Below are 72,089 nucleotides of genomic sequence, written 5' to 3' on the forward strand. Positions count from 1 at the left end.
TTGTTTGTTTGTTTGTTTTGTTCTGTTTTTGTTTGTTTTTATCTTTTTCTTTTTTTTTTTCACTTTCTTTTTTCTTCCTTTCCCTTTCTTTTCCCTGGTTTCAGGTCTTTTCTGATTTGATTAGAGTATATTTTCTGGAGATGTTGTTTAGCTGTTAGCATTTTGTTCTCTCATTCATCTATTCTCCTCTGGACAAAATGACAAGACGAAAAAAATCACCTCAACAAAAAGAACAAGAGGTAGTACCGTCTACCAGGGAGCTACTCAATACAGACATTAGTGTGATGTCGGACCTAGAGTTCAGAATCATGACTTTAAAGATACTAGCTGGGCTTGAAAAAAGCATGGAAGTTATTAGAGAAACCCATTCTGGAGAAATAAAAGAACTAAAATCTAACCAAGTCGAAATTAAAAAGGCTATTAATGAGGTGCAATAAAAAATGGGGGCACTAAGACTGTTGAATCACAGATCTGTACCTCTGAAACAAATGCAATATATGTTAAGAAAAAAAAAAAGAAGATAGCAGGAGGGGAAGAATGAAGGGGAATAAATCGGAGGGGGAGATGAACCATGAGAGACGATGGACTCTGAAAAACAAACTGAGGGTTCTAGAGGGGAGGGGGGAATGGGTGAGCCTGGTGATGGGTATTAAAGAGGGCATGTTCTGCGTGGAGCACTGGGTGTTATGCACAAACAATGAATCATGGAACACTACATCAAAAACTAATGATATAATGTATGGTGATTAACATGACAATAAAAAATCACTCTGCCTTCAAAAAAAAAAATGGGGGCACTAACTGCTAGGATAAATGAGGCAGAAGAGAGAATCAGCAATATAGAAGACCAAATGATGGAAAATAAAGAAGCTGAGAAAAAGAGAGATAAACAACTACTGGATCACGAGGGCAGATTTCGAGAGATAAGTGATATGAGAAGACGAAACAACATTAGAATAATTGGGATACCAGAAGAAGAAGAAAGAGAGAGAGGAGCAGAAGGTATATTGGAGCAAATTAGAGCAGAGAACTTCCCTAGTGTGGGGAAGGAAACAGGCATCAAAATCCAGGAGGCACAGAGAACCCCTCTCAAAATCAATAAAAATAGATCAACACCCCAACATCTAATAGTAAAACTTACGAGTCTCAGAGACAAAGAGAAAATCCTGAAAGCAGCTCGAGAGAAGAGATATGTAACCTATCATGGTAGAAACATTAGATTGGCAATAGACCTATCCACAGAGACCTGGCAGGCCAGAAAGGACTGGCATGATATCTTCAGAGCACTAAACGAGAAAAATATGCAGCCAAGAATACTATATCCAGCTAGGCTTCATTGAAAACTGAAGGAGAGATAAAAAGCTTCCAGGACAAACAAAAACTAAAGGAATTTGCAAACACGAAACCAGCCCTCCAAGAAATATTGAAAGGGGTCCTCTAAGCAAAGAGAGGACCTAAAAGCAACATAGACCAGAAAGGAACACAGACAATATACAGTCACAGTCACCTTACAGGCAATACAATGGCACTATATTCATATCTTTCAGTAGTTACCCTGAATATAAATGGGCTAAATGCCCCAATCAAAAGACACAGGCTATCAGATTGGATTAAAAAACAAGACCCATCGATATGCTGTCTGCAAAAGACTCATTTTAGACCCAAAGACACCCCCACATTGAAAGTGAGGGGGTGGAAAACCATTTACCATGCTAATGGACACCAAAAGAAAGCTGGGGTGGCAATCCTTATATCAGACAAATTAGATTTTAAAACAAAGACTGTAAGAAGAGATGAGGAAGGACACTATATCCTACTTAAAGGGTCTATCTGACAAGAAGGTCTAACAATTGTAAATATCTATGTCCCTAACATGGGAGCAGCCAATTATATACGCCAATTAATAACAAAAGCAAAGAAACACATTGACAACAATACAATAATAGTGGGGGACTTTAACACCCCCCTCACTGAAAAGGACAGATCATCTAAGCAAAAGATCAACAAGGAATTAAAGACTTTAAATGACACACTGGACCAAATGGACTTCACAGACATATTCAGAACATTCCATCCCAAAGCAACGGATTACGCATTCTTCTCTAGTGCCCATGGAACATTCTCCAGAATAGATCACATCCTAGGTCACAAATCAGGTCTCAACCGGTACCAAAAGATTGGGATTATTCCCTGCATATTTTCAGACCACAATGCTTTGAAACTAGAACTCAACCACAAGAGGAAAGTCGGAAAGAACTCAAATACATGGAGGCTAAAGAGCATCCTACTAAAGAATGAATGGGTCAACCAGGAAATTAAAGAAGAATTAAAAAAATTCATGGAAACCAATGAAAATGAAAACACAACTGTTCAAAATCTTTGGGATGCAGCAAAAGCAGTCCTGAGAGGAAAGTATATAGCAATACAAGCCTTTCTCAAGAAACAAGAAAGGTCTCAAATACACAACCTAACCCTACACCTAAAGGAGCTGGAGAAAGAACAGCAAATAAAGCCTAAACCCAGCAGGAGAAGAGAAATAATAAAGATCAGAGCAGAAATCAATGAAATAGAAACCAAAAGCACAGTAGAACAGATCAACGAAACTAGGAGCTGGTTCTTTGAAAGAATTAACAAGATTTGATAAACCCCTGGCCAGACTTATCTGGCCAGAAAAGAAAAGAGAAATGACCCAAATCAACAAAATCATGAATGAAAGAGGAGAGATCACAACCAACACCAAAGAAATACAAACAATTATAAGAACATATTTTGAGAAACTCTATGCCAGCAAATTAGATAACCTGGAAGAAATGGGTGCATTCCTAGAGATGAGTCAACTACCAAAATTGAACCAGGAAGAAATAGAAAACGTGAACAGACCTATAACCACTAAGGAAATTGAAGCAGTCATCAAAAATCTCCCAAGAACAAAAGCCCAGGACCAGATGGCTTCCCAGGGGAATTCTACCAAACATTTAAGAAGAATTAATACCTATTCTCCTGAAACTGTTCCAAAAATTAGAAATGGAAGGAAAACTTCCAAACTCATTTTATGAGGCCACCATTACCTTGATCTCCAAACCAGACAAAGACCCCATCAAAAAGGAGAATTACAGACCAATATCCTTGATGAACATGGATGCAAAAATTCTCACCAAAATACTAGCCAATAGGATCCAACAGTACATTAAAAGGATTATTCACCATGACCAAGTGGGATTTATCCCTGGGCTGCAAGGTTGGTTCAACATCCGCAATTCAATCAGCGTGATACAATATATTAACAAAAGAAAGAACAAGAATCATATGATCCTCTCAATAGATGCAGAGAAAGCATTTGACAAAGTACAACATCCTTTCTTGATCAAAACTCTTCAGAGTATAGGGATAGAGGTACCTACCTCAATATCATAAAAGCCATCTATGAAAAACCTACAGTGAATATCATTCTCAATGTGGAAAAACTGAGAGCTTTCCCCCTAAGGTCAGGAATGCGGCAGGGATGTCCACTATCACCACTGCTATTCAACATAGTATTAGAAGTCCTAGCCACAGCAATCAGACCACAAAAAGAAATCAAAGGCATCCAAATCGGTAAGGAGGAAGTCACTCTTTGCCGATGATATGATACTTTATGTGGAAAACCCAAAAGACTCCACCCCAAAACTGCTAGAACTCATACAGGAATTCAGTAAAGTGGCAGGATATAAAATCAATGCACAGAAATCAGTGGCATTCCTATACACCAACAACAAGAGAGAAGAGAGAGAAATTAAGGAGTCGATCCCATTTACAGTTGCACCCAAAACCGTAAGATACCTAGGAATAAATTTAACCAAAGAGGCAAAGGATCTGTAGTCGGAAAACTATAAAATACTCATGAAAGAAATTGAGGAAGACACAAAGAAATGGAAAAACGTTCCATACTCATGGATTGGAAGAACAAACAATGTGAAGATGTCAGTGCTACCTAGAGCAATCTACACATTCAATGCAATCCCCATCAAAATACCATCCACTTTTTTCAAAGAAATGGAACAAATCATCCTAAAATTTGTATGGAACCAGAAGAGACCCCGAATCGCCAGACGAATGTTGAAAAAGAAAAGCAAAGCTGGCGGTATCAAATTCTGGACTTCCAGCTCTATTACAAAGCTGTCATCATCAAGGCAGTATGGTACTGGCACAAAAACAGACACATAGATCAATGGAACAGAATAGAGAGCCCAGAAATGGACCCTCAACTCTATGGTCAGCTCATCTTTGACAAAGCAGGAAAGAATGTCCAATGGAAAAAAGACCATCTCTTCAACAAATGTTGGGAAAATTGGACAGCCACATGCAGAAGAATGAAACTGGACCATTTCCTTACACCACTCACAAAAATAGACTCCAAATGGTTGAAAGACCTAGATGTGAGACAGGAGTCCATCAACATCCTAAAGGAGAACACAGGCAGCAACCTCTTCGACCTCAGTCACAGCAACTTCTTCCTAGAAACATCACCAAAGGCAAGGGAAGCAAGGGCAAAAATGAACTATTGGGATTTTATCAAGATAAAAAGCTTTTGCACAGCAGAAGAAACAGTCCACAAAACCAAAAGACAACTGACAGAATGGGAGAAAATATTTGCAAATGACATATCAGATAAAGGGCTAGTATCCAAAAATCTATAAAGAATTTATGAAACTCAACACCCAAAGAACAAATAATCCAATCAAGAAATGGGCAGAAGACATGAGCAGACATTTTTCCAAAGAAGACATCCAAATGGCCAACAGACAAATGAAAAAGTGCTCAACATCGCTCGGCCTCAGGGAAATCCAAATCAAAACCTCAAAGAGATACCACCTCACACCAGTCAGAATGGCTAAAATTAACAAGTCAGGAAATGACAGATGTTGGCAGGGATGCGGAGAAAGGGGAACCCTCCTACACTGTTGGTGGAATTGTAAGCTGGTGCAACCACTCTGGAAAACAGTATGGAGGTTCCTCAAAAAGTTGAAAATAGAGCTACCATAGGATCCAGCAATTGCACTACCTGGTATTTACCCCAAAGATACAAATGTAGGGATCCGAAGGGGTTTGTGCACCCCAATGTTTATAGCAGCAATGTCCACAATAGCCAAACGGTGGAAAGAGCCAAGATGTCCATCAACAGATGAAAGGATAAAGAAGATGTGGTATATATATACACAATGGAATATTATGCAGCCATCAAAAGGAATGAGATCTTGCCATTTGCAACGACGTGGATGGAACTGGAGGGTATTATGCTGAGTGAAATAAGTCAATCAGAGAAAGACATGTATCATATGACCTCACTGATATGAGTGTTGGGAGCCATGAGCAACAAGGGGGTTAATCAGGTAGAGCAAAGGCTCCCTGATCCCTTTGAACCATGGCCACCTGGCTGCCCCCATACAAAAACATGTGGTACTGGCTAGCCCGAGTTGTATTTAGGCTAAAAAACCACAGTGTTATTGATAAGCCCTGAAAAATAGCGCACCAGGCCCTTTGAAGGCATGGGAAGAAACTATGCGCTTGAGGAATCTGGCCTTGAATCAGAAACACGGGACGGAGCCAGGAGAAGGGCAGGGAGGAAACTGTGGAACTTGTTTATGTCTTATTGTTATATAACCTAAGCCTATATAAAGTGTGTGAGAAAGAATAAAGTTGTTGCTCGCGGCATCCCCGTGGGCAACCCTCCTGTTCCCATACTTTTATGTTTCATTCTCTTACCCTCACCCCTGTTCGACCTTGCACGCGGGCCGTGGCATATGAGGAATTCTTAATCTCAGGAAAGAAACTGAGGGTTGCTGGAGTGGTGCGGGGGTGGGAGGGAGGGGGTGGCTGGGTGATAGACATTGGGGAGGGTATGTGCTATGGTGAGTGCTGTGAATTGTACAAGACTGTTGAATCACAGTTCTGTACCTCTGAAACAAATAATGCAGTATATGTTAAGAAAAAAAAAAAAAAGAAGATAGCAAGAGGCGAAGAATGAAGGGGGAGAAATCGGAGGGGGGGACGAACCGGGTGAGATGATGGACTCTCAAAAACAAACTGAGGGTTCTAGAGAGGAGGTGGGTGGGGGGATGGGTTAGCCTGGTGATGGGTATTAAAGAGGGCACGTTCTGCGTGGAGGACTGGGTGTTATGCACAAACAATGAGTCTTGGAACACTATATTAAAACTAATGATGTAATGTATGTTGATTAACATAACAATGAAAAATTAAAAAAAGTATATGTAAAAATAAACATTAGAGAAGAATTGTGAGAATTTTAACATATAACTAATACTCTAGCTATTAAAATATATGTTAAAGCTACATCAATTATAGATTGGTATTTTTTAACATTAATTGACAGTTTCTTGCCCCTTCACTCTGTGATGTAAGTAACCATCATATTTGTTTTTTCCCAAACTCTGTTTTCTGTAGTCTGGTATCTTTTGTCTATACAACAAATAAATCTGTTTGCTGGAAGCATTAGAGAAAGCCTAACATTACCTTCTATTTTACAGGTGTCATACAGTTTGTTAGCCTTCTGTTGTCTCCTTCATCAGAAAATTTAACTTATTCTCTATGTTCCACATATGAGTGAAACCATATGATAATTGTCTTTCTCTGCTTGACTTACTTCACTTAGCATAATCCCCTCCAGTTCCATCCATGTCGATGCAAATGGTGGGTATTCATCCTTTGTGATGGCTGAGTAATATTTCATTGTTTACATGTACCACATCTTCTTTATCCATTTGTCTGGTGAAGGGCATCTCAGCTCCTTCCACAATTTGGCTATTGTGAACATTGCTGCTATGAACATTGGGGTGAAGGTGGCCCTTCTTTTCACTGCATCTGTATCTTTGGTGTAAATACCCAGTAGTGCAATTGCTGGGTCATAGGGTAGCTCTATTTTTAATTTCTTGAGGAACATCCATACCGTTTTCCGGAGTGGCTCTACTAGCTTGCATTCCCACCAAGAATGTAAGAAGGTTCCCCTTTTTCCACATCCTCTTCAACATTTGTTGTTTCCTGCCTTGTTAATTTTTGCCATTCTAACTGGTGTAAGGTGGCATCTCAATGTGGTTTTGATTTCAATTTCCCTGATGGCTAATGACCAGTGATGGGTATTAAGGAGGACATGCATTGTAATGAGCACTGGGTGTTATATGCAAATAATGAATCATGGAATACTACATCAAAAACTAATGATGAACTGTAGGGTGACTAACATAACATAATAAAAAAAGAAAAAGAAAATTTAACTTATTTGGGTTAAATGTTTTGCTTAAAATCACTTTCCAATTATTTTTCCCAATAGTAACATTCTCATCACTATGACTACTTTTCAGTTGTTTCAGAAACTCTTTAATCACCAACAGCATGTATTTTCACCACGAAATCTTTACGTATTACTAAACGTACCCTCTGTATTACTTTATAGCCTTAATAAGTGGTTTTATATAAGGGTATGAGAAGGAATAAAGAAGACAGCCATCTCAGCCAAACATAATGTTGCTTAGAACTTTATTCATGAACCTCTATTACATTAAGAATCTGTCAATAATTCAGGTGACTAAACTAGGAAGATAGTAGTTCTTCCTTCAGAAGCCAGTGCCCTTTGGTTCTGTCTCTGGTCTTCTAACATTAATTGAAACTCAGCTACTTTCTTTCCCTTTATCCATCTCCATGTACCTTGGTGTTCATTCCTATTATACCAGTTGGTTAGCTCTCTTGTTTTGATGACAACTCCATTTGAGAGATAATGATTCCATTAATCTTCACAGTTCCTATTAGAGAGAATCTTCTTATAAAACACTTCTAACTAGATTGACTCCTTTGGATCAGGTTCTATACCAGTGGGAAGTGTCTATGAGAGAGGGACTGTCGGATTTGGCAGGCTTACTCTCTTCAGGAAACATGAGAATTCCTATTCTCCAGAAGAATATTGAATACATCAGTTGTTGGAATGACACCCAAGAGAATCAAGATCTGCAGTAATTTCTATAAATGATTCCTTAGACTTTCATTCTTCCTAAATACACTGATTAAGAATACCATATTTTATTTTGGGAATCCTTGCTAACAACCCCATATGCTGCATAAAGGATTAGCTATTTTATGACTCAGACTTTCTTCTTTGTCATCTTTGAATGATGTGATTTTTGTTTTCATAGATTAAGTAATTTTTGTGTCCATAAATGGATTAATTCTATAAGGGTAAATAATATTTAAATTTTTATCACTTGTTAATGTGATAATTTTCTATAGTTAAAGGTATAATTAATTTTATCTAAATTAATACTATAAAATGTGTATTTTATCCATAGAGGGAACAATTTGGTAGCACATATCAATATGTAAAATTCAGATTGTCAATTCTAAATCTAGAAAATCTTTTTAAAGTACCTGTACCCATATATATAAATACACCTGACTCCTTGTGTAAAATAGCAGACTAGGAAACAAATTCAGTATCTGCAAGTGAAAAATGGGTAATTGTAACCGTACTGTATAAATTTATGTAGATGCTAAACTGAATAAATTAGATTTATAAGTATTGATGTAAATCAATATATCTCCAATATAGAGATCTCTACATACATTTAGATCTATGAAGATAATGGCCTCTTCTACACCATACTATTAAAATGATTGCTTTTGTGGTGGGGAGTATTAAAGTGTTAGAGAGAAGAAGGAATTTACTGGGAAATTTTTATAAATTTTTATTTTTATTTTACAAACTTATCGATTGCTACATTTATTTTATGAGGAGATATTTACCAATTATGTATTTAGATTTTCATTTTTTCATTAAATTGTAACATACATACATAAAAATGCATGAACTATAAGTTTTCAGCTTGTTGAATTTGTACAAAGCATGAATATGCTCATCTATTCAGTACCTGGATCAAGAAATGGAACATTACTAGCACCCAGAAGCCTCTCTCTTGTCCCATCCTAGACAATACCTCCCAAATGCTAACCACAGTCCTGCTTTTTAATACCACTGATTACTTTTGCCTGATTTTCAACTTCCATAAATGAGATGTTCCAGTATGTGTGCTTGATTTAGCTCTTTGTGTTATTACATATTTGAGTTTTTAGCAAAAATTTATTTAATCTTCATGTTGTATAATATTCAGTTCTGTGAAAATACTTTGCATTATCCATTCAAATGCTAAAGGACATTTGGATTGTTTCAGTTTTTGGCTATTACAAAGAGAGCTGCTGTGAACATTCTGCATATTTCTTTTACTGAACATATGCACATATTTCTGTTGGCTATGTACCTAAGAGTGCAATTTCTTTGTTATGAGGTATGCATTTGCTCAGCTTTTATAGATCTTAGTAAACAGTTTTTAAAGCAGTTTTCAAATTTTAACACCCATTGACTATGTATGGGAGTATAGTTGGTACACATTCTTTCCAATACTTGGTATATTTTTTGTCTTTTTCATTTTAGCAATTCAAGTGTTTATGTAGTGATATTTCATTGTGGGTTCAACTTTCATTTCCCCTATGATGAAAAAAAGACAAGCACTTTTTGTTCATTTAGATAACTACTCCTTGAAGTGTGTGTTCAAGTCCTTTGGCCCACATTCTATTGTGAGACCTCTCTTTCTCTTTTTTCCCCCCATCTATAATGAGGAATAAATATATAATTCACTAATAAAATTATATTCATTTAAGGTATACAATATGATGGTTTGATATGTATATATTTTGAAATGATTACCATAATCAAATTAATTAACACAGTGATCATCTCACAAAGTGAATCTTTTGTGTGTATACCTGTGTGTGTGGTGAGTACACTTAAGAGTGACTCTTTTAGCAAATTTCAAGTATAAAATACATTATTCTTAAAAAAAATACATTATTCTTAACTATAATCACCCTGATGTACATTATATTCCCAGAATTTAGTCATCTTATAACTGGAAGTTTATACTCTTGGACTAAAATCTCCCCATTCCCCCCAACCCTCAGCCCCTGCTAACCCCTGTGGTACTCTCTTGTTCTATAAGTTCAACTTACTTAGACTACATATATAAATGAGTTCATGTAGTACTTATTTTCTGTCTGGCTTAACTCATTAATATAATGCCCTGCAGGTTCATACATTTTATTACAAATGTCAGGATTCCATTATTTTTCATGGCTGAACAATATTTCACCATATATATGTATATATATGTATATTCCTATCTATGCATATATATGTATATGTGTGTAGATATATATGTGCAGTGTATATGTACACACCTATATACTGTATGTATTTATACAGTGCACGACCGTTTCCTTCTCTCCACATTCTTGCCAGCATTTGTTATCTTTTGTCTTTTTGATAATAACCATCCTAACAGGTATCAGGTGGTATGTCACTTGGTTGTGATTTGCATTTTTCTGATTAGTCATACTGAGCACCTTTTCATGTACCTGTTGATCTTTGTATGTCTTCTTTGGAAATATGTCTTATTCTATTTCTTTGCCTATTTTTAAACTGGGTTATTTGTGTGTTTTGCTATTGAGTTGTATGAATTGGTTATATATTCTGGATATTAACACAGTATATGCAAACACCTATATCTGATATATATGGTTTGCAAATATTTTCTCCCATTTCACGGGTTGCCTTTTCATTTATTATTTCTTTTGCTATGCAGAAGCTTTTTGGTTTGATATAGTCCCACTTGTCTACTTTTGCTTATGTTACCTGAGCTTTTGGGATTATATACAAAAAATCATTGCCAAGGTCAATGTCAGGGAGCTTTTTCCTCTATTTTCCTCTAGGGGTTTTACTGTTTCAGGTCATATGTTTAAATCTTTAATCCATTTTGGGTGGTATTTTATATGGTACGAGACGAGTATAATTTTATTCTCGTACCATTTATATGGTACAAGACAAGAGTATAAATTTATTCTTTTTATTCTTTCTATAAATTTAATCTTATTCTTTATTCTTTTAATCCATTTTGAGTGGTATTTTATATGGTATGAGACAAGAGTATAATTTTATTCTTTTGCTGGAAATATCTAGTTTTCCCAGCACCATTTATTGAAGAGACTGTCCTTTCCCTATTGTGTTTTCTTGGCTTCCTTGTCAGAGATAGTTGACCATAAATGTGTGGGCTTATTTCTGGGCTCTCTATTCCACTCCACTGGTCTATGTGTCTGTTTTCATGCCAGTGCCACACTATTTTAATTACTATAGCTTTGAAATATAGTTTGAAATCAGGATGCCTAATGCCTCCAGCTTTGTTTAGTCTCAGGATTGCTTTGGCTAGTTGGGGTCTTTGTGGTTTCATACAAATTTTAGGGTTGCTTTTTCTATTTCTGTGAAAAATGCCACTGGAATTTTGATAACAATTTCATGGAATCTGTAGTTTTCTTTGGGTAATGTGTACTTTTAATAATTTTGATTCTTCCAGACTATAAACACAGACATCTTTGCCCTTATTGGTGTCCTTCAATTTCTTTCATCAATGTCTCATAGTTTTCATTGTACAGATTTTTCACTTCCTTGGTTAAATTTATTCCTAAGTATTTTATTCTTTTTGATGCTATTATAAATGGGATTGTTTTCTTAATTTCTTTTTCAGATAGTTTTTTGTTAGTGTTAGAAATGAAACTGATTTTTGTGCATTGAGTTTGTATCCTGAAACTTCACTGAATTCATTATGCCTTTCTTTTTCTTATTGATTTATAGGATTAGTTTGTATATCGGATATAAGTGTTCTGTCAGATATATGTAATGCAAGTATTTTTTCCTTTTCTGCAGCTTGCTTTTTTTCATTAATCTAATGTTTCCAATAGTGCCTTTGATGAACAAAATTTTTTAATATTGATGAAGTTAATTTTGTCAATGTTTTGCTTCTTTATGATTAGCACATTTTGTATATTATTTAAGAAATCATTTTTAAGCCCATGGCCTTGGAGATATACTATTATGTTTACCACTGTATTGTGTTACCTTTGCTGTTCAAGTCCATAAACCACCTGGGATTGACTTTTATGAATGATGTGAGGTCAAGATTCGCCTTTTTTTCCAGTATGGATGTTCAGTTAACAGAGTTTCACTTATTAAAAAGTCTGTGATTTCTTCATAACATTACATTTTTCACATGTGAGTTAAATCAAGTGACCATAAATATATGGATCTATTTCTGCATTATTTATTCTGTTACATTGGTCTATCTGTTTATCCTGGTGCAGTACCAAACTGTCTTGATTGCTGTAGCTTTAAAACAGGTCCTCAGGTCTGGTAAACCTATGTTTAATGTTTATAATTTCTTGATCCTGGAATGAGTAGCATGGGCAATATGGAAGCTATCTTTATACATTCAGTGAAACTTGGGAGAATGAGACACTAGAATGTATGCTTTTAACTTTCAGTATTTTGTTTCAAAGGAAGAAGACTTATGTAAGTGGCTGAGTGTGTTCCCCAAATTATCTGACTCTCTACAGGCTTGTTTTCTGCAGGGAAAAGATATTTGGAAAAATATAGCCATGATTTAGTTGCCTAGATAATATGAAATTTTCCTCATTAAAAATAAAAGTGCAGTGTTTTTGTGTGTGTGTGTGTGTGCAATGTAACCAGCCAAATAATTGTATTTCCCAACTTCCCTTAAAGACAGAACTGGTTCTTTGATACATTTCTAGAAAAAATTTTGCCCCCTTCTTATACACTTCCCTTCTTGCTTAAAGTATTGTCATGCTGTCTGGAATATTGAGCAATCATGTATTTGTAATGGCTTAAGCTACACTTGGAGAATACAGACATGAGAATGAATATTACAAGCTAAAAGAAGTGACACAGAAAGATGGAAATATGGATATGGTTGACACAATTAAATTATTTAGGTATTCTTGGACTCTACTCTAGACTTCTTGTCATATGAGAAGCAGCTAACACTACTTGTTGATCTAGCATGGTCTTATATCCCATTTCATGCAGCCAATGAAGTCATAATAGGGGCAATTATTACTCACTACAGACCTCCTTCTCCCACCCATAAGAATTATCTCATGAAGTGTACTTATTGCAGAATGCATAGTTATTTTATTAGTGTTAAATAAGTATCTCAGTGTATTGGTGTTTCACTTTTAGGTGAAGTGGCTCATCATTGTTTAGTTACTGCTAGTAATTAAAATACCCAAGTTTCAAAGAATAGTTTTGTACATGAGGAAGGATTCAAGGTTATTGATAAAATATGATTGCTTTAAAGGATTTACATTCCTCTAAACTTTTATGAGTAAGAGATAAAATGAGATGGTTTTAGAGTTAGCAAGCAATTTTTTATGTAAACCTGGTCATTTAGGCAAACTAATGCATATTTGCCTTTGACAAATGAACAAAAAAATAAAGCAAATCAGAAAGCATCAATAATAACAAAAACAGGTAAAATCACAGTCCTAATAGAATTTTAAATTTAAAATAAAATTTACAAGGTAGCAAAATACCAATATTGAAATGAAGTACAAAGAACTAGTAGCTCAATTTTCACCATTCACAATGACTCCTCAAATTGCTAATTTACACCAGGCCATACTCATTTTAACAACTTTACAGTTTCAAAAAATGCAAGAGTTTGTTGTTGTTGTTGCTTATTTTTTGTTTTTTGTTTTTAAGTTGGAAACGACATGGAATGAACTGCTTATATTCTCTGTAGTTAATTTTGGAATGTCTCCCACCTCTCACTTAGTGACACTGATTTTCTTCCATCTGTTGGAAAACTAAATAAAATGTGAGCTGTTTTCCATTATGCTTTGTAGAAATGGCAAATGCAAATACTTAGCCCAGTTTTCTTGGAGTTAAATATTGTGACTTTTTGGTTTTTGGCTCATGTGTTGTTGTTTTTTTTTTAACAAATTTTAACATTTAAGTTGTGTGATATTTAAATTTTAAAATGTATTAAATTACTTAAGCTATTAATAATAAAAGAACTGACTAATATTTAAGTTCAGATATTCTCCATCATTTCTTTGGATTTAATATTATAGCAAGCCAATAGAATAATTCCATTGAAGGAAAACCTTAAAATCATGCTGATTCATTCAGTCTTCAATATTTTAAAATTAGTAAAATAAATTCATACATACATGCTTGGGAAAATCCAAATACTATACAGAGAAAATAATCTACAGATAAATATATTAAAAAGATAATTGAGATGCTAATGGGTCCTATGAAGATAATAAAGTAAAATAATGTGACAGAAAATGTGTGGGAGGGGCTATTTTTGTTAGGGAATGTCTGAATTATAATTGGGCTAAGATCTTATATAATTTAGGATAAATGTACAGCTCCTATAACAAAGTCCCAACTGAAGTTTAAACCATTTTTTCTCAGTAATGTAACAGTCTTTGGATTCATAGTCCATGTGGTTGAGGCCCATTTTTTTTCTGTATTTTGGCTTTTCTCCATCCTCACACTCCCACCCCCAGGACCTTGTCTTAATCCTCATGTCAGGAAGCATTCAATATTAGATGTAAAAGATTCATATTTCAGGCAAAGAGAAAGAGAAAAGGAGAAAGGAAACACATATTTTATTGCTAGGGCACCACCTAAAAGTAAATCAAATCATGTTTATTTATATCCCATTGGCCAGCACATAGTCACATCTGGTACAAATGAAATTGATAAAGGATTTCTTCACTTTTGCCAGATACAACATTTGAGTTTCATTCCTAAGGAAAGACTGGATGGATGACTAGCAGACTTTTACTTGAAATGAAGAGAAAGATCAAACTCTGTTAAAATTTTGGAAGATGGTTTTTAGACCATCAGTTCCTCAAATATTTTCTCATTCTGCACCAATTACTTTGGCTTTTCTTTCTAGAAGGCTAATGAAATGATTACCATACCTTCTGATATTGTCCCATAGGTGCCTGAGCTCTGCTTATATTTTCAATCTTTTTTTTCTTTTATTGTTAAGATTCAAAAATTTCTACTGATCTATCTTTAAGTTCACTGAGTCTCTTCTATACCATTTCCACATCTACTATGAAGGCCATGCAGTGAAGCTTTGATCTCATATGTTGTATTTTTCAGTTATATTTATTTCCACTTGGTGCCTGATTTTATAATACACTTTCTATTTCTCTGCTGAAAATTTCTATTAATTTTTAGAGTGATCAACTTTGGCTCATGGAACTTGGTGATGAATTGCTTTAAGTCTGTCAGATGATGTTAACATCTGATTCATCTTGGGATTAACATTTTTATTATTTTTTCCCAATGTTGGGCAGATTTTCCCAGTTCTTTCAATGTCAAGTGATTTTGGATTTCTTGGGTATTTTTCATGTTATGTTGTAAAAATCTGAGTCCTGTTAAAATTATTTGAAGATTTACTGTACATTTTCTTTTCTCTTGTTTGTTTGAGCAGGCAGTGGACACAGGTTCAGATCAAAATTTTCAATTTGCCTTCTGTAGGCAGTGCTTCCGAAGTCAGTTCAGGTTTCAAAGACTATACTCTGCTATTTTAGTTTCCTTGTGCCTGTTCATTCAAGGCTTTGTCTAGGACTTAGGTGTTGGTGTCAACAATAATCCAGTTCTCAAAGCTTTTATCATGCTTATTGGTGTCAGTTCTTGTGCACAGATTAGGGTTAGCCAAGATTTTTGTCAGTTCAGATAGAGTTTTTAGATATCCCCTTCTCCATCTCTCACCTTCCCAATCTTTCAGCCACTTTTTGGTCCCCTGTGACCCTTTTTCCCAGTCTTCTGGTTTGTAAGCCAGAGTTTCTCATGGTTTAACCCTTTGTGCTGATGCACAGTTTTGCATTACTGTGGCCACCCTCGGACAAAGCTAAGAGAGAAAAGAGACAAAATAACATGGATCTCCCCCACACTCTTTGGGACATTGGGGTCCCTTTCTTGATTCCAGAGGGAGGGGTTTTACCTGAGATTTTATAAACCCTTTCTTGGGACAGGTGTGATATAGAAAAGGAAAAAAGATCTTCCTCCCAATCCATTCTCTGGCTGATAGATGTCCTATTGTCCTGTCTTTTGTCTTGAGAAACATAATTTTCTTTCCAGTTTTCATTGTCCACTTCTTATACTCTCAGGTAAAAGCCAGGAGATAAAGGAGAGAGGGGAAAAAAAAAATAAAGTCGTGGCATTTTCTTTCTTTTTCAAGTTTGACTTCCCTCAGAAATCGTCTGCTATTATTTACTTTCAATAGTCACGTAGTCATTCTTTGTAATCTGTCCAGAGGTTTTATTGTGATCAAAGGGGAAGATAGGCTCTGATAAGTTTAGTCCATTTTAGTCATCCTTGAAACTCTTATTAATTTTTAATATTTTATCGTTGATGATTTATTTGTCATGCTACCTTTTGGTTTACATTTTTGGCATATAATTTGCCAAGTATATTTTTCTGGGCTTCAGTGAGGAAAAGGGAAAAGGGTGTAGAGAAGAAAATTATGGGGAAATTTAATATAGATTTCACTAACTTTAGGTCTACTATACGTTTAAGTTATTTTATACCCACTTTGCAGGGACAACATGTGAAATAGGCAATTACTAGGGTTTCACTGATTTGTGCTCTCTGGCTGTGGCCCGTAAACTGATGGCATGGTACCTGTATCTTGCATTCCTCACTATTCTCACTTCAGTGCTGAGCTGACGTAAGTAATATGTTTTTTTCAACTTTGACTACTCAAAATTTATTTTCTAGAATTAAAAATAACCTCATAACTTTATAGGAGAAACAGCAGTGATAAAAGCATATTAGATTCTAACATGTAATTAAGTATTTACCCAACTTGACCATCTTTACACTTACTTCATACTTATGTAACTTTCTAATATATCTTTGAAATATGATTGTTTCCTAGCACAAAAACTACATAGCACCCCACAAAATAGACAATAGAAAAAAGGTATACCATGGAGAAGATTTTTAATAGTAAATTAAAGTCATATTGCAAAATTTTTCTGGTGCATATTAACATTCTGAAAGATGCTTTCAAAACCACCTTGCTTTATTATACCTCCCCTTGGTAACTATGTGTGAAATATTTTGATACAATGAGGAGGAACATTGTCTAAACAATTACTTTTTCCTGTTAGTAAACTTTGTATGACTCTATTACTCATAGTCTAAATTTGGACAAAGCAATGGATATAGCAGACATTCAATACTATTCTGGATGGATATAACCCAATCTATATAGCAATATATTTCCTGGAATTGTTTTCAAGAAAAATCCTGCACTTTTCCATGAACAGTAGTTCTCATGTACAATGTTAACCTCAGAACTGACAGGTCAGGCATTCCTATCCTCTCATGTCATGAATACTGGTCAAAATCAGAGCTTGAATTAAGTTCAAGAGACTCCTTGTGAAAAAAAAAACATTTTTAAGGATTCATTTGAATTTATGACAATTATGGTGATGATTATTGAACAAAAGAATTCAACTTAATAAATTCTATTAAATGCCATCTCTGCATAAGGACCTGCACAGAGACTACAACGATAAGAGATATATAGAAATAGCAAAATTGGGGCACCTAGGTGGCTCAGTCGTTAAATGTCTGCCTTTAGCTCAGGTCATGATCCCAGGGTCCTGGAATTGAGCCCTGCATCAGGCTCCCTGCTCAGCGGGAAGCCTGCTTCTCCCTCTCTCACTTCCCCTGCTTGTGTTCCCTCTCTCGCTGTGTCTCTCTCTGTCAAATAAATAAATAAGATTAAAAAAATAGCAAAATTGATATCCTTGTACTCAAGAAACTTATAATTTTAAAGGGGTATTTTAAGATGTTAGGAGAATATTTTTGATTACTAGTGGCTATATTAGAAAATTACTTTTTATTGGGAACTTACTATATGCCTGGTCCTCTTTTCTGCACTTTAAGTTGTTATGCTGTTTTATATGAAGTATTTTCCCCACAATAGAAAGATATAGAGTTTAGTTTAGTCATTTTCCAAAAACCTTCAAAAGCTTTAGTAATTTTCCAAAAGAGATTCAGTATATTCAAATTCTTGTCTGAAGCCTATGAAATACTATGAAGCCTCAAACAGTATTTTGGGGAAACTTGCCATTATAATTGTAAACAAAATGCCACAAGAATTGAGGGGGAAAAACCCAAATCTACTTGTTTGATCTCAAGTAGTTCATAGAAGTGGTGGTACTTGATACTGGTAGGATTTCTTTAGCATGTAGGAGAGGGCGCTATATATAGAAAGTTGAAAATAACCTAGAACCTGGAAGTTGAAAAGCTAAAGAATTATTCAAGGAACTGCTAATGTTGGAGTTGTAGTGTTCACAGTGAGGTAGTGATATAGAAAGAGTAGAAAAAAAGTAAGTTTAGGTTGAGGAGTTTGTCATTCATCAGGTAGGTGATATCCACTGTAGTTCATTGACAGGAAGAGTGAAGTCATCATGATTTATCAAGATAAATCATAATTTCTTAGGTAAAATATAAGATGGACAAGAAAGAGACTGGAGGAAACAAATCTAGATAGAACACTATTATATAAGAGTTGAGGCAGGAGGATATTAACAAGCAGACAGATGTGAGGAATATTAGGGGAGGTAGAATCTATGGGACTATAAAACTTGCTAAGTATTTTTTGTAGCTAGAATAGGGGGAGACATTAATTAAATAATAAAATTTGGGCTGTTAGAATTGAAAGAGCAGAGGTGGCCATGAGGGAAAAAGAAAAAAAAGAGATAAATGTTTGAGAAGATGATATTTTATGTTGGATATATTCAATTTGATGTGAGAATGGGGTACTGATGTGATTTTATCTATTAAGATGATATTTTGTAGGGGGATATATTCAACTTGAGGTGAGAATGGGGTACCTATGTGCTTTTATCTATTAAAACACTGGAGATTGTTTTGGGTTTGGGCTGAAGATCTAGGCAGGTCTGAGGCACTTCATTATGTAATATCTACAGAGAAATGATCATTGAAACTCTCACAGTGGGTGGAATGACCCAAAAATCAAATGTATAGGAAACAAAAAATTTCAAAAGTACTGTACATTTAGAATTCTAGAAAACAAACAAAAAAAAATCAACAGAAAAGAAAATCAAAAGCTGTATTTCACACATTCACACATATAAGCAGAATTCAAAAAGCTGAAAAATAATTGTAGTTCCCTCTTTTTAATGCTTATGTGTTATGGCATATTATCTCACTTAATCTCACCAACATTCCTCTGAAGTGGGGCTATGGTTATCCCTTTATAGAGGAGAAACTGGGAGCTCAAATGGCCTAAGAAACTTCCCTCTGGTCACACAGCCAGTGGGTGGCTGAGTCAAGATTCACACCAAGCAGCCTGTATCTAGATTTTTGTACTTTTAATTTTGATGTTTTGCTATTTCTTGGTTATGGAAAATAACTTGTTTTAATAAAAATATTTTATTTTACAAATATGCAGAGTTGAAGATTTATAGTCATCCTTGTTCGTAAGTCCTTAGTTTACTTTTGTTATCCTTATAAGCCTAAGTGACCAAGAGGGAGAGAGAAGGATTAAAAGTCAAATAGGAGAGATTTGCAAATGGAGTGTAATCTCTTTAGGGTGATACAACATCACTAACATAAATATAGATATTTATATGCTATTAATTCCATTTTCCAAGAGTGAATCCTGTACAACTGATATAATTTGAATTTGTTATGCTTCTAAACAGTGCATGTAATACATTTCTTAGTTTTAAATGATTCATGTCATACACACAATACATCCAAAGAAGTGTGGATCCTCCTGAGAGGTAATTGTTTTTTGGGTAGCAAACAAACTTTTTATTTTGGTATGAAGGCTTTTGCCATGCTTTAAGAAATTATTAATGAGGAGAATAGGATATCTAGGTATTGAGATAAATGTTGAGAAAACCACAATGCTCTCTGTTATACATTGAGAGAGATTCACATAAAAACTTTAGGGCATCAATAAGAGGATACCAGGAGCTTCCTGGGAAGGTAAAGGGCTACAGAAGAAGAGAGTCAAGAGACATCAGAACTACAGTCCCAAAGGAAGTAGTTGGAGATTTCGCTAAGGAAGTGCTGTGTGCTCCACATCATAAACCCCTTGTTCCATCATGGTTACAGAAGATTCAGTAACTTTTAAATAGCTCCTTATGCTTTGATGATAGTAAAGTTTGGTTTTGGCCAGACCTGAAGAAGAGGACTGTGGAGTTATTACATACGAGTCATACACCTAAAGAACAGAATAGCAGGGAAAATAGGTGTGGGCTCTGGAGCCAGACAACTTAGGTTTGGATCTTGCCTGTGCAGCACACTAGCTATGTAATAGTAGATAAAGTAGGTATTTTGTAAAGATTAAATTAGATTATCAGTGTAAGGGGCTTAGAATAGTGCCTACTGTGTGGAAAGGATTCAGTGATTTTTCACTTCCTGTGATGAACTTTGAATAACTACTTAAAGAATATTTACTTAAAGTGGTGTTCACTTATTCATTGCCTGTGGCAGGTCATTGGGTTAATTCTTTATTCTGATGAACTCTGACTTATTCTTACCTTATAAATTTTATTTAGATATTCCAATATTTTCAGCATGAAAATATATTATCTTGAAGTTTTAACTTCTGTTACACATCCTTTCTAGTTTCAATGTTATCTCTGTCCTTTTTACAATTCTCTTATTTAGATTTTAAAAAGTTTGTCTATTTTATTGATCTTTTCAAAGAACCGCTTTTGGTTATATCTGTGAAACTTATTTCCTTATTATTTTCTGCTCTATTATCTTTTAAAATACAAGCTACTATTTTTTTTAAAGATTTATTTATTTATTTCAGAGAGAGAGAGAGAGAGCAGGAGGAGGGGCAGAGGGAGAGGAAGACAAGCAGACTCTCCACTGAGTGGGGAGCCTAGACTCGGGGCTTGATCCCAGGACCCTGAGACCATGACCCTAGCTGAAATCAAGAGTCAAGATGCTCAACCAACTGAGCCACCCAGGTGCCCTGATTACTTTTTGTTTTTATCTCTATTTCTAAAAGTTGTTTTTGCTTCTGTTATTCTTCTAAGTTTTGAAGTGTAGATGAATTCCTTTGTTTTCAGTCCATCTTAATTTTAAATTAATACGTTTATATCTTAATATATTACATACAATAGTTTGGTGACATAATATAGGTTTTTTAAATATATAGGTATTAGTACATACACTTAAAATACTTAACAATTTCAATTTTTATTTCATTTTTACTCAATAATTATTTAATGATTCCTTAAAAAACAATACAGTCAATATGACTGGATTGAGGAGGAGAGAAATGGTATCCTTCTTTACTATTGTGTGTAGTTTTGTGCCTTTTCTATTAATCCTCTACAATATTTAGTGCATCCTTCAATGTAAATAGTTATGTTTTTAGCTTTCAACTATTTTCTTCTATTACATCCTTGATTATTTCTACTCTCTTTTATCCACTTTTAGAACTTTTTATTTATTTTTATTTTATTTATTTATTTTAGAGAGAGGGAGAGTGGGTGGGGAGGGGGGGCAGAAGGAGAGGGAGAGAGAGAATCTTAAGCAGACTTCCCGCTAAGCATGTAGCTCAACTCAGGGCTTGATCTCACAACCCTGAGATCATGACTTGAGCCAAAATCAAGAGTCAGATACTTAACTGACTGAGACACCCAGACACCCCTAAAATATTTTTGAAAAGACAAATAAAAAATAAAAAGTTCCTTAGGATGCCTGGGTAATTGCTGGGTTGTATAGTAAGAATTCTTTTTTAAAAGATTTCTTTCTTTCTTTATTTTAGAGAGAGAGAGAGTGAGTGTGAGTGGGAAGAGGGGCAGAGAGAGTCTCAAGCAGATTCCCCGCTGAGCATGGAGCCCAACGTGGGGCCCAACACCTGGCTCGATCCCATGACCCCAAGATCATGATTTGAGTTGAAATCAAGAGTCAGGTACTTAACCCACTGAGCCACCCAGGTGCCCCTGTACAGTAAGAGTTCTCTTGGAACCTTTATGAGGTAAATATTAGAGTAAATGGTCCTTCATGCTGTCCTTCTATTCATCTTTCAGAATCATTCTGCACTTATGCAGAATTTAGACACACCGTCATGCATGACTGCCAAGAACACACACTCTGGGGGCAGATTAATTAGGATCAGATAGCAGTTAGTTCTCTTACATCTTAGCTGTATAACCTGAAGGTTGTCATTTAGTCTTTTAAGCAGAAAATTTCTCACCAGCTAAAATAAAATAAAATTTAACTACCAATATTTATTATCAATTATTTTAGAGATTAAATCAGATAATGTATAAGGATCTAGAATAATGCCTGTTACATAAGTTTTTGATATTTGTTAACTATTATTGTTGTTGGTTGGTTTCTCTGAAATTTTGGAGATTCTTAATAGGGGCCAATAGTCTCTAATGTAGAATTATGGATGATCTTCTCTGGGGATTAGTGGCTACCTACAGTATGGTCTTACCTTTTTCTCTCCAAGCACCAGGTCCGCTGCTATAGTTTTACTATAAATATTGCTATTGCTAATGTTTAGGTCAATCTAGGAAAGAAGGAGAGTCGGGCCCCACCTAGCTGCATCAAATGCATTTCCCTGGTTTGTCACCTCCAAAACCAATGACACTGCTGATTGACTTAAGGTCTGATCTGCCCCAATATATTTTCATCTCTGTCATATTTCAACCTGCATGCGTTTAGGGTTTAAGTATCCTCCAGTTTTATTTCTCTATATTTGTACCCATGTATTTTCTAACCCTCAGAATTCTTCAGTATTTGTGTACCACTGAAAATGCACTAATTTTTCAAACAGATGAATTCTTCTTTAAAATATATTTTCTGTTATCTTGTGAGTTTTTGGAGTAGAAGGAAGACTTTGACCCTCTTAACCAATCTCAATAGATTTTTGGGAGTGTCCTGAAAATAGGTTTTTCAGTTTATGTTTGATGGTCTACCCATGCTCCATGCCTAAGCTTCTATGATTTATTGCAACTAAATGGCTCTAGTGGACGTTCACCCTTGGATGTGGGGACTTTCCAGTTCCCAGTTCACCCATAGACATCAGCATTCCAGCAGCATTCCCAAGAAGCTGGTCTCTATTCTTGAAGACCCATACAGACCTTCTCACTCTTTGGTTTCAAGGAATCAGATACTTGCCCAAACCACTCTCCTGTCCTTCAGCAGCTGCTGTTCTTCTTCAGCAGCTGTTCTAATATAGCTGCTTGAAATGTATTTACATTAGCCACAGCCTGACAGGCATTAAGCCATGTTTCTTACAACTCTACATTACAGAATAATATTTTCTCTCTTATGGTAATCTTGAGAAAAAATACAAACAGCCCTTCCATATTGAAAAATATATATCAACTATTTTCAAAGTAATCAACTGCTATTTAATCTCAATAAAATATTACATTCCACTTAGCTGATAATTTTGAAAAGTAAAATAAAGGGACTAGTATTATTTAGAGGTTTTTTCTGCCAAGTACTTTAAAATATTTTATGCTTTAATTTTCAAAATAATTCTATGAAGCAAGCATACTCTCATTTTACCAAAAAAAAAAAAAAAAGATTGAGTTTCAAATATAAGTAGCTTGTCAAAACACCAAGAAAGGCTACATGATGGATCAGGGATATATAGTCTACGGGACAACAGAGTCTATTCATTCAATTTCACATAAGAAACTAATAAATGAACACTTTAAACAAAACATTTCTTGCTGTTTTTGAAGATTTACATGGATGTCATATATTACAACATAAAAATATATATGACTACAAAATAGACTCAACAAGAAATGATTAGAGAATATGATATTTCTCCATTGGGGGAGGGGGTTATTCAACATGTACACATAAACATTTAGCCTGAGACTAAACATAAAAAAAAGTTAATATTCCAATACTTCATTCCTTTAATCTAGTTGTCTTTAATGATGAAACTCTAATATGCTTAGTCCATTTTTCTTTAAACATTGAAATATATCAAAAGATTAGTAGTTTAAAAATCATGATACATTTAGAGTCTTCTATGACTCCCACTATAAAAATAAATTTCAGAATATAGGGGTTACAAGTACAATGCCTGTAAAATTAATTTGTATTATTAGGCAAGTTATGTTTTAGCTAAAGCACTGAGTGATGTTAATACGTGCAAAATAGTATCATAATATTTATAGCAAACAGAGTTGAGCTTTGGTACAAAGAGGGAAATGAGATTCCCAGATCAATTTCAAACTGTTGTATTGTTTGAGTCATTTCAGATGCCTCCTCTGGGACTTTTCAGATTGTGGGGTTCAGGGTAATTATGCCTTCAATACACATGGAAGTTTTCAGGATATAATCATTAGTAAACATGGCTTGTGTGATTTATCATTAGTTAAGGAAAATATTCATTGGAAAATCAAATAATGAAAATGCCATGTTTCTCTATAACTTAATAAAGTCAGTACAAATTATATAATTTGGTGGCAATTACATATGCAGAGTAACACTGAAGAAAGTCAACGTGGGCTATTATTTTAAAAATTGCCATAACTTGAATGGAGTCAAAATGTACTTACTGAATGTGTTTAGCCTCCCGATCAATTGTGGTGGTATATTCCTTGAAAAATAATTTGTTTTTAAAAATTGTGTCCTTCAATAACTGAGCAGAAATGATTATGATGTCTTCTACTTATGCAGTATGTGGTTTTCAATTTAGATGATAGAAATAAAGACTTGATTTATAGTAATCCAAAGGAGAGAAGAAATATTTGCCCCATAAGGCAGAAGGTGGGAATATTTATTTAAAGATGTCATTGAGAGCACCGTTGTGTTGGATGATGTAAATGATTTATAATTTTGGCTAAAAATAAGATCCCTCTAATCACATCTTCAACCAATTAATTACTTAACGTTCCAAAAGTTTGAAATAAAGTGGGAAATCTGAGTATATTTTTAACCAAGGAGTTTTTGTTTTTGCATTAGCCTACTTCAAACTTGTTGAACTTGGTAAGCTTATTTAACTTATTTGAAACCAGCATTCACTGTGGCATGAGCTTGAAAGCATTGAGGGAATTCTGTTGAGGTCAAATCAACCACCAGCTCAACCTGAACTTAAGAAAGTGAAAGCATTCTCAAAAATAATATTGCCAGAGACTAAACTGTTAACTTCCATTTCAGCTGGCAGCTCCAGCATTTTATTGTTTTCAGGGTACTAAAGTACAATTGTGTAACTGCTTTCCCTCTGGAACCTCTATAAAAATAGATGCATATCTTAAAAAGCTGTCTAAGGAAGTAGGGTTTTAAGTAAACAACATAATAACTTGTCTTAAGGCTAATCAGAGTTTTCAAATATCAGAGAAACAAGAAAAGCAGTTGGATTGAGTTTTTAGTTACTACTTCTTTAAATGAAATAACTATAGCCTAAATCTTTTGAAATGTAAAATAATATAGCTTATTTGAAATTCTCATAATTATGAAAGGTTAGCATTTCTCTCTATTCTCCATGAAAGTGTCTCCAACACACACTTTAAGCTAATGGACAATACATTTATGAATGCATGGAATCACAAGTAAGTTAGTAAATACAGAAAGCATTTCGAGAAAAATTGAAATATAATAGATATGTAGATAATGACACATTTCAGCTGAGAGTGTGCAATAGTTATCTTCCAAGCAAAGCGTAAAGCCTGATTGAACAAAAGATAAAGTTAATACTTTCTAATAAGAACAGACTATTATAGATCAGTGAAACTGCAAAACAGAATTCTAAGACAGGGACCAAGCCACATTATCTAAATTAACATTTTTCCAGCATGAACAAGAAGGGCCACTGTAGGAAAGCAAGAGCTAAATAGTATGGCCTGCATTTAGTCAACCTGAAGTAATTATTAATTTATGGTTGTCTGTGATTTTAATGAAAATGAAGGCTGTGAGAAAAGAATTGAGAGAGATAATGTGCCGTGAAATTGAGTTTCATTTATTTAGGGGGCCACCTTTTCCTTTTTTGTTGTTGTTAAAGGAAAGAAAGTTAATGCAAGATGTCCACATTAAAATTTCACTAGGATTATGTAACCGCCACGTTAAATGGTAATCATTATATTCGAGGCAGAGTTAATGCAAAAGAAATTGAAGCCTGGATTTAGGGCCGATTGGCAAGGGCAGGAGGAAAAAGCCACCGATGGGCTGAAATTAATGTCAGAGTTATAATTATTGTCTTTACAGATATGACGAATCCAATAGCTATTTCGTCAGACATTTTGTTCTTCTTGTCATCATTTGAAAATGCCCCTTTTGGTGATGGCCTTGTTGAAAGGAATATATTTCAAGAGTAAGGAGGAGGCCACAGGAGGCAAAACAGTCATCAAAATGCAACCTCTTTCTTTGACCTCAAAGTGTTTCTAAATAGTCTTAAGAGTGACAAGCCTTCCAGAGAATAACAGACATGTCTAGTGTAATAGTGTGGAAAGAACAACAGTTCATGAATTGAATTTTGTATCTTCACGCTACAAAAATAACAACTCTGTTTCCAGAAACATTTTCAAACAAGAAGTTGAGTCATCGGTCTAAATTCCTTTCCTAATTACAGTAGTAAAAGTAGTGTTCAATGACTGTTCAACATTTCTTTTCTCTTATGAAAGGAAAATTCATTTTCTGATATTTTAATTTCCAATTTTAGGAAATATAAGAAAAGAATCTAAAATTTGGGCAATGTCAGTACTTATTCCAATCTTAGATGTGAAAAAGTTCTTTGCTTTAGAAAAACTTAGGTGAATTCCATGGAATGGAAGCATTAAAAACACTCAATTTTTCTTGAAAATATTGTTATAAAATATATTTTATCATATATATGTTATGTCCTATGCTTTCTAGGTTGGACATAAATTTATCTATTAAGAATATATTGGCATTGTGGGAAAAACAGAAAATACCACTTTAAACACTAGAAATTTAGTAGAGTCACTATGCCTGCCTGTCTTTCTTTCCTCCCTCCTTTCCTTCCCACATTCCCGGCTGCCTGCGTTCCTTTCTTTCTCCTTCCACTGAATCAGCAAGCATTTACTGGGCATTTATTAAGTGTTTGACGTTGTGCTGGAGCATTGGGAATACACATTTAAATAAGCCTGTGTGGCTCAGTCTTAAGTGTCTGCTTTTGGCTCAGGTCATGATCCTGGGTCCCGGGATGAGCCCAGAGTTGGGCTCTCTGCTCAGTGGGGGGTCTGCTTCTCTCTCAGCCTCTGCCCCCACCCCCTCCCACTCATGTTCTCTCTCTCTCTCTAATAAATAATCTAATAAATAAACAAAATCTTAAAAAATAAGTAAATAAGTATTACCTCCATGATTAAGGAGCCCATGTGTACAAAGGATTCCATGTTGCATATGGTAGGTTTCTGCAAAAGAAGAAAGCTCTAAGTAAAATTGAGAGAATGTCTGGGATGGGAAGGAAGGATTCCTGTTTATTTTAGCATTTGAAAAGCACCTCCATGGGTCAGAAGGAAAATAGAGTAATTGAGAAAGTTGGCAGGAAACAATGGAGAGCAAATGTTTACTACTAAATGGGAGAACTGGAATTCAGAATACCATCTTCCAGAAGTTACCAGAGATCTAAAATATTGGGAGTAATGCTTAGAAGAGTGTATTAAGAAGGCTACAGTAGCAACTGAAGCTTAAAATGGGAGAAATGTTTATAAGTCTCACCATTTGGTGCCTAGGAATAAAATCAGCCAGATTTAAGACAATAGGGCAAGGTGGAGGTGGGTAGAGATGAGGTAAAGTTCCTCTCCTTGTGGAAGAGAAGATATTAGCCATTTTTGTTTGTATTATGTAAGTTATCTACTGGGACCGAAGTGTAGAGAAAGCAATGTGGAAGTAAAAGCAACAGATACATTTTACTCCGTGAAGCAAAGACAACTCTGAGCCCCCAAGTGGTCTAGTAGGACTCAAATAGCAGAAATTCTGGATGGTTCTGATCTCAAAAATCCAAAGAACTTACTTGCCTACATGGTTTGCTAACGTAGGAAACAGTCTTAGGCTGTATTAACATGTCTTTCCTGCACAATTCCCTGTGTATTTACACATAAGAACAACTCTCCATATGAGACTGATATATAAAATCCTGTGTGGACTTGGGATAGTTAGCCAATGACTAAATTATCACTCCAACTGCTACTCCAAAATTTCAGGCATTAGAATATCCTGAAGTAAGAACTTCCCAACCCAGAGAAGAGGTATCATATTTGATATAATATAATATAATAAGGAGATAATAGATCTTTTTTTTAGATTGAAGTATAGTTGACACACAATATTACATTAGTTTTACAACGTAGTGATTCAACAAGTTCACAGGTGCTACAGCCCAAGTGTAGCAGTGTATTGATACAAGTGTATCACTGATTGTATTCCCTATGCTGTACATTTTATAAATGTGATGTTCATTCCAGAACTGGAAGCCTGTATCTCCCACTTCCTTTACGCATTTACCATCTTTCCTCCGCCTTCCTCTCTAGCCGCCATTAATTTGTTCTCTGCATTTATGGGTCTGTTTCTACTTTTCACTTGTTTTGTTTGTTTGTTTTATTTTTTAGGTTCTACATATAAGTGAAATCATATGGTATTTTTCTTTCTCTGCCTGACTTATTTCACTTAGCATAATATCCTCTAGGTCCATCCATGTTGTGGCAAAGGGTAAAATTTCATCTTTTTTTATGGATGAGCAATGTTCCAGTGCGTGTGTGTGTGTGTGTGTGTGTTTGTATCACATCTTCTTTATCCATTCATCTATCATGGACACTTGGTGGCTCCATATCTTGGCTATTGTAAATAATGCTGCAATTAACATAGGCGTGCATATGTCTTTTTGAATTAGTGCTTTCATTTTTGGGGGGTAAATACCCAGTAATGGAATTTTTAGCTCCTATGGTAATTCTGTTTTCAATTTTTTGAGGAACCTCCATACTGTTTTGCACAATGGCTGCACCTGTTTGCATTTCCACCAACAGATCATGAGGGTTCCCTTTTCTCTACATTCTTGCCAACACTTATTATTTCTTGTCCTTTTGATACTAGCCATTCTGATAGATGTGAGGTGATATCCCATTGTGGTTTTGATTTGCAGTTTTCTGATAATGAATGATGTTGGGCAGATGATAGCTTGTTTGAATGGAAAATATTTCTTTGCCTTCTTAGATAAAACAAGGAGAAATAGAACTTCTCTCTTAAAGTGGAAAAATGGTTTTGTAATACCACCTGAGCTGATCTTAACTGTAATGTGCATTGACTAAAATACAAATCAAACATACAAATGAAAAATAAAAACTTTGTAACAGTCGTTTAGAAAAACTTACAACTTGTTCATAAACTTCTCTTATTTTCTCCTTTGCTTCATCATCCCCTGGTAACTTAGCTTATTGCTAAAAGAGACAGCTCATGATTTCCTGAAAAGAAAGTACTTTGAGCCTTCTTTTTCTGCACATTCTTGAACTGAGTGCTGTTTCTCCATCTCCTGTTCATCTTGAAAATGTCGCTGGTGAAGACTTTCTTAGTACCCACTCTCAAACTAGGTGCTCTCGCTGTACTTTCTTCTTCCTGAAAATGCAACACTATCACCTCTTGTTCAGGTTAGTGGTACCTATGATCCTAGAGGGTTTCATACATGCTTCCTTCTTTAAAGTACCAGAACATTTTATCATTTAAAAGACACATGCAATAAATGATGATATAACTAAGGAAGCCAGGCCATAAAATGAATTTTGAGGCTCATGATATCTCCTGCTTAGATAATGCAAAGATTTTGGAACAGTCACAGACTCACCTTAAAATAAAATTGAGTTGTCCTTATTCGTATAAAGATCTAATATATTTGTTCATCTATGAGGGTGTCATAGACAGGGAAGGGTAAACATTTCTAAGAGGGAGACATTGAGCAAAATACGAGGGTGTCCACTACTATTTCTATTGTTCCACTAAGTTTCATCAAGAACACGATAGAAAATAAAATATTTCTCAATAAGAAATAATTATAAAAAAAGTATTATTCGAGATGGGTTGAATCATTATTGAAAGGATAAAATTGATTTGTACTAGCACCTTGCATTTCCTTCAGAATACTTTCTTATTGAAGAGAAAGAAATAATGAGTCTATGTTGTTATGTTTTCAATAGGTCAGTCATAACCTAGTGCAGTTTAATTTAATTTTTATGTTTATACAATGATGAATGAGAAGGAATTTATCATGCTGTTAGATATTTGAACCTAAGAGAAGATCTATTTCATATTCTTGAGTCAAAGTGCAGAAATCTGATTTATCTGCAGAGACCAAAAAATATATATATAGTCCACAGCAATAATTTTGTTTTTCATTCTTGTATTCCATTATGAATACTTTCAAATGAATTTCCCTTCTGGATTTGCCTACTGCTAGAGTTCAAACACCTCTTTAAGCAAAGTGGCAATAAAAAGCTTTAATAAATGCAAGCCTTGCGGAGTGAGGAATCATTAGTGTAGAGGTGCAGAAAAACACACTTTCTTATTTGTAGGAAAGTGTTAGGAAAGCAGAGTGTGGAAGTAAGAGTCATCAAAATGCAAATATAATAAGCTATTTAAATAAACAAATCTCACAGTAATGTGGTGCACTAAATCCTGTTTTGTCTTGTCTCCCCCAAAGTAGAATTTTCATTTCTTTTCCTACCCCAGTCTAAATTTTTGTTTACTTTAGGCCCCTTTGGAAGACTTCCACCTTAGCAGGGTTCACATGAGAATAACTATGAACTGTAGAATTTGACTCTCTAGTGTTGATAATTTCTTACTTCCACAGATGTCTGTTTAAAAAGGGAGCAGGAATTTCACTGGTACTCTTGACCTTCTTAACAGTACACCCATCTTACAGGAGCCCAGGGGAGAAGAAAAACGTGATACTTGAAACGAGAGAATTTAAGAAAATGAGTTTACTAGCTACCTCAGGTAGGGGGCTGAGAAATAGAAGTGCAATGGTAGCTCCAAATCATTCTAGGTATAATAAAACACAACAAATTTCCCTAATCAAATAAGTAGCAATATTTTGCTGCCTTAGTAATATTAAATCAATTAATTATTAATTTTATATAAATGGTAGTTACACAGGAAATGAGGCTTAAATCACAGCCCACATACCTGGCCATCTGAAATTCTATTAGGAAGTCCTTTTTTCTGAAGATCTCATTACACTGACGTGGTAGGCGATACCAGTGATGGTTGTGAGAACCACCATAATATGCAAATGAGGATGTATGATTGATTTCTTCAAAGCAAGGAGTAGGAAGATCTGAAAGTAAATAATAGAATTGAAAAACAGCTCCAAAGGTGTTTAAAAGATCTTATTTGCCACTGAGATATAAGTGGGTGTATATACTAGGGGTTAACTTAAGAAAAGAACCAAAGTAGAAACACAGATCTGAGAAGAAATAGTACTTATACATTTAATTTACGGAAATACATATATTGTTTTTCTTAGAGCTGAATGATAATTGTTATTGCTCAGTTGGCAATTTGTACTATTCTTTACTTTTGTGGGTAGATATTTAGAGATGAAACAGGCAGATGATTGAAGTTCAAAAGAGACACAATTCTCAGTTTTCATGATTTTCAAGGTGGTATGTTTTTATTCCCTCTCACTTGATTAGTATGCAACATTATGAAGGCCAAAATCAGGAATTTGATTATCATACAATTTTAATATTTTGCTGGTTAACAATTGATTATACCTATTTATGTCTAAAATATTATAGTTATTATTCAAGAGTGATTAGACCATGGGGCGCTTTTAGATAAATACATTCTAGCATCCTTTTCTGAAAAGTGGAGCTTTCATTTCCCGCATTATGGGGCAGTACCACCATTTGCATATATATAATTTATTATAATAAGTATCATCCATTAAGTACTTATAGTTTGTCAGGCACTGGGCAAAACACTTTTTTTTTTTAAAGATTTTATTTATTTGAGAGAGAGAGAATGAGAGATAGCACGAGAGGGAAGAGGGTCAGAGGGAGAAGCAGACTCCCTGCTGAGCAGGGAGCCTGATGTGGGACTCGATCCTGGGACTCCAGGATCATGACCTGAGCCGAAGGCAGTCGCTTAACCAACTGAGCCACCCAGGCGCCCAAGGGCAAAACACTTTTGATTCTCAGAATATTTTCTGGTATAGATACTAGAATTATTTTTTTTTTCAATTTACAGAAGAAGAAACTGAGGTTAAGAAAATTTGAAAATTTGTATAATGCAAACTTACTCAGGAAAAGAGCTGGAGTATGAACTTAAAGTGTTTGAGGTGAAATCTAACTTCTTAACTGTAGTTCTATGGCTATGGCTACCAAAAACACATCTAAAATTTTTTAATAGTGCTATCAAAATGTATTTCAGGGAACATTAGTTCTAAAGTACTAAAAATGAACAAAACATGTTCATGACACTCTCCCCTAGAAATTGAATTCAGCTGCAAGCATGAGATTTGAAAAAAATAATGACTTAAACAAGATAGAACATTGTTGTTTTGTTTTGTTGTTTTCCCTTTCATAAAGTAAGCACAGAGGTAGACAAGCCAGGACATATATGGAAGCTTTTCTGGATGAGCCTCATGAATGTTCTCAGCTCCTTCAGTCTTTTCTCTCCAGCATACTTGAAGCCCAACATACTTTGTGCTTAAAACTTTCATGCTCAACCTGTGGGTCTAAGATGACTGCTGAAACCTAAGCAATTATATCCATAGTCCAGGCAGTAAGAAGGACCAAAAACAAAAATAGGAGTAGATCGGCTAAAGCTACCTACCAATTGAGTCAGATCCCTTTATCAGCAGTTATCTTGGAAGCCCCAATTAAAACTTCCATCAACATGATACAAGCAAGAAGTTGGTCACAAGGCTACTCCATCTACAATGATGGGGTGTCAGATGAAATTTTTCATGTGGGCATGTTGCTATGTACTCACCCCCTAAAAAAGTATGTTGGTAAAAAGGAAAAGTGAATTTTTTTAAATTTAAATTCAATTAGCCAACATATAGTACATCGTTAGTTTTTGGATGTAGTGTTCAATGATTAGTTAGTAGCGTCTAACACCCAGGGCTCATCTATCTCATACGTAACTAACACTGTTCCCAATGACTAAACTTATAGAAACTATTTTTCAATTATATATAAATATGTACATATGTATATATATGTATGTTGCATGCCTTTTTTTCTCTTTAAGCATGATCCGACAAATTTTAATTTTCTCATATTTCAAATATAGTGTAAAGAAAAGATTATAATGAGACCACTTCTAATAAAAAAAAAAAAACTCTGAGGGTTAGTCTACGTCCAGATAAAAGCATCTTTCCTTAAAAGCTACTAGTTCTTAATTTCTCCAGCAAAACCCTGTTCTGTCTGAACAAGTCAGGAGGATATAATTAGGTAAGTGTTCTTCCAAAGTGAGATCACATAAAAAGGGACATGCTAGCTTTTTTTTTTGTTATTATTATGATTACTATTACTATTATTATTATGAATTTGCTAAGAGAGCACTAAATTCAAATAGAATAAAGGCCTTCGATTCATAGTATAGTTAACACCTTATTCTTTGACTTAATAAAGCTGTCCTTGTCATTTTATCGATGTTTACAAAGTTATCTACTTCGTATCACTCTTCCTTCTTTGGTCTTAGAAGTTAACCCTGGACAGCTTAAGTAAAGAGAAAAACTTACAGGGAAGTTATGAACATGAGTGAAGGGAAAATTTGAAAAGTACTGAAGTCAGGACAGCTCTACGGATCCCGAGTCCACAGTAGCAGAAACCGAGGGACAATTCCTTAAGATTAAATCAGCCCCAGGATCTCCAGTCTTCTCATCCCGTGTGGAAGTTTCTGTTCCATGCAGAGAGATGGTAGCTGGTGTATTGAGCATCACTTATTGGTGGGACAGGCACTTGGCAGAAGGACCCGACTGTTACCAATGGGAGACAGAGTTATCCGATACAAATTCACAGTGTTTTTAACCAAAGTGGCATCAACGACTCATGTTCAATATCCCTTGTGAGGGTTTTGTCTTTCTCTGAGGGGGCGTGCTAAGTGTTCAGTGACTCACAAAGGTGAATATCAGGAATATTTGGAAACACACAATAATACTTGGGCCCATTGTAAAACAGTAGGCTGTCCTTACAACTTCCTTTAATGTTTAAATGCCAGGTGCTGTGGAAACCTTTTATATTTGTCTTATTCTATCAAGGTGAAGGTCACATTTTTATGACCATTGATGTCACCCTCATTCCTTGTATATTTTCAGGCACTCTGGCCAAAAATGAAAAGCACTTCCCTTTGTTTTCCTATGGGATCACATGCAACACCACAGTGGCAAAGGATCCAAATGACTCTTTTCTACTATTAGTCTGGCACCAGAAACTATTTTATCTCCCCAGAAGCAACTGCAATCGAAATTGCTTTTTGATCCATAGATACATTTATTTTCCAGTTTTTTTCTTGCTATTGTTTTTGTTTCTATCCAAACGCAAATATAATACAGACTTAAGAATTCACCTCTGAAAAGAGTCGGGAGGCAAATATGCTTTTGGTATAAACTGAGTTAACATTCCCATTTACGAGTCAGTTCTTTAATTTGAAGTTTCTATTTCAGCCAGGAATGATAAGCGGAAACCAACAATATGACTAACATTGTACTTTTCATTTCTTTATGTAATTCTTATTTTATGTCAATACATATAACCTGACATTTTCAGCTGCATCTCCAGTTTATTTTCAACCACTTTATTTTTTTTGAAGATATTATTTATTTATTTGAGAGAGAGAGCCACAGCAAGGGGAGTGGGAGAGGGAGAAGCAGGCTCCCCGCTGAGCAGGGAGCCCGATGCGGAGCTCAATCCCAGGACCATGAGACCATGACCTGAGCCAAAGGCAGACGCTTAACCAACTGAGCCACCCAGGCATCCTTCAACCACTTTAGATAAATTTTTCATAGATAAAGTTTTGATAACTTTATGACCTATTATTACAAAACTATGGAATTCGCAAGAAAAACCTGAAAGCTAAAACAACTTTCAGTGACTTAGTTTTGCTGGTAAAGAGCAGTAGCTATTGACGTTGGCCCTGGAACAGGTTTAAGAACCAGTGGTTATTAAGAAACAGAACTGAGGGAATATATGAAATGTATTCGTAGGTATAGGCACATATGAACAAGGCCTGCAAATACTTATAAATATTTGTCATTATTAATATCTTTTTATATTAATATGTTTTTATCAGGATATTAATTCCACTAGTATGATTGCTGTAGGTCCTCATAGGATGACTAATCAAGAGCTCTTCTAGATGTAGATTTTCTTTTCACTTACACAGATTAAAAAGTAAATCCTAAACTATCAGGAAAAGGAGCTGAAATAAAGATACTCTCTGCCCAAATTCTTTTTTATTGTCTTTCCTTTAAAAATCTCTTAATTCATATGAATAGAGTGACTTTTGTGGCTATTTATAAAAAATAGAGACAACAAATGACTTTCAAAGTCTACAGATAGGTGATTATATAAAACAATACTAAACTTAAACAAAGATGGGATACCTGGCTCACAGTTTGAGTGAGGGCATAACAATTTTATTAGACCTTATTGTCAATAGTACTTCCAAAATAAGAAATAAGAATTTTGTACAAAATGTCACAGTTTATAAGAACAATAACACACAAGAAAATTGTATACATGTGATCTCCCTTATTGATGTAAAAGTGAGATTAGTTCAAAAAGCCACTTAGTTGATTCATGGGGTCTGAAAAGCTGCAAAGCAGAGCATGAAAATGTTACTCTGCTAGACAGACATTGACCTGGGTGATTTGAGTATAAGCTATGGTAAGAGGGCAGTGATGGGCTACTAACATAAATATTGGCACATGACCACGGAAAGAATAAGTGTCCTTTCTCGGGCAAGTCGCTAACATAACTATCATCACACACTTAGTTTGGAAGAATAATTTCTGGGAAAGTAAAATCACACTCATTCCCTGAGATGGACCTATTTCTTCAGAACTGCCCTTGTCTATCATTCTCTTACTCGATTTTCCTAAGATTCGGTGTCAACTGTTGACTATCTTCATAATACGCAATTACATTTCTGTTCTGTGTGTGCGTGTGCATGTGAGCGCACATGTGTGCGGGCATACGGCTGTTTACATTTAAGCCTGAGTCAAGTCTCCCAAATCAAGGCAGCAGAGCCACATTTTACTTTTGTCAGAAGTGATGCAGGACCTTGATGAGCATGTTGAAAACGGTGTAGATATAGAAGCTCCCTGTGTAGATTAATTCAGTGCACAGCTGGGGCTGGGAAGGCAAGCCCATTCTAGGGAATGAAGAATGGCCGATCGGGGTGGAGCTGCCCGCCTCCCTCTCCACAATGTACTAATCCTCAATTTGGCACTGCTTTAAAAGAAAAGAAATCTAAATTGAGGCCAGCTGATTTCTTACTGAATCAGCCAGCTGGATGTGGAGCCAATTTCCGCAGCTTCCACGCTGTGGTAGCCAGGAAATATTTTAATTGAAAGAACTTGATGTTGACAAATACCGAAGACAGCCTATTTATAACTTTTAACCAATATTTATGGAATTCCCCGATTTAATAACATTTCTCCTTAAACTCGATTGCAAAATAGAAAAATTGTCAGGCGAGAACCAAAGCTAAATGATGTGGAAGGGTAATAAGTAAAACCAGAGAGAAAGAACGAGAAAAAAGGACTAGTAAATGTTGTACACAGATCAACAGGCACATGCCAGTGAGGCCAATGATGTAATATATTCAACCAAAATAATTTCAAGTTGTAATATTTTTAAATATTATAATTTAGGAGGTTTGACATGATAAAATCAGTGATGCTATGTTTTTAAACATGTCCAGTCTTACGAGGTATGTCTAAATTCTGCATATTCGGTGGGGAATTTTATTTTGCTAGCCAAACTGAGTGATTTGGCTTAGTTATTCCTTTTTCGAGATAAAGCAACTTGTGCTTAAAATGACCCTAAAACACAAAATCCAATACAAACTTTCTCTCTTCTTTAACATGGACACAGTGATTTGAAAGTGCCAACCTTGATTATAAGGATGGCATTATAATCTTTGAAACAGATGCCCTCTTTTCTTAAAGATCGTGGGAGAGTTTATTTACCCTGTTCTACAATTGAAGCTATGTAGTTTTGGAGTTGTCTTCTTATCAACAGATGTTTAATACTTGAAGACAGTGCTTTGCCTTTAAAAGTTATTCCTTTTCCTCTAAATCTATTTTCTTCTTAAGTAACTCAACTTTTTACAATATTTAATGTGATGCACATAGCCATTTTTTCTTATAATCAAAGATATTATTGTTACAAAGTTACTTTTACACAGCCAAAGAGGAATGAAGAATTGGAAAGTAAAAATGGTTTGGAACATGGTTTGTTCCATGGTGAAATGGTAGTAACGTCCAAAATTGATGATTTGTGCAGTTCCAGATACCTGTGAATCACAAATATAATCACATAATGATATTGGGTATTGGGAAGATGCTATTATTGAATTTACATAGTTGGGGAATCTACCGTTGTGTTTTCCATTACTGTTACTGATGATGGAGAACTAGCAAGTGTGTCTTTGCTGGGAGCTCTGGTCCGTCTGCTGGAAGGCAGCTCTCCCTAGTGGACACTTTGCTATCGCCATGCCCAGTCTATGCTTCAAGAGTAAAGAACATGCCCATGAACTTTCTGAGTACAGATTGATCTATCTGGATAAATAAATATAAAGATGTGAGGCATAGCATATATACATTTTAAGAATTTTTTTATCTCAAGTGATGAATTGGTTCTGGGGTGGGGATGTTAAAAATCCAACGTCATCTACCTCTTCCAAAATAAGGAAGTATGTTTGAGCACCGTCAGCCTCCAAATTAGTTATTACTTATAGAAGTAAATTGTAAGAAGTGATAAGAGACATATTTTAGTTCATTCATGGGAGAGATAAGAGGAATTTTGAATTCATGGAATCTGGTATAAAAACATTCACAAATAAAACCGTAGTGTGTAAGTTTTAAAAAAATTTGACAGAGAACTGTTGAGAATTATCTAATCATAGAGGAATGTGCCTGCCATAGAATTTCATAAGTAATCATATTGTGGAGATAGATGCACCTCATTACTCACTTTCCATTTTTATGAAAGGTTCATCCACATGTGCAATGATGCATTTATAGGTTTACACCCTCTTTGGAAAAAAAAAGGCATTTTGCATTTAAATTGCCCTTCCTCTTCCTAAAGTAGCTCTGAGAAGAGTAGGAGCCTTAAAATAATATATAATAAAAAGAGAACAATATTGAACATAGTTTGAAACAGTATGTTTTAATTTCATATAACTCAGTAAGTTTATTAGATTATTTACTTTTGAGAGCATGAAGTTCTGGAGTAATAATTATGGAGGAAAATATCTCTTTTATAATACTTGTGGCACAGTTATGGATAATAGTATAGTCATTGGGGGTACAGCCAGTTATGGAGAAGGCCAGTTAGGCACATGGTTTTTGTCCATTGCTAGATCTTTACATGATCTCATTTAAAAGTAAGGAGAAATTATAAAGACATTAAGAAAAATAGAATTACCCCATGTGCACCCCTCTACACCCTTCTGTTTTTCTCCATTCCTGGAATCCATTCATTTTGTTCTGAGGAGGCATATTTAAAGTTATTACCTGGCTTTGTTCCTATGTTGTTGTCAAGGGAAGTAGAGATGGTGTTCTTAAATTTCTTTTTCTTTCTTTTTCTCTTTCTTTCTTTCTTTCTTTCTTTCTTTCTTTCTTTCTTTCTTTCTTTCTTTCTTTCTTTCTGTCTGCGGAGGAGGAGGGGAGTCTCCATCAGCCCCAGAGACTACCAAATACTGTTCAAATAGTAGCCCATATGTGCTTATTGACTGGGTACTATCTAAATCTATGAATAAATTAACACCATGTAAGGAGAGAAGAAATTCCCTTTCCTGGGCTGCCTCAGCATCTATGTAGGTTTTTTTGGTCTTGGCTTCAATTAAAGAACAGATTAGAAGAATATGGTCAGCATTAAAGCTGTAGCCTCTCCTTCAAAGTAATACAAGAGCCTCAAATTAGCATATCATTAAAAAACACCGGGAAACATAAAATTCATATTATAAAAATGCTCATTTCTGTATTTAAAATCCTGGGCCAGCAAATTTCTACTCAGAAAGGAAATGAGAGAAGCAGAGAGAGAGGCACAGAGAGGTTGATTGGGAGGGAAGAGAGAAAGATTTAAGAGGACGCTGTTGTCACTCACTTGTCTGCAGTGGGTTAGCTGAAACCTAAACCCTCCCCAGACTTCTGAGGTTGCCATGCTCATATGGAGAAACTGAAAAGGAAAACAGAGGAGTCATGTTATCGACTTAGACTAACTAAGGTGACTGGGGTGTTGGCATTTCTTATAAAGGGAATTTTTTTTTCCTTTCTTCCTCTGCATGAGCTAAAAGAGCACACTTTGGAGAATAGCTGCCTGAAACCAGCACGTGTTATCTGAAGGAGCAGGAGGATAGGTAATGCGTAATGCACTGGATAGGCAAGTTAGAAATATAGTCGTTCTTGTCCTTGTAAAGACTTCTCCCTCTTGTTTTCATGTTAAACTCTCACTTTCAGAGTCCAGATTAACATGAAAACAGAAAAAAGGAAAGAATCATGAGATGGTCCTTGTGCTTATGAAGGCTTGGGTTTCTCTTTCTCTTATAGTCATTTAGGATGATGTTTAAAAAGTTACTTTTGTATCATTACATTAAATTTCTATTATTGATGCATATTTCCTGGTTTAATCTTTAATGACTTTGAATATGAGAAGAAATGTAGCAGTTGAGCTTATTTTATATTCATTATACATGCAGATTAGCTATTATTGAATAATTTATTGCTATTGTCAGAAAACTTAGGATTACTGAATGGTTTCTGGGTATTATATTTTCTAGCCACATTCATGTATTTGCCCAACTTTTAGAAAATATTTAATTTTAAATATAAGAATAAAGCATATTCAAAGCAACTACTTATATGACTATGATTTTATTCTTCATATTTGATGATGTTTTTAACCTGCTGTCTAAATGTTATTCAAGGTTGGCATTTCATTAAGTGATGTAACTGCCTCCTTTTGAAGTGCTAGTCTGAGTAGTGGTTTCTATATATCCATGTTGCTGTGTCCATGTTCTATATAGCCATGTGATTCAGAGAGATTATCGCATTTTTTTCAGAAATTTATGTTTTATTTCACATGCAATACTATTTACAACAGGAGGCACATGATGATTTTTAATAGTATTGGCATTATGTGGGCCCAGTTATCTGTGCTAAGTATGGCAGTTATAGAAGTAAAGCATTGTCCACTCACAGAGGAAGAACTCTTGTTCTCATAAACCATCTTCACCATAAACTATGCTGATACATTTTTAGTCCTATAAAAAATCCCTTGCTGCTTCCTGCATCTATTGTATCCTTTCTCAAACAGTGGCAAGCAACATGCTATTATATAAGGTAATGCATCTGAGTAAGGGCAAATGCTTATAAGTATTTCTTAATATAGGTGATTAGTTGTAAGCAAGTATTGTCTTTACATATGAATATAAAATTTCATGTGACATAATCCAAAGATAATATAGTGTTTCTATTTCGCATATTTTTTTAAAAAAATCTTGAAATCTTTCAATACTCCTGCAAGAAAAATTTGAGAAAAGAAAATTTAAATAACTCTCAAGACTATAGAATTATTTAGTGAATAACTTTGTTTTGACTACTGGTGACACTGGCCCTTTAAAGACCAATAACACATAATCAGCCATTCCTTGACCATTCAAATAGAAATCTAAGGACGTTTTCAGTTGAATAGTTGCATTGCAGTGTGAAATGGGGTGTATCAACAGAAATAACCCTTTTCATTTTACCTAATCCCAGGAAATAAAAGCTTTAGCTAATAATAACCCATCCTTACATTAGAAATGTAATTCTAGTAACGGAAAAATCTGAACTAGCTGACCACATACCATTCATCATGGAATGTCAAACAGCCATCAATTCAAGAATAGAATTGAGGTGCCAAACTAGTAGATATGAAAGTAGTTTATTTTCAGGCCCTCTTCCTATGAAAAGAGAACAACAGTGGAGAGAACTCCTTAGTCCATCCCGTTTAACAATTTTAGCATTGGTTTTGGAGTCAGAAGCATTCAAAATATGCTTGATTTCTTCCAGTTAACATTTAAAAGTACCTTATCTGACACATGTATACAAAACTAGGCAAACGAAGCTATATTAAAAGGAGCTTTAACACACATACATAAAAAAGTGTTAAAAATTATCAGCTAATTTTGAATAAAGTGATAACTAGTATATAACCTGAGGAAACAAATTTGCTGAGGAAGCAAAAAGAGCTATCTTTCATCTGATTCATAAAAGACTCATAGATTAGCACACTGAATAGTAAAGTATTTATTTGATTTTCTTATTTAAGTATTATTCTGCAGTTTTATGGTAATCTGTATTTCAGCAATTGATATAGATCACTGGAATATATATAAACCTATATATATATATATAATATAGGCATAACTATTGCTATTATTTAATTATGCTTTTTTCAAAAAAATAAGTATGTTGACATTATATCCATTCAGTTTCTGTCAGACAGTAAGTTAATACAAATTTGTGGAAGTAATGAAGGGGTATAATAAAAGATTTTACCAAGGATTTTCACTTTAAAATGAGTGTTAAAGATTAAGATTTTATACACACAACACCAATCCAAAGTAAATATCAAGAACGTGAATAATTAAGACATTACTTGCAGTTCAGTATTGTGCAATCCGTATTGTTTCTCAATCACCTCCCACCAGTGTGTTGATTTTTACAATAACGTTCTTGCTTTCTTTAATTTTTAGCATTTACAAATGTATCCTCAAATAATATGGCTTAGTTTGCTTGTTTCCAGGACTTGTAAAAATGTAATCACACTGTAATTGGATTTTGTGTTTTGCTTTTCTCTTTCCAAATTATATTTGTAAGACTCATCAACATTGTTGGGTGTAGTTGTAGATGATTCATTTACATTGTTATATATTTCACTGTATGCCACAATTTATTTGTCTATGCCACTACTGATGGCCTAAATTTAGGTCGTTTCCAATTTAAGGCAATTGTAAACAATGCTTTTTTTAGTATATATATATATATATATATATAAGATGTATTTATTATGGTTACTTATTGGTGGTGCATATAAGATGTATTTATTATGGTTACTTATTTGGAAATGCAGTTAATTAGTGGGTCAAGCATACACATTTCTTCAATAGTATGAAATAATATATATGGATTTTAAAGTGTTTATGACAATGTAAATTCTTACTAGCTTTGAGTTCTCAGGTTAACAAATGCATAACCTGTGTAACCCAAACCTCTTCTAGGTACAAACCCTTATTATTACCCCAGAAAGTTCCCTCTTGCCTCTTCCCAGTTACCTCCACCCCCACAGAAGCAGCCATTGCTGTAATTTTTCTTTGCCATAGATTAGTTGTGCCTGCTCTAGAATTTCATAGAAGTGGGGGTGCCTGGGTGGCTCAGTCAGTTAAGCATCTGCCTTTGGCTCAGGTCATGATGTCAGCGTCCTGGGATGGAGCCCACATCCATTGGTCAGGCTCCCTGCTCAGTGGGGAGCCTGCTTCTCCCTCTCCCTCTGCAGCTCCCTCTGCTTGTGCTCTCTCTCTCTGTCAAATAAATAAATAAAATCTTAAAAAAAAAGGAAATTCATATAAGTGGAATCCTATCGTATATATTGTTTTAGGTAAAGTTTTTTTTTTTTTGTACATGGTGTATCATTTGGAGATTCATCCATGTTATTGTATGTATTAGGAGACTGGTTATTTTTATTGCTTGGTGGTTATTCCATTTTGTGAATATACAATATTTATATTTGGTTATCTAATTCTCTTCCCACGAAGTATCAGGGCTCTCTTCAGTTTGAGGATATTATGAATAAAGTTGCTATGAACATTCTTGGTCAAGTTTTTTTTTTTTGTTTGTGTGTTTGCTTGTTTGCTTGCTTGCTCATTCTTTGTGTGCTGCATTTAATTTTCTTAGATTGAAACCTAGGTGTGGAATGGATGAGCCATAGGGAGTATATATTTATTTTTTTATTAAATAGCTGCCAGTCATTTTGCATAGTATTAGTTCATTTTTACTCTTATTGAGAGTGTATGGAAAGTTACATCACTCCATGTTCTTGCCAATGTTTGGTGTTTTCATTTTTTTTTTTTAATTCTAGCCATGCTTATTGATATGTTGTGGTAACTCCTTGTGGTTTGAATTTGCAATTCTCTGGTGAGTAATCATTTGACCATTTCTTCATACAATTTTTGGCTATTGTACATTTCCTTTTCTGAAGTGTCTATTCACATGTTTGACCAGGTTTTTTGGGGGGGGAGGTTGTCTGTCTTCTTATAACAATAATGATAATTGTTGTAGAGGTTCTTTGTATATCTAAGATAGAAATACTCTGACTTAATGGCTTGATTTTCTGGGCACCTGGGTGGCTCAGTCACTAAGCGTCTGCCTTCAGCTCAGGTCATGGTCCCAGGGTCCTGGGATCGAGCCCCGCATCGGGCTCCCTGCTCTGCGGGAAGCCTGCTTCTCCCTCTCCCACTCCCCCTGCTTGTGTTCCTCTTCTCGCTGTGTCTCTCTCTGTCAAATAAATAAATAAAAATCTTTAAAAAAAATGGTTTGATTTTCTAAACGATGTCATCATGATGAACAGAAGGTTTTATTTTTTTTACATCTTTCTAACTGAGATTAGGTTTACATAACATAAAATTATCCATTTTAAAGGGTACAATTGGGTAACATTCAGTATATTCACAATGTTATGCTTCTATCTAGTTTCAAAATATTTTCATCACTCCCAAAAGAAAATCCCATGCCCATTTAGCAGTTACCCCCTATTTCTCACCCTCTATAGCTCCTGGCAGCCAAAAATCTGCCCTTTGTCTCCATGGATTTATCTCTTCTGGATATTTAATATAAAAGGAATAATGCAATATTTTTCTCTTTGTGCTTGGCTTCTTTTACTTAGCATAATGTCTTTGAGTTTCATCCATGTTGTTGCATGTATCAGTACTTCAATCTTTTCTTTGACTAATAGTACATTGTCTTATATATACTACATTTTATTTATCCCTTCATCTGTTGATGCATACTTGGGCTTTTTCTGCCTTTTAGTTATTGTGAATGGAAACTTTTAATTTTGATTTAGCCTAATTTATTCTTTTTTCTTTAATGATTATTGTGGTTTTTTTTCTAAAATTCCTTAGAGTACCCCCAGTAAATAAAATAGTTTCATGGTTTCTTTATTGTTTTAGCTTTTAAATCTAGGTCTAGAACTCATCTCAGACATTTTTTATGTATTGTTACATAAAGATCAAAGATTTCTCTTCCCCCTTCCCTTCTTTCCCTCTCCATCACCCCATTTCCATCCTTTCCCCTCCCCCACCTCTCCTCCTCTTCCTTCTTTCACATTTATTTCTTCTTTCCCCCTCCTCCTCTTCTGTTACTACTCCTCCTTGCTTCTTGTCTTTCTTATTTTTCTTCTCTTTTTTCTTCTCTTTCTTCTTCCTTGTATGGGTATCTAGTTCCAGATCCGCCTTTAGAAAACACTTGTTTCCCCATGGGTTTCTTTCCTTTGGTTCCTTTGTCAAAAATCAAATGTAATCCTATATCTGGACTCTCAATTCCATTTCAGTGATCTACTGGTCAATTTTTATGCCAATGTTATACCATCTCAATTAGTGTAGTGTCACAGTAAGATGGGCAGTGTAAGAGCCCAACTTTACTATTTTATTAAAGATGTCTCTCTCTCTTCTATGTTCTTTTAATTGCTTATGAAGTTTAGAATCAGCTGGTCTATTTCTCCAAACATGTCTGCTCAGATTATGGTTGAGATAAAATCAAATTTATATATCAATTGGTGGAGAATTTCTTTCTTTTTTTAATAGACTTTATTTATTTATTTGAGAGAGAGCACAGGAAAGCAGAAGGGCAGAGGGAGAGGGAGAAGCCGACTCTCCACTGAGCAAGGAGCTCAACCATCCCAGAACCTCGAGATCATGACCTGAGCTGAAGACAGTTCCTTATCAGACTGAGCCAACCAGGCACCCCGAGAATTTATTTCTTAATATAAAGTCTTCTAAATCATGAGTATGGTATATATCTACATTTTTTTAGTCTTCCTTTATTACCCTCAACAAAGTATTGTAGTTTTTAATGTAGAGTTCTTACATGTCTTTTATTAAATTATTTCTAATTATTTATATTTTTGATATAACTTAATATAATTTTAAAATTTTTGTGTATTGCATTTTTGATTGTACAAAACTGGATTTCATAATCTTCAGTCCTACAATTTTGCTAAATACTCTTATTAGTATTAATAATTCTTTTGTAGATGCCTTAGGATTTTCTACGTATGCATTCATGTTATCTCCAAATTGAGAAAGTTTGACTTCTCCCTTTCATCTTCATGGTTCTTACTTCTCTTCTCTGCCTTGTTGTAATGGCTAGGTCCTTTGTTATAATATTGAATAGAAGAGTTGAGATAGCATTATTTCAGTGTTTCTAGTCTGAGGAGAGGAGCGTTCAATATTACATATTTGAGACATTTACCCCAGATTTTTGTAGATACTGTTTATCAAATTGATGAAGATCCTTTATAATCCTAGATTACTGAGACCTTTTATCATGAAAGCATTTTATCAAGATGCTTTTTTATCTATTAAAATGATTACATGGGTTTTCTGATTTGTTGATATGATGATTTATATTGATTAGATTTCAAAAAAATAACCCAACCTTTTATTATAGGAGTAAATCCCACTCGGCCATCATGTATTATCCCTTTTATATATTGCTGGATTCCATTTGTTGATATTTTGTTAAAGATTTTTGCTTCATTGTTCATGAGAGATCATCATCTATGTATATATTTTTACAATATTACCTTTAGATTTAAGCCTTAAGATTATGGTGGCCTCAGGGCACCTGGGTGACTCAGTCGGTTAAACATCTGCCTTTGGTTCAGGTTACGGTCCTGGAGTCCTGGGATCGAACCCCACGTCAGGCTTCCTGCTCTGCTGCTTCCTCTCCCTCTGCTCCTCCCCTTGTTCATGCTTGCTTGCTCTCTCTCTCTCACTCACTTTCTCTCAAATAAATAAATAAATAATCTTAAAAAACAAGATTATGGTGGTCTCATACAATATGTTCTGGGGAGAAAAACTCTATAATATTGATATTTTTTTTGAATCTTTGCTATAATTCTCAAGTATAACAATCTAGTTTTAGAGTTTTCTTTATGAAAAGGTTTTGATAAACAACTAAATCTACTTAATGTGTCAGATATTATTATATATTTTCCCTCATGTGATATTTCATTCTTCTCAATCACTGCTTTCAAAACTCTCTTTTTAGCATTGGTTTTTAAAATTCTTATTAGAATATATTAAGTATAGTTTTCTTTGTATTTACCCGGCTTGGGGTTCACTGAGCTTAATCAGTTTATAATTTTGTGAAATTTAGGAATTTTCATCATGATTTTAAAATTTTTTCTGCTCTTCTCTCTCTCTCCTCCTTCTGTGACTTTAATTACATACATTTTTTTAGACAGCTTGATGCCCCATTGAGGTTCTGTTCATTTTTTCTCAATACATTTCCTTTCTATACTAAAGATTAGATAATTTCCTTTGACTTATTTTAGGTTAATTGGGCATTTGTTTTTATTTTCTGCATGATGTTAAGTCCATTAGTTAATATTTAATTTTAAATATTTTATTGTTTTGTTCTAGAATTCCTATTTGGTTTGTGTTTAATGATCTATTTGTAGGCTGAGAATCTTGTATATTCATTAATGATTGTCATATTTTCCCTTATGCTATTATATAGTAAATAGATAATCAACATCTTTTATACAAAACCTAGTATCTGGGTCATCTTTGGGTTGTTTTCTCTACTTTTTTTCTTGCCTTCAGATCACATTTTTCCATTTCTTTAAGTCTTCAGTAATTTTTAAAATATATTTTGGGCACTCTGAATGATACACTGTAGAAAATCTAACAAAATAAGATAAAAACAGAGAAGAAGGCAAACCATAAGAAACTTTTAACTATAAGAAACAGACTGGGGGTTGCTGGAAGGGAAGTAGATGGGGGGATAGGGTAATCGGGTGACCGGCACGAAGGAGGGCACCTGATGTAGTGAGCATTGGGTGTTATATGCAACTGATGAATCACTAAATTCTAACCTGAAACTAATAATACACTATTAAAAAAAAAAGAAGAGAGTCATGGGATCAAACCTGAGTAATTCTAAAAGAGGCTGAAGAAAATGATACACTATAGAGAATGTAGAAATAATACACTGAAGAAAGAAAAACTTTCTCTAAGAAGTTTTGGGGTTTTGTAAAAACAGACACTTAACGTGGGTAGGCTCACATTCCAGAATCTGTATTTCTAGTGGTAGGCATCACCGAGACTGCTCATTTCATATTGTTTTTCAGCAGTTACTTATTGCAGGAAAATTTGCAAATACATTTCAGTATTCAACCCAGAATGGTTGGTTGGTAATGACATGCTAACTGAATTTCGGGTCTGACTCTACTTTTTGTCCAGGGCCTTCTTGCTGGGCCAAACTAAAAAACCATTTGATTAGTAAAGGCTTAATAAAGTGAAATTATCCTGAATTGGATAGATTTGGTATCAATTAAAAGCTCCAACTGGCTCCTAAATTGTGTAAATAGATATTTATAGTCTACTGTAGGTTTCAAGTATAACTTGAGATGATCCTGAACAATTTTGTCATTGGAGAATATGTTAAATCATCCCAGTAGAAGAAGGATTTTGAGTAAATAGATATAAATGCACAAGTATATAAGGAAGTAGGAAATCTGTAGTTGGCCCATATTAGTTCTCCAATAGTCTTTGTCATCAATATCACTGTTCCAGAAATGTTCTAATTGTGACTTTTATTCCATCTCTTCTTTCAAAAGCTATTTTATATATAACTTCTTTACTTGTCACTATTATAATAAAATGAAACATTTTTACAAATTAAATTAATATGAAAATGATACTGACATTAATCCCACAGTAGCTGTGGATGACATGGGAGAAACTGATTTTCACTCTCTGCTTTGAAATTTAATATGATAAATGACAAAACAAGAAACAAGTAAGGCCCAATAAGACTTAAAGTGTTGCTTTATGTATAAGAAGGGCTTTCCAATTATTGGGCTATTATTTTGATTTATTTTGTATTTTTATTTTGTTTACTTCTCACTCTCTTTGGTTTACATTTCTTTATTCATAAATAGATAATAAGTGATAGTGGGGAACATTTAGAAGTTGTATCCTTGGGTTTTTATTTCAGGAATTAAAAACTTTAGGTGTTGAAACTTCATTTTGGGGGAAAAGGATTTCATGTATAGCAATGAATGACTATATATTAAAAATAGTAAAGGATAAAACAGGCAAGATTATTTTCATACTGTTAGAAGTTAGGAGAGAGGACAGTGGCTGAAAGCTAGCTCAAAGAGGGTGTCCCATGAATTGGTAGTATTTGTTTTCTTGATATGATTGTTTATTAAATGAGCAAGTTCAGTTTGTGAAATCATAAATGGCAGAATTATATTTTTGCTTACTATATGTATAAGTCAAGTGGTATATACACATGGATATCTAGATCTATATGCTAAATTAGATAGTTGTATGTATTAGAAGCACTAAGAGAGAGATATAGATTAAGGAGATGGAGAAATATAGATTAAAGTTTATTATTAAAACTAAGAAGGAAGAGAGTCTTGAGATCAAACCTGAGTGATTCTAAGAAAATAAACAAAAGAAAATGAGTAACGAAGGAGACTGACAAAGGTAGGGCAAATGGTAACTTAGAAGAATAATGTACCATGGAAGTCAAGATAAGAGTATTTACAAGAATGAGAGAATTAACTATATAGAATATTCCTGAGTAGTCAGATGAAATGAGATGTAAAAAATATTGTTCATTGATCATAGCATTAAAAAAAATCTATAGGAACTTTAGCCACAGCAGGTTTTCACGAAATGTTGGCAATCAAATCAAGGTAAAATTTGTTGAAGAATAAATGAGAGAGAAGGAAGAAAAACAGTGTATATGGTCAACAACTGATTGGATTTTATAAAAGAAGTAGAGCAGTGGTAAGAGATTTATGTGGGCTATACAAGATGATGTGTAAATGTTGGTGGTAAGGATCCATAAAAATGAGAATTAAAAATGTAGAAGAATGGGGAGATAAAGAAGAATATTGTATCCTCAGGAGATGGGAAGTTCTGGCATCCAGAACAAATATAAAGGGTCTTACCTTTGTTAGGAAGAGGGATAGTTCTTATGTTGAAAAAAAAAAAAGAGGAAAAGCATAGAAAACTAGTGTGATCATAGGTGGCCTTTTAGATGATTGGTGATAAGATGGGGAATTTTCCTTCTGCTGGCTTCTCAGTGAAAGAGAGAGTGAGTGGGGGGACGGGGCCCGGGGCTGCTGGTGTAAAGAGAACTTAGCGTATTAACGAGTCATAGTGGTGAATGAATCCTTAGGAGTAATAGGCGGAATGGAAGTAAAATCCCTGGAAGATCTTCATGATGTTATCAAGGACAGGAGAAAACGATTATACTTATCTTCAATGAATTCAGTATAAATAACATAGCCCATAGATGATAGCAGCGAGAAGGGGGATACTGTGAAAGAGCTTAATGAAGTTCAAAAGAACAGGTATTTTCACAAAACTGAAGGAGACGTAGTGGTCTGGGACAACGAACAGAAAAAATGACACGAATGCCACTTTCAGACCAAATGTAAAGAATACTTTCATTTAAGATGCATACAGCGAAGCCGGTTTTATTTTTGCTAACACAAGGTAGTGTTCAGAGAAGAGTTTTAAAGTGGGGAAGAGTGTGAAGCACGCAGATCCAGAGTTCAGGGAACACAGTAGGAGTGTACAAGAGGGAGGGAAGTGTGGAGAGCTTGGGTCGAAGAAACCGATGCACAAAGAATTACGGGATGGATTATAAGTTAGTGACGATATGGAGGCCTTTGTTTTGGCAGCAAGCAGTGCAAATATGTCTGTGAGGCCCAATAAGTTCAGAGGAGATAATGTCTTAGGACAATGACTTCCAAACATGGGGGTTTTATGTATGTATGTATGTATGTATGTATGTATGTATGTATGTATGTGTAGTCAAGAGTTCTTCAATATTAGTATATGTGTCAGAGAAAGAGGATTGAGAATGGTAAATGCTGAGCATGATCATTAGGAATTAAGTATGAACAGCTAGTTGTAACAGATCCAACCTTCATCTTCAAGACTGGTTTTGATGTGACTGTTGGGGCTGGCTGGTGATTGATGCTCTGTCTCTCTCTATACAAATGGATGTAGTTTTAGATTGCAAATGGTTGGAGGCTTGTTGGGACAATGTTGGTGCTAATTCAGGGGGAAAATTTTTCCTTCCCACAGGATGAAATATTGCAATTAAATAGGATAAAAATACCATGTTAACTCCCCCTCATTTCCCAGGGAACTTTGCAAAAACACTTTCAGCTTTTCTCCAATATTTCGGTTTCTTTTTAATGCAAAAGAATATACATGAGTACATAATATCTTCAGGATATAAAAAGAAGAGCATAAGATTTAGAATTATTTTCCTAAGACAGAAACAGAAATAAATGGGATAATCTACTATTTAAATCCCAAATGTCACCAAGATCTGACTTTTTCTCCAGCACTCCTTCAGTGGTGTATATCAGTCTGACAGTGAAAGGACATTCTAATTCCTGTGTCATACCCCAGGGAGTGACATTTGTGTAGAATGTCAAGTTCTAGGAACTTGCTGTTAATTACTATGCTTTCCAAGATATTCTTAATTTAATATGAATTAGTAGATTTGTGTCAGTATCTTCCTTCTTTACATGATACAATATCATTTCCAACATATCCCAAGCTCTAGCCCACATCAAATTTCGAAGTGACCTTTTGTTCAACTGACAGATCTAAGATTATATCAATTATGAATTGCAATGTATTATCAATCAAAATGTTACTCACCAGCCTGCTTTTCTGCTATGATCAAATAGATCCCCAGAAGTGATAATCCTATATTTGAAAAAAGAGACAAAGAATTTTATTCTGTCAATGAATGCACATAAATTATTATTTTCACTAATATTAATGGGTAAATTACATGTATGTGTCAAATATAGAAAAAAATCTTATAAAGAAGATATTAGATAAAGATTTGCCATTAAACTTTTTAAAAAGGACTTAAAGATGAAATGACCTGGCAGAGTTTTAATACATAAATTATGAAAGATGATCATACCTAAGAAAAAAAGAGACAAATTAAAAAACAAACTCTTAAATACAGAGAACAAGCTGGTGGTGGCCAGAGGGGAAGTGGGTGGGGGATGCGTGAAATAGATGAAGGGTATTAAGAGTACATGTATTGCTCTGAAACAAATAATACATTATATGTTTAAAAAAAAAAGATAGTAGGAAGGGAAAAATGAAGGGGGGGAATCGAGGGGGAGACAAACCATGAGAGACTATGGACTCTGAGAAACAAACTGAGGGTTCTAGAGGGGAGGGGGGTGGGGGAATGGGTCAGCCTGGTGATGGGTATTAAAGAGGGCACGTACTGAATAGAGCACTGGGTGTTATATGCAAACAATGAATCATGGAACACTACATCAAAAACTAATGATGTATGGTGATTAACATAACATAATAAAATAAAATTACAAAAATGTACACGTATTGTGATGAGCACAGAGAATTGTTGAATCATTACGTTGTACACCTGAAACTGATACAACACTGTATTCAATTATACTTCAATAAAATAAATAAATAGGCAAATGAAAAAAATTAAAATTAAAGGAGCGCCTGGGTGGCTCAGTCGTTAGGCTTCTGCCTTCGGCTCAGGTCATGGTCCCAGGGTCCTGGGATCGAGCCCTGCATCGGGCTCCCTGCTCTGCGGGAAGCCTGCTTCTCCCTCTCCCACTCCCCCTGCTTTGTGTTCCCTCTCTCACGGTGTCTCTTTCTTTCAAATAAATAAATAAAATCTTTAAAAAAATTAAAATTAAAAACAATTTAAAAATTTACCTTAGGACATTTAGAGTTTTGAGAAAGACATTTTTAAATTTTATAACTATTCTAGTTAGAGTTAATATGATGCTTTGTGTTACCCAATATCTCACAACTAGAGTGAAGCACAATATGTATTCATTTACCTGGAGACTTAATGTCCAAGCATCATGATCAGTCCCACAGGATGAATAGTTGCATAAATGTTGGGTTGAAAGTGTACATTATTATAAACAAAATTCAGAGAAACACCGTTTTCTATTTTTTTTCCTTCTGTCCCAAGTATTTTCAAATCAATTATGCATTCTATATAATCAGTGGAGCATAAGGATTTAGAAGAGGGGAAACACCCAAGGAAAACGAGCCACTACTCTTTACCCTGCTCTGTACATTGTCCTCAGGCTAGGCTTCAGATCTTGGTGATGGAAAAGCTACCTAGATTTCATCCTCCACACTCTTTGTTGCCCAGTGCCTTTTTAGAGTGACAAACTGTACAACCATTGAGTTATTGAAGAGTTATAAAGTAGGTGGGCTTGGTAAAAATGTAATCGTTCCTTAAATTATGTAAATAGATATTTAAGGCTTAATTTAGATTTCAAGTTGAGTTCCCTTACCTAATTTCTCATTTTCTGTCTCCTGCTGGTGTCTCACTGAGGAGGAAGGTGACTTTCCATATTGTTTCCCTTTAGAGAATGATCTATTTAGGCTGTCATGGGTGTTAAGGTTTGAGGTAGGATAAAACTCTTCCCCAGTGTCTCCAAAAGCTTAGAAAGATATTATGTATACTTGAAGTGCAGAGTTTTAGCAGCCTTAAATTTATTTCCCTGATGCCCTGGTGTTCCCAATTGGCACATGGAAGTCTTTTTGTGGCTGGCAAATCAGGGCATAATAAAAGCATTTTTATATCTCTTGGATCTGTTAGCATGAAAGGAATCCAAAGATTGGGTAAAAATTGGAGAATGTCATTCGGGAGTCACTGAACCGGTAGAGCTAAGGTGAAGATCTAGAAGATTGGGAGAATTTGAGGTTGAGGCAACTATAACAATATCATGCATTGAACATATGGGACAGAATGAGGGTAGAAATAGGGGAACGGGTACCTACAAGAGGCAAGAGCAGAATGAACAGATTGGAGGAATGCATCCAATAAGTTGACGACCTATTCTATGAGTTGAAGTGGGTACAGGAGCAGCTGTTTACTTTCTGTTCTATGGGAGTAAGACCATGTAGTCAAGAAGCCATGTTAAGTTAGACATTCAATTTTGTCCCCTTTCAGGCATTTCTGTCATTACTGGTGACTTCAGTTTCTCCTGGTCTACTAAACCCTTCTCCTTGCAGACACTTGAGGTGATTTTCAAAGCAACAAGCTCATTGTTTTTTGTTCTTTCTTCTGTCAAACTCTGGTTTGATCCATTCAAAATATTAGTGATGGAAATCAATCTCCTCCCCTTGTGACTTTCAGTCAATTTCAAACCCACATCTCAACATCCAAAGTACCCTTGTAATCCTGTATCCATTCCCCGCCCCCCCTGTTTTTCCCTCTAGTAACTTCGCTGATCAAATGTTTCCTTTTTTCCCCCTTCTCATCTTTATTCTTTTTCCCCTTGAGTAAATCACTTTTTCTGCACATCTGTCAAATGCTCTGTCATTTCTCCTTTAGTTCTTTCCTGCCACAGAGCTTAGTCTTACACATCTGAAGACAAGGTTGAATCAGCTGAGACTGAAGAAGAATCAAAGAAACAAGACACCATACTTCCATGGACTTGTCTTTTCCATCCATTGTTTTTTACAGGTTTTTATTATTTTAAACATGAGTATATTAATATCCTCATTGCTATTACTCACAGAAGACAGCATCATCCATTTCTTTTAAATTTTTGGCTAATGGTTTGACATTAACAGTTTATTCCTTTTACTTGTTTATTTCAGGGGGAAAAAAGCTTTATGAAGTGCCAAGCAAAAGAAAAATGCTAAGCCAAACTGAAGTAATAGAGAAGAATTTTGTTGTTTGAGTATAATTGAACAGCATACTAGATTTGGAAGTTGTTGTTTTCTTTTTTAAGATTATCCTATTAAAGCCTTTCTTACAAAAGAGTAAAAGCTAAGCTAATGTAAATGATATACCTAAGGTGGCTAGTAAGAGAATTTGTTTCACCTCATTTTAAGCTCATTATTTCAGAAAATCAACAACAGAAATTGAATGTGTATATATATACTTTATGTATGTATATCTATAAAATATTAAGTTATAGTATAAACAAAGTAATTTTTGAATAAAGAATTTTTATGAACTAATCCCACATACTACAGGTAAACATGATATAGCTATATAAAGTGGGATACTGTGTTTAAAAATTATTTCAGGCAATATTAACTGAAAATTAATTTCATTTAATTGAGCCACAAGACCTAAGACTGACTGAAAAAAAATAATGATGAATGGCTATTTATTGAGCTGAGATGCTAGATATCTAGTAGAGTGAAGCAAGAATCAATGTAAGATAGGTTTTATTTTAATATCTTCATTACACTTGAAAATTGTAGGAACAAAAATGACAAAGGATTTTCAAGGGTTGATTCATGAAAAAAGATTAAAATCACATAGTACTTATAGCTTTGCCAAAAAAATGACTCGTGGGTAATGATAAATATTTACAATGACTAAGATTAATTATTTAAGGAGATAAAACTAAATAAAAATAAACTAATTTGTTTTCCAGTTGTTTTTAGCATGCCAGGACATGATGTATCCTCTCTAGCTCCAAATTGTAGAGAACACCATTATTTTAAAATTGGAGATTATAAAACATAAGCATTTGTTGAGTTCTTGCTATGTGCTAGGTGTTGTTCTAAAATGGCTTACATTTATTAGCTCCATTAACATTTATTAACTTCTCAGATGGGTACTGTCATCTGTAATTACAGAAGACACTAAGGCACGGAATAGTAATATATAGTCATAGTAATAGGACTTTTTATTTCTTTTAAAGATTTTGTTTATTTATTTGAGAGAGAGAATGAGATAGAGAGAGAGAGGATGAGACAGGGGAGGGTCAGAAGGAGAAGCAGACTCCCCGCTGAGCAGGAAGCCCGATGCGGGACTCGATCCCGGGACTCCAGGATCATGACCTGAGCCGAAGGCAGTCACTCAACCCACTGAGCCACCCAGGCGCCCCTAACAGGACTTTTTAAAAGTGACGCACCTTGAACGAGGTAGAGTCAAGACTTAAAATGAGGCAGGTCTACTCCATTGTGGAGATTATTAACCTCTATATTGTCTCCGATTAGATTTCCAAATAACTATAAAGTAGCTGCAGCAAGTATTTGGTGTCAGATCTGGGAGATTTAATACATTCCATTCAGATCATGTTTATTATTGAGCACATACTACATTCTAAGAATTGACAGGAGAAACAGAGACCTTGAGAGAAAAACAAAATTACAACTTGTGTATCTGAAATATTAAGTTGCACCAAAGGGGAAATAACAAATAATAAATAACATTTTTATTTTTAATTGCCCATAGTCACATTTCTCAAAAGATAATTCCTGAACCCAGTATTTCATCAACTGTGGAGAGAGAGTTTTGAGTCAGGATCTTTCTAAGCCTATATATGCTTATAACCTTACTAGAAAAAAAAATACGACTTTCAATAAGTAAGTCCTTGCTTGGGACAGGTCTGAAATTGCTTGAACAACTCAGGCATAATCCCAGTTGGGTTCCTTTCTAAACCACCTTGGTTATTTGATTTGATACACTTATGCACCCCAAGTCCTGAGGAGAAGGGAATTATGAAATTCTTACAGACTATTATTTTTAATTGAATGTGCCCTCTTAAAAGAGCATTTTAATTGAGATTTAATAACTCCATAAAAGATAAATCTAGCCACCATGTAATAAACAGTAATTAATTAGTTAATATCAATTAAATACTAAAAATATTAATTTACATTTAACGTCTAACTACTGTAATTTGCTATAGCTATCTTATTAAATGCTAATTAAATTCCTAAATATTCTTACAAATTTAATGCATTAATAACAAGAACGTAAGTACATATTTACTGTATCTGCACTTCTGAGTTCATTACATGGCAACGAGATTTATCTCTTTTATAGTAATTAAATATACTAAGGAAACCTCAGTAACTTTTCCTAACACATACCATAACTGTTTTATTAATTTCAAATTAAATGCTCATTTAAGGTTTTTAATCAACAGCTGCCCCAAACAATTTTCTACAGGCAGAGCGAAGGTTATTATATGTTTAATTAAACTTTAGTTTTTAAACTTGGGCTGAAGCTCTCTAAATGTGACTTTCGGTTTCTCACTATAATCATTATTACCTTTTTGATAATAATATTTATTAATGTTTGCTGTATATTCTATATTTTTTTCTTTTTCCTACCTTTGTACCTTTATTCTCCATCTACTGAAGTCTATATTTTCCCCCCTCTGTTTAATACAAGCCAGCAAAGTTTTTTCTTTCTTTTGCTGCCATTAAAAATCAGGGCTTTTTGCTAGCATCCTCTTCAGGTATCTTTTATTTCCATTAATTGCCACTTTATTGTTAGAGAAACATCCCTGTCAGGAAAATTTAAGAAAAGAAAAGAAGAAGAAGAAGAAAGAAAGAATGAGAGGAAGAATAGAAAGAAGAAATCCGTCCTGTGACGTTTGTTAGCAAAAGTGAGTCCAGTTGGAAAGGCTACAAAAAGCAATGAGGCTCTGCCAAGGTTCAGGCCTCAGGATGATTTTTGAAAGACGAAGAGAAAATACAGTCCTTGCATGTATCAAATGATTTAGAATCTTCAGTCCTTCCAGATATGATGGGGGATGTCATAAAGACAGGAGGCTGCTGAGCAGCAAGGAAAGCACATTAGCTATTAACCTTCCCCCAGCCGATCAACTTTATTTTGCAATCTTCCCTCAGAACCATTAGAATACCCTGAAGAAATAACTTTCCAATTAAAAAGGATCTCAGAGAACAAAGCCATTTTATCTCTGACTCCTGGTGTTCTTTATTCCAATAATTTAAATTGGAATTGATTTTTCAATTTAGCCGTTGACTTGCTATGGACACACAGCTGAAAAGGCCGAATGGAATTGCATGGCTGAAATATTTGTCTTTGTGATGCACTTCTCATAAATTCACAGGAGCCCCCCCTTTTTTTTAATGCATTTTCTTCTGCTGCCTTTGCCTTAGACAACAGCTTTTTAGCACAGCATGGGCAAACTGAGAAAACACATCCACCATGACCTCAGGGGCCTCATCCTCCATTCCTCATAGATTTATCTAATTGTTACATCTCCTGGAAAATAAATAAATTCAGTCTATCCAAAATGATAGGGATTCTTGAAGCTCCAATATTTTTTTCTAATTCATATAAGAGATTTAATTTCTTAAAAGAAGAAACTACCTTCTCAGTGTATTTTACCTCAAAAATATGTTGTAATGGAGATTGAACTCTCCTATAATTGCTTTAATTATTAGTAGCTAAAAATAATGGATTTTCAATTAGCACTTACTAATTTTGAATTAAATACTCCAAATATTAAACTGTTCTTTATTATGCTTTTACATTTTATAATAAAAGGACTAGAAATATCCAATTATTAAAGTCCTTGATTAGCAGTCAGAACTTTCTTGTCTATTCATATTGCTGATCATTTTCTCTCACTGTGACCTTAGACGAAATGCCATAGTCTTTGTCCTCATCTCCTTCCTGTTTCCTCACCCTGACACTCCAGCAGGTGTCTCTACTTTCCTTTGTCTTATAGGCTCAAGTCCTGTTCTGAGATCAGTACTGATGTGAATAGCAGGTATGGAAGGAAATCCTGAGCTCAAAACATTGTTTCATTTTTTTACTAAACACCATATTGCTTATTACTCACACCCCTTGTGGTTTTGCTATGCATTGTCTTTTACATAACTGTCTAAATGCATGATCTCAGATCTGTCCTTGACTATTGGCACGACAATCTCTTTTATAATAATGCAGAGCAAAAAAACCCACATAGAACCCCCAGAATATAATGCCATTATAGCATGTTCTTTACAGGTATTTTTCACTCACCACTCTATTCCTTAGACCAAAACAGTGCTTGGTGCCTCCTTGGTACTCAAAAATCTGCTCAGTGTATGAATTACACGGTGGTTCCTGACTTTTCTTCCCTACAACCAGTTATGAGTTAATGCAGGGAGAGAAAATATTTATAGTAAATATAATAAATGCACTTTGGTACTGACTGTTGTAAAAGAGTAGCTATTAGTCACCACTATTAAACACATATTTTCCATAGCAGTATGCTAAGGTTTGGAGGTTGGCTCCTCACCTCTGGGTATTGCATGGTTTACACCACTTTTAAATAGCATGATTGAAATAACACCTCATGGCAGCATTAGTCACATGCCTAAAAGGAGCATGAGTTTCTCACCAACCAACACCAGAATGCAGAAGAAATGTTTGTACGTTTTTTTTTTTTTTTAACAAATGTATTGTGTCCTGTTATGTGCTTGGCACTGTTCTATGCACTTGCGGCACACCAACATAGAAGCAAAACAGAAAGCCCTATTCTTGTGGAGTTTATAGTCTAATGGGTGGAAACACATCCAGTGCAAGCATAATTTAGAAAGTTATATAGTAGGTTAAGTCATTTAGAGATTAAAGAGGATGTAGTAGGTTAACATGTAAATAGAGCGGAGTAAAGGGCTATCAGAGTGTTGTAGGGGAGAGACTGATTTAAAGAAGGCTAGTCAGAAAGGGCTCTTTGCGAAGGTATTTGAGCAAAGCCTTGGAGCAGATACGGAATGGAGTCTTGTTGATAATCGGAGAAAAGAGCCTTCCGGGAGGAAGGAGCAGATTGCCAAAGAAAGGCTCTAACCAAGGAATGTGTTTGGTAGACTTGGCAGGAAGAAGCCAGTGTGGCTAGAGCAGAGTGAATGAGGCTGCGAGAAGTTTAGGTCAGAGATGAACTGACATCAGATCTGGAGGCACCCAGTGGCCACTGCAAGAACTTTGGCTCAAATCCACGAGAGAAATGGAGAGCCACTGTCAGCTGCCTCCAGTCTAGAGTTCCTTTGATTGCAAGCAATGTTCTTTGGAGTAACACCTGATTTACACGACTGCCTTGCTTTTGGGGGGGAGTGGGGAATGGAAAAGATTGGGGGCTTTTCTCAAAGGAGGATTTGAGTCTTCATTCTGATCATAAGTTTTCCAAAGATCACACTCTTATTTTTCTGTTTCCTCTTGACCCTAAGCATCTACTCTCCCCAACTATGGTAGTCACCCACTAGTGACTACATCACTGAAATGTAGACGACTTAAGGACAGCAGTTGCTTCTTTTCATTTATCTATTTCCAGGGTGTGACACAGGATAAGGGCTCCACAAGTGTTAGATGAAATATTGAGTTTAACTGAGAATTAGCAGGAAAAAAAAAAGAAAGGCAAATTGTGTAATTAAAGCACAACTGGCTAATTTTAACAACAACTTGGGGTCCCCTTGCTTGAATTGTCATGCTAGATTTTTGTTGATAAGGTAAATTAGTAAGAAAATTTTCCTAGAAACCTCCTAATATAGACAATGATTATATTCCAAAAACTGTTCAGCAGTCTGTCAGAAATCCTCCTAATTTGAGATTTTGCTAACTTCTACAATTTCAGGATATTGGTCTGATGTCTCTATGCATTGAAATTCATTCACACACATATAGAGAGAATCTCTATTTGCCTGGCTCTGAGAGAATTCTCCATTCAGTCAATGACACAGAGAATGTATATGAAATTTTCTTCATTCTTCTGACAATTCTGTGAACGCTCCAATCTTTGGAATATCTCCTCACTACAGATGACAGTCAGGAAAAGCAGGGAGAAAAGTTTTTTGCCTTCTGCATGTTAATATCTGGCATAGCATAAATGCACATGTCTGTGCACATACATACACACTTTGGAATAATTGTCTTTGATTTGCTTGTACTGAAAATAATTTTCCTGTCCAACATTCAATAATGTAGACCATCAGTGGGTGGGGGCTCCTTGCTCTCCATGATAACAGCAAGGCATAGCATGTCACTATAATAACTTCCATGGTGTCACAAGTTACAACCTTTTATTGTATTTCATGAGGCATATTTAACTGTACACAAAATAGTTTTTAAAGAGTCACTTACAAGTTGAGTTTTATAAGTTGAAAGAGGATCGGTTAAGAGGACCACACTTGTACCTTACATTGACAATTATATACCTATTTTTTAGGATAATAACCTGACCGTGGGGAGTTCAACTAGAAGGATATGAAAATGTGGGGTTTGTTATACATTCACTCTGTACTATAAAGGAGTAACCTAAACCATTATGGTGAACTGAAGAGTCACCTAATTCTCTGATGAGCACTTGCCTGGACCCTTCATAGTTCAAGCTCTGTTATTCTTCATCTGTGTGTTTGATAGTATTCCTTCACATGAAGGTATCCCTGATGCAGCAAATCCCACACTCTCCTGACTTTTCCAGAGACATATCTCCAGCATTCTTCTAATCTCTATCCTGAGTCATTGCACATTGTCCCTCTTTATTGGACTATCCCAAACAGAATTAAAACATACTGAAATTTCAACCACAAACCAAAATCCTTGACCCTGCACTCACCCCTAGCTACTATCCTATTTCTCTGCTCTTCCTTATGGCAAAGTTCCTCAAACATTTTGTCTATAATTTCCATAACTAATCTCCTTTGTCCTATTTTCCTTTTAAACCCATTCCAAGCAACTTTTTTATCCCAGCTACTCAATGGAAAATGCTCTTCATGGTAACCAATGGTGGTGCTAAACCCAGTGGTCTAATTTATATTACTGACCATCAATCAAACTGTGTTTTGACAGAGTTGATTGCTCCTTCCTCATTAATATATTTCTTACCCCCATGGCTTCCCAGCTATAACATACTCATTCATTCTTCCTTACTAACCACTCTTCCCTGACCTTGGACATATGGCATGCCTCAGAGCTTTCCTCTCCTTTATTTAGATATATTTCCTTGGTGATCTCATTATGTCTTACGATTTGAAGTATTCTCCATACACTGATGTTCCCAACCTAAATTACTCCCCTGAACTCTAGAATTATATATCTAATTTCTTACATGCTATTGCTATGCATTTTGCTAGAAGATAATCTCTGTATTAACACAACCAAAATATAACACCTGATCTAGGGGTGAGGGGCCTCTTCCACAAAGTCCCACATCTAAGGAAATGGTAACTCCATTCTTACAGTTGTCTGCATGAATGAATTTACTCATCTTGGGCTTTCCTTTTCACCCTACATTTGATCAATCAGGAAATCATTCTGTTTCAACCTTCAAAATATATGCAGAACTCAATCATTTATCACCACCTTGAATACTGCTCCTCTGATGCAAGTTATCAACATCTCTCAACTTGACTGCTGCAGTGATCTTCTAATTGGTGTCACTGTTCACCTCCTGCCCTCTATTACCTACTCTCTATAGAGCTCCTGGAGCAAACCTTTTAAAATGTAAGGCAGACCAGGTTTCTCCTCTGCCCAAAACTGCCAAGAGTTTTCCATCTTGTTTAGAGTGAAAATCAAATCCTTATAATGCCCTCAGATTGCACTTGATTATACCACACATAGCTCACATTAATAGGGTGAGAGATTGGGGAAATAATGAGAGAAAAACCCAACCTGACACAACATGCATTTGGCTGTTCTCCTTGCCCTGTTCCCGCTACCCCAATCTAGCTTTCCTTTAAGCAGGTTTGACGTGCATCTACTTCGGCGCCTTTAAGCTATCATACAACCCAGCAATTGCACTACTGGGTATTTACCCCAAAGATACAAATGTAGTGATCCGAAGGGGGTACATGCACCCTGATGTTTATAGCAGCAATATTCTCTCTGTCTTGAATGCATTTCCCTCACCTGCCTTAATTCAGTGCCTCATTTCCTGAAGGACTTTTTTCAAGTGTCTCTTACCAATTAATACCTTCTTTGACTACCCTATTCAAAGTGCGCCCCTTTCTCAAAATCTCCCTGCCCATTTCCTCGCTTTTTATTTTCTTTATAACCTTTATCACAACTGACACACTATATATTTTACTTATTTATTTCATAGTTATTTATCTTGCTTCACTAAGTATAAAGTACATGAGGAGAGAGATTGGTACTTTTTATCTTTGGGGTGAATATTTGTTGAAAGAGTATATATAGTACATCATTCATTTTTGATGTAGGGTTCAATGAAAAGCCATTGCTTTAAATGCAGAGATACTTCTGAAAAAATGCCCAAGTGTTGAATGTCAGTATATTGGACATGTTTTTTGAAAATAAAACTGATATATTCTTTAAAAATAAGATTATTTTATGTTTCCTTTTTAGACACACTGTTGTAAACAAAGTTTGATAGTTGATGATGGATAAAAATAAAGTGAAAATACCAGTCTTGATAATGTATATGTAAATGGCTAGTGGACAGAAGTTGGGAAATGAAGAAGAAAGAAAAGGTTGAAGGAAGAGTAGGATTATAACCATCCTTAAGATATTTAACTTGAGTGAGATAAGAGATTTTATTTTGGAGGGAACAAAAAAAATGTTTAAGTCTTAAAAAAATCAGTATTTAAAACAAAAATATTAATAAATCCGTTAGAAATTAGACGATGGTGGGGATAGTTTAAGTGATCTAAATCTCCCCTTGTTTAAGTCATAAATATAATGTAAACATGATAAGTCAGTGAATAGTTATATAAGAATATTGCATAATATGACAAAAACCAAGAAGTACAATAAAACTATGAGTTGTTAAAAAATGGGTTTAAGGATTAAAATGGCAGAGTGGCACAAAATAATTTTCTTTTCCTTCTCATCATTATCTCTTCTCAACTTTCTGTTTTCTATGTGCATGCTATCATTTTAACAGATATCTTAAAGATAAAGAAAAAAAGCTGTGGAAAACACATCATTACCTAAATCACACTCACAATATCGATTCAAAAAATAGGCATTGAGAAGAGGAAACCTAAGGGCAAATACACATTGAGAGCATAGAAACTCCTTTTAACGTGTTGTTCTCCCTTTGAGCAATGTTTGTGCATTTTTGTTAAGGTGAGAATTTACCTCAATATTCAAATTTGTTTTAATTTTGAATTGTGTCTTTTTTTTCCCCAGCTCTAAGTGTAGAGAGAGAAAAAAAAATCTCTACTTATTATTATGTTCACCAACTGCCAAGAAAAATATTGGATTTGGATCAGATATCTAGCAACAGAAAGCATTAGAGTTGCTCCAAAAAAAATAATGATTTGGCAGTATATTTTTAGTAGAAAAATAGGGAACGATTTGGAAAATAAACATTAAAATAGCAAAAGTTGAAAACAACAGCTGGATTGTTTGATCCTCGATGAACTTCTCCATTGAAGTCTGAGTCAATGATGGAAAAGAGAAGAATAAAGTAGGGCTGGGATATAAGATCAGGAGAGAAAGGAAGCCTTTATTTGCATGTTTCGTCTGAGTGAACTTGAAGACTATTATGACATTTCCTACAGGTACTTAAAAGTAAATCTGAATTTTGAAGAAGAAAAGAAAATTTAGTGAATAAAACTCTTTGTATAAGGCTCAAAATTATGCAAATCCCTAGAAGGAACTTTTACTTTCCTTCAAAAGTGAAAATTTTGAAATATTTGATGTTCTTTCCAAATAATTTTAATACACTTAAAAAAAAAGTAAAGCAGAAAGTGGCTGTTCTGATTCCACAGAAGGTGACTTGTCTACTTTAAAATGTCTGCTCTCCTAAATGTTTATTTTACTATGCTTATAATCCACTGCTGTACTCAACCTGACAGTAGTGTTAAGTGAATAGGAGCAGAGCAGAGTGATTTGTTTAAGACACTGAAGAGTGTAAGGGGAAAGACAGATTATAAGCATAGGTAGGATTATAAACATCAGTGAATTAATGCAATTAAAGATTTCCTCTCAGGGACTAATCTGGAATATCCTGGATTCTTGGAGAACCTGGGGTCATCTTCCAGTTGAAATGACACCATTATTTCAAATTTCCTTGGTACCTCCCTATTCATTTACTCTTTCTATCTGTGTATCAAAACTTTGGTTAGAATTCTAGTTGCCAATGCTTGATATATCCCTTAGGTCTGTAAAAGTGGATGCAATTCCTGAAAACTTTCAATTTATGTTGTCGATTATTGTTCTAATCATTTCTGTTCCTCTTTGGAAGTGGTTTATATACTCACACTCTTTGCTGTGGAACTCTGCAGTGTCTTACCTCTAGGCACAGAATGCTATCCCACTGACATTGGGCTTGGTCATCTGACTTGCCTTGGTTAATGGAATGTGAGCAGACATGAAGCCAAACCAAGACCAGGAGAGTACAGCCAAGTCCTGTCAAGCCTGGTGGAGCCCAGCCAAACCCAACAGCAGCTATCCAGTCTCCTAAAAAGCACAGCTCTAGTGTGACATGAGCAAGAAACAAATGTTTGCTGTTATAATGCCACTGAAAAGTTGGGGTTGTTTGTTGGTACAACAAGTGTGACTATTTCACGTGGCTATTTCTGTAAATGTTGACAGTTGATACAGGAAAATAAGGTTTTATAAAATTAGAAGAAAATGAGTTGGGGGTAGGGATCAATGGAGAGACATACTGACTTTTAAAACTATCAAAAGTTATTGCTCTTAGTTTTCATTCAAATATGAATTAACCAAGCCTGATGCTCCAGCTTTGTTTCCTAAATTTGTTCTTAGAAAATTCGGTGGAGTAGTAGCCAAACTGTGGAAAGAGCCAAGATGTCCATCGACAGATGAATGGATAAAGAAGATGTGGTATATATACACAATGGAATATTATGCAGCCATCAAAAGGAATGAGATCTTGCCATTTGCAACGACGTGGATGGAACTGGAGGGTGTTATGCTGAGTGAAATAAGTCAATCAGAGAAAGACATGTATCATATGACCTCACTGATATGAGGAATTCTTAATCTCAGAAAACAAACTGAGGGTTGCTGGAGTGGTGGGGGGGTGGGAGGGATGGGGTGGCTGGGTGATAGGCACTGTGGAGGGTATGTGCTATGGTGAGCGTTGTGAATTGTGCAAGACTGTTGAATCACAGATCTGTACCTCTGAAACAAATAATGCAATATATGTTAAGAAAAAATAAAAAGAAGATAGCAGGAGGGGAAGAATGAAGGGGAGTAAATCAGAGGGGGAGACAAACCATGAGAGACGATGGACTCTGAAAAACAAACTGAGGGTTCTAGAGGGGAGGTGGGTGGGGGGATGGGTTAGCCTGGTGATGGGTATTAAAGAGGGCATGTTCTGCATGGTGCACTGGGTGTTATGCACAAACAATGAATCATGGAACACAAGATCAAAAACTCATGATGTAATGTATGGTGATTAACATAACAATAAAAAAATTGAAAGAAAAAAAAGAAAATTCAGGGGAGAACTGTAATTCTAAATGAAGGTGAACCTACCTGATACTGGGCGAATTGAAAGCAACACCAAGTTATGCAAATTTTGCCTTGAGGTGTGTGTGAGTTTAGAAATGACTAGTGTTACATAAGTCATCAGGTCACGTCTTCTAACCTTGGAGTGTTCCATATATATTTGAAATCCACTTCTTAGGTACTGCACTCAGGAGGAAGACCTTTTGTATTTCTTTTTCCTTGCCCAGAGACTCTTGATTCAGTTCATTAAATATGAGCTGTTTAGCGAATATCATTCTCAATGGGGAAAACTGAGAGCTTTCCTCCTAAGGTCAGGAACACGGCAGGGATGTCCACTATCATCACTGCTATTCAACATAGTATTAGAAGTCCTAGCCACAGCAATCAGACCACAAAAAGAAATCAAAGTCATCCAAATTGGCAAAGAAGAAGTCAAACTCTCACTGTTCGCAAATGATATGATACTTTATGTAGAAAACCCAAAAGACTCCACCCCAAAACTACTATAACTCATACAGGAATTCAGTAAAGTGGCAGGACATAAAATCAATGCACAGAAATCAGTGGCATTCCTATACACCAACAACAAGACAGAAGAGAGAGAAATTAAGGAGTCGATCCCATTTACAATTGTACCCAAAACTGTAAGATACCTAGGAATAAATCTAGCCAAAGAGGCAAAGAATCTGTACTCCAAAAACTATAAAATACTCATGAAAGAAACTGAGGAAGACACAAAGAAATGGAAAAACGTTCCATGCTCTTGGATTGGAAGAACAAATATTGTGAAGATGTCAATGCTACCTAGAGCAATCTACACATTCAATGCAATCCCCATCAAAATACCATCCACTTTTTTCAAAGAAATGGAACAAATAATCCTAAAATTTGTATGGAACCAGAAAAGACCTCAAATAGCCAGAGGAATGTTGAAAAAGAAAAGCAAAGCTGACGGCATCACAATTCCAGACTTCAAGCTCTATTACAAAGCTGTCATCATCAAGACAGTATGGTACTGGCACAAAAACAGACACATAGATCAATGGAACAGAATAGAGAGCCCAGAAATGGACCCTCAAATCTATGGTCAACTCATCTTTGACAAAGCAGGAAAGAATGTCCAATGGAAAAAAGACAGTCTCTTCAATAAATGGTGTTGGGAAAAGGGGACAGCCATGTGCCGAAGAATGAAACTGGACCATTTCCTTACACCACACACAAAAATAGACTCAAAATTGTTGAAAGACCTAAATGTGAGACAGGAGTCCATCAACATCCTAAAGGGGATCACAGGCAGCAACCTCTTCGACCTCAGCCTCAGCAACTTCCTCCTAGAAACATCGCCAAAGGCAAGGGAAGCAAGGGCAAAAATGAACTAGTGGGACCTCATCAAGATAAAAAGCTTTTGCACAGCAATGGAAACAGTCCACAAAACCAAAAGACAACCGACAGAATGGGAGAAGATTTTTGCAAATGACGTATCAGATAAAGGGCTAGTATCCAAAATCTATAAAGAACTTCTTAAACTCAACACCCAAAGAACAAATGATCCAATCAAGAAATGGGCAGAAGACATGAACAGACATTTTTCCAAAGAAGACATCCAAACGGCCAACAGACACATGAAAAAGTGCTCAACATCGCTCGGCATCAGGGAAATCTAAATCAAAACCTCAATGAGATATCACCTCACACCAGTCAGAATGGCTAAAATTAACAAGTCAGGAAACGACAGATGTTGGCAGATGCGGAGAAAGGGGAACCTTCCTACACTGTTGGTGGGAATGCAAGCTAGTGCAGCCACTCTGGAAAACAGTATGGAGGTTCTTCAAAATTTGAAAATAGAGCTACCATAAGATCCAGCAATTGCACTACTGGGTATTTACCCCAAAGATACAAATGTAGGGATCCGAAGGGGTATGTGCACCCCAATGTTTATAGTAGCAATGTCCATAATAGCCAAACTGTGGAAAGAGCCAAGATGTCCATCAACAGATGAATGGATAAAGAAGAATGGAATATACACAATGGAATATTATGCAGCCATCAAAAGGAAGGAAATCTTGCCATTTGCAACGACAACGTGGATGGAACTGGAGGGTATTATGAGGAGTGAAATAAGTCAATCAGAGAAAGACATGTATCATATGACCTCACTGTTATGAGGAATTCTTAATCTCAGGAAACAAACTCAGGGTTGCTGGAGTGGTGGGAGGTGGGAGGGATGGGGTGGCTGGGTGATAGACATTGGGGAGGGTATGTGCTATGGTGAGTGCTGTGAAGTGTGCAAGACTGTTGAATCACAGATCTGTGCCTCTGAAGCAAATAATACATTATATGTTAAAAAAACAGAAGAAGAAGAAGAAGATAGCAGGAGGGAAAGAATGAAGGGGGGAAAATCAGAGGGGGAGATGAACCATGAGGGACAATGGACTCTGAAAAACAAACTGAGGGTTCTAGAGGGGAGGTGGGTGGGGAAATCGGTTAGCCTGGTGATGGGTATTAAAGAGGGCACGTTCTGCATGGAGCACTGGGTGTTATACGCAAACAATGAATTATGGAACATTACATCAAAAACTAATGATGTAATGTATGGTGATTAACATAACATAATAAAAAATATGAGCTGTTTATGGCTATAAGAGTCAGTACTCTTTTGTTAGTAAGTTATGGAACCAAATTCATTCTAGTCTTTACAAAAGGCACATTTCACTGGATCACAAACTTGGGAAATTCAAATACACAAATAATGACTGCCCTTTAGCCCCTGCCACCCCAACCACCCCAACAGTTTTGTACTTTATCACTTTTCTAAATTTCAGCTTTCCTTATTTCTGCTGCTTTTTGCATGCTGGCCTCATTCCTTCTTGACAAAGTAACTCCATCTCCACGAATTGTAAAAGATGGCTGCAGAGCCTGAACCTACAGATGTAGTTTCACATTCTAAAATTAAGAGAGGGTCTTACTTGCTAGTTTTAGAGAAGAGCTCCTGGGAGTTCTGATTAGCTCAGCCTGGGTATCTTATCCCAGGGAAATCTGATTGGCTCAGTCTGGATTATTTATCAACCAGTGTGACTCACTCTGTTGTTTGCCTTGATTGACTGTCCCAGTAAAAACACATAGAAGGATTCAGGATTTCTACAAAGGAACCAGAAGAATAGAGATTTTAAAAAGCTGAGTTGACAAAATTTTAACTTACTTCTGTCCAATACAGACCCATATCCATACACTTAAGTAGCTCATATCTAGGAAGGAACTAAACACAGATCTTGGGTTCTGCCCCCCCATTTTCTTTCTTTGAGCATCTATGATTCTGGCCCCTGGGATTCATGCCTTTACCCCAGCCTAAGTCTTTTTATGTATTTTCCTTTGCTAAATGACTTTCTCTAGCTAAAGCTATTTTTAGTTGGAGGTGACGAGAATAGTTTCAAGGTAGTTTCTGGGCTTAAGAAATAAGAGAGAGGGCGCCTGGGTGGCTCAGATGGTTAAGCATCTGCCTTCGGCTCAGGTCATGATCCCGAGGTGCTGGGATCGAGTCCCGCATCGGGCTCCCTGCTCCTTGGGAGCCTGCTTCTCCCTCTGCTTCTCTCTCTCTCTCTCTCTGTTTCCCCCCCCTCTGTCTCTCATGAATAAATAAATAAAATCTTTAAAAAAAAAGAAATAAGAGAGAAAATGTTCATAATAATAACTGTCACTGGATCTCTTGTATAAGGATAATATGTTTATAAAAGGATCATAAGTGTTTGGCAATTAAAAGTGAGATCCTGGGGAATTAGATTAAGAGAGGTCTTTGGCACTTACCAGGAAGAAAGAGAGAAAGAGTGGGAAAAAGAGGGGCAACATGCAATGAGGCAGTGGAACCAACCTTGATTCTTAAAGATTTTATTCTCCTAAGTATAATCCTTCCCTATGACCCCCCCCAGATATTTACTAAAGATATTAAAATCAGGAAATGATGGAATATGTGGACTTTGTGCGGATAAAAAAAGGAGGGACTGGATTTTGCATCTAGTTGGAGACAAGCTCAGGTGGCACATATAGACAATGAGAGAGATCTTTAAAGAGTGCAGGGAAAGTACAAACTACATGCAATTTTCAAAATGGTGGTCTTGACTCTGGATTCTCCCAGGCTTTAAACTTGAGGTTTATCAAAGCTAGCCTAAATCTCTGAAAAGCAAGAAGTCATAACAGATTTCTGGGATAAAAGCTTCTAATGTCAATATCTCTATAGATTGGTAAGGGAAATAGGGACTCCTGGGTGGCTCAGTCAGTTAACCAGCTGCCTTCAGCTCAGGTTATGATCCCAGGGTCCTGGGGCCCAGCCCCGTATTGAGCCCCGCACCAAGCCCCAAATCAGGCTCCCTGTGCCGTGGGGAGTCTGCTTCTCCCTCTCCCTCTGCTCCCCCCTCCCCCCGGCTCGTGCTCTCCCACTCAAATAAATAAAATCTTTAAAAAAAAAAAAGATTTATTAGGGAAATAATCTGAATTCTTTTGTATTTTTGAAATTATTTTTAACTACCATTTCCTAGCACCCCACAAGGTAGAAACACCACCAAATATTGGTTGAATAGCAAAGGAATCCTCTTGTGTGCATTGCACGTTGCTTTTGTCACACAGTATGCGGTCTGATCTGTTCTAGTATAACGTATTGTTTAACGTAACAGCTTGAAACAACGACTTACTTGCTCATGATTCTGTGGGTCACCAATTGGGGCCCCTGCTAACTTGAAGAAGTCTGGGATCTCTTTCTATACCTCCTCTTTCAGCCTCTGGAATATCCTAACGCTATTTTGTTTTAAACTGTGACAGAAACCTTCCCAGCAGGAAGAATAGGACACAAGGTCCAAAGTATAGGCACTCGTCAAGTCTGTGCTTATATCACAATTGTAATACCTCATTGATCAAAGCAACTTACATGCCCAAGCCCAAAATCAATGCGGGTGAAGTCTACATACTACTCACTGGAAGTCATTAATATAACAACCTACGATAGAAACCTTATTATTACTGTTATGAAAAGTTGTGAGTCTACGCTACAAGTTTAGTGTCTTTAATGAAAACTATCTTTGAGGATCGGGGTCTGTGTGTGTGTGTGTGTGTGTGTGTGTGTCTCTGTGTGAATTTTCTCCTGTTATCACATAAAGGAAGGAGATTAAACCCTTTTATAAAAGGCTCTACTTCTGCTGAGTATGAAATGAAAGTTGGCCCTATGAAGTTAATGTTTTTTTCAAAAAAAGAGATAAACCTAAATCTGACTGTGTCTTTCCAAATATATTTAATCATTATAACCCTTCTAGAAATAAGTCCACAAACATTCTTATTATACAGGCACTTTGTCATCTGAACCAAGCCTGTAGGTAGAAAATTACCTTTTCCTCTAAGAATATACGTATAACAGCAATAGATATACCTTCTTCTATAGGCCTTGTATATGTCTTATATGTATTTGCATGTTCTGCATATGCCGCATGCACTGGTAACATTGTTGGCTTTGCCGGAAATGCTCTACTCAACTATATTTGTTCGCTACTCATTCTTTAAGTATAAATGACAGTGTTAACTTCCCACCTACACTGCGCTTCTCCCCGTTTAGTTCCTCCTTTCTTTATAACCTTTCACAAAATGGTCAACACCTGCTTACTACTCATTCATCTCATTGTTTTGTGAGTATTTGTGCACATTGGTGTTCTCATGACTTCTTACTGAAGTTAGAAAGTATATGGATTGCTGTATCAGTCAGAGTTCTACCAGAGAAACAGAACCAGTGGGAAATATATATATTAAGAGATTTATGGTGAGGAATTAGCTTGCGCAATTGTGGGGATTGGCTAAGCCAGTCCAAAATCTGCAGGACTGCTATTAAGAAAGCAGGCTGTCACAGAGCTAAAACAAACAACCCTAAAATTTGTATGGGATCACAAAGGACCCTGAATAGCCAGAGCAATTTTGAAAAGAGAAAGTAAACCTGGCAGCATCACAATTCTGGACTTCAAGTTATACTGCCAAACTGTAGTGATCAAGGCAGTATGGTACAGACACATAGATCAATGGGACAGAAGAGAAAAGCCAGAAACAGACCCACAACTATATGGTCAACTGATCTTCGACAAAGCAGAAAAGCATATCCATTGGAAAAAAGACAGCGTCTTCAACAAATGGTGTTGGGAAAAGTGGATAGCAAAGGAATGAAACTGAAACACTTTCTTACACCATATACAAAATAAATTCAAAATGGATGAAAAACCTAAATGTGAGGCAAAAAACCATCAAAATCCTCAGGGGAACATAGGCAGTAACCTCTTTGACATTGGCCATAGCAACTTCTTACTATATACATCTCTGGAGGCAAGGAAAACAAAAGCGAAAATGAACTGTTGGGACTTCATCAAGATAAAATTCGCTTCTGCACAGCAAAGGAAACAATCAACAAAACTAAAAGACCACCTTCAGAATGGGAGAAGATATTTGCAA

This window comes from Callorhinus ursinus, unplaced genomic scaffold, assembly GCF_003265705.2.
Source record: "Callorhinus ursinus isolate GAN/ISIS: 27379988/994484 unplaced genomic scaffold, GSC_fseal_2.0 scaffold7, whole genome shotgun sequence".
NCBI classification, from domain to species: domain Eukaryota; kingdom Metazoa; phylum Chordata; class Mammalia; order Carnivora; family Otariidae; genus Callorhinus; species Callorhinus ursinus.